This window comes from Papaver somniferum, chromosome 2, assembly GCF_003573695.1.
Source record: "Papaver somniferum cultivar HN1 chromosome 2, ASM357369v1, whole genome shotgun sequence".
NCBI classification, from domain to species: Eukaryota; Viridiplantae; Streptophyta; class Magnoliopsida; order Ranunculales; family Papaveraceae; genus Papaver; species Papaver somniferum.
In genome coordinates, this window is record NC_039359.1 from 74474637 (window position 1) to 74546725 (window position 72089).

The window sequence follows — 72089 nt, forward strand, 5'->3', positions numbered from 1 at the left end:
TTCGCTCCTTTCGCTTTGCTTTTGCTCCAAATCTTTAAGTATTCACCAAAAGCTTCGGCAAATTTTTCTTTCGCTTCAAATTCCAAAATCTGTAAGGAAAAGACAAAAACCCAGAAACGTAAATAAGAACAAATAAAATAAAAATGAAAAACAAATAAAAACCTAAAAAAAAATCTAAAAACTCTAGCCTAAAGACAAGTCCGCGTCGGCGGCGCCAAAAATTGATGTGATTTTCAATTGAGTTGTAGTAAAAAGGTCGTTGAGACTTGTGAAAGCAAAGATTTTAGATTTAGTGAAATTTAAAAACAAACAAAACTTAATTCAATATTATTAGGAATAACCAAGACATTGATTCCACTATCACACATGAATAAATTATGGCAAATAATCCAAAACTCTAATTATCTTTTAAGTCCCTTATTTCTTAATTCACAATTAATCAAACATATTCTCAAATATTAATTGTATTCCCCAAGCATAGACTATCAATTGATTAAACAAACTATAATCTATCAAATTGAATCACAAGTAATTAAGAAAACTATGTAAACATTTAAAAACTCTGCAAGAGCAGTGATTGAGTGAATTATAATTGAAAATTAGAGAAAATAAAATAGTTATCCATTATTCATGCGTGAATAGCTTCCTCATTGCCTTGGTTATGGGAGAATTAGCTCATCACCATGTTGGAAACACACTCAAAATTCATTTTTATTGATCAAAGGGTGTTTACAAAGATGAAATGGAGAAAAACTATTAAAAACCGGGTTTGCAACAGTTATAAGTGTTACAAACTGAAAAGAACGATAGAACAGTACTATCACTGATTCTCGACCCTCGCCTGTGTGTCGTTTCCACTGTTGAAAAACGATTGTCTTGGATGGTCTGTTCTTCGCGTTCTTCAGATGAGCAGCAGCAGAAAAATATTTCTGGAACTTGATTTTCTCGACTCTGTGATGCTCTATAATCTCCCCAAACTCTCCGTCGCCCCTCTCTGTGATACCAGAAGCCTATATATAAAAAATATGACCGAGAATACATACTCATAACTCCAAATAATTCCGGTAGTAAAGGAAAATTATTCTCGAGAATAATTTCCTTTTTTTCTTCTCTGCGTGCGATAACTTTTGCTGACTCTCCTTATTTACCTTCTGCGTGCTCCAATTTAGAGTTAAACTTCCTAAAACATGAGCAGTACACGTCCCAAACTTGCTGTAACTCATATAGAACTCGTGTCCTCTGTTTTCTTCAATCCAACGATGCAGTCCAACTTAGTCGAAACAATACACCATACCACCCCTGTTAAATCGTAACAGGATGATTACAACTCACTAGGGTGATTAAGTCTCGCCAAAACTCCCGGAAATTCTTCACTGAAACTCTCGGAAAAACATGAAGCTCTGTTTTCTTTACCACGAATTATCTAGCCAATTTTAGCTAACTCCAAAGCCCATACCATCCCTGTCTATCTGAACTGAGCCCATCCAACAAACATCAGCCATTGAATCTCATGAAATCACGTCCAAAAGGTTAATCCTGCTTCTGCCAGTTGCATGCAATGCTTTCTCGCCAAAACTGATTTTTTGAAATGAAGAAGAAGGTGCCCCTTGACCAAATCCGTGGGTGCCAAATAACCAGTGGGGTGTATACAGTGGAGAAGGTGCCCCTTATCCAAAACTGGGGTCCATTTAGCAATTGCCCTCCGAGGGTCCAAATAGCACTTTTTGAGCAACTTTTTCCACACTAGTGTATTTCTCCAAAAACACCTACACAAACATAAAAACACCATAATAAGTACAAAATCAAGCACTAGCAATAGAGACACTGAGGACAATTCAGACACAAAAATGTGTCTATCACTAATCTACCTGTGCTTAATCAGTGTTAGTGTTCATTAGTTAGTTAGTTAATTTTGGTTACAGTTAGTGTTAGAAAAAATCTGAGTTTTTTAGTTTTAGAAAAGAATCAGAGAGTGTGTTAGAGAAGAAGAAGAAGTTTGGAAATACTAGGTTTTACCTAAAATCAATAATAAACATGGATGGACATGAAGAAGAAGGTGATAAACATCATGAAGAACATACTGTTGAACATTCAATAACGTTTAAAGATGACAATTTGAGATATATTTTGGATGATTCAAATTTTTGTGGAGAAGAAACCCTAGACGACGATTTCATGGAAGAAAATGAAGAATCACACCGAATCGAAGTTAATAACGGATCATAAACACGTGTGTTGTGTTTAAAAAACTCAATAACCCACTTTGTATGCGTTCTTGTTGGATCGTTAACCAAAATCTTTTATTTTTGCATGCATTCAATGCCATGAACTACCCAGAATCAGTTGATAATGGAGTACCATATCTACCAATTATAAACTCCCGTCTCAAAATATAAATACAATCGGTAGTCTCGTAAATATATGGTTGATATTCATCAGGAGTTTGGATACTCTATGGATCTTAGTATCCATTGTTCGTTATGATTGACTCGTGTATGGAGCCGAGGCACTGCAGTGATGTTTGCAAGTGCCTGAACATGCAAGGTTACTGAAGTAAGAAGGCGTTAGCATATCTCTGTTTTCATTTACTATTTGAAGTTTAAGTTGGGTGAAGCTGATCTTGTGGTCTTAGAAGATATCGTACTAAGTCCTGGTGTATTTGTTGCTTGTTTGTTTACTTTTAGTAAGGCAGTGTGTTGTCCTATGCATGGTTTAGACGGGAATGAGTTCCTAAGTCCCTTATGTAAGGTTAATATAATGAATGAAGGTGGTGTTTAAGCAAAAACTTTGTCTCTTTTTTACTTAATGTAAATCTAGTTCATGGGGGAAGAACTACAAGTATATTAAGACAAAGTATATAATTAGAGACGTAGAAAGTGAAAACAAAGCAAGAAAATTTGGTGTCATAGTCGAGTTTACGGTCGAGAGTTATGTAGAAGTGCGACGGCATAAGTCCATCAAGTAAACATAAGTTAAGATTAACTCATGGCTTGGAAGAACAAGTTGTTTTTCCTATACATTAAAGCGTATCAATTTGAAAGAACAAGTGAAGCCTATTGGTTTCAAAGGCACGTGAAGAGGATACCTTATACAAAGTGACATTGGGATGTCAATCCTAAGTCATGGATAAAGTCATGTATTCCAGTCGCATTTGCATAAGAGAGTTACAAATTTATTGAAGAATACTTAGTCTACAGTAAGGTCTGTTGAGTTGCAAGATTGCAACATGTCGGAGTTGGAGGCAGTCAACTAGGTTAAGCATATCAACGGTGATGTGTTAGTCATTTGGTGTTTACACTTAGGCACGAAATGACTGAGAAAAGATTCATGTGCTGATTGATAGGTGCAATATTTGCACTAGTTAGGTACTCAAATGCTTTGCTTTCTTGATAGTTTTTGTATCATTATGCTTTGATTTTGTTTGTTTTGAGTTTCTTAGGTGATTCAGGCTATCTTGACCGAAAAGAAGTGGAACTAGCTCAAATCTGAGATTTCTTCGCATCACCTTGAAGAAAACGAAAACACGAAGGCAATGGCGAAAGAATGAGGTCATTCCGGCCTCTATGAAGAAGTTAGAAGCAGTTGAAGCAAGTCAAAGTTGCGAGAGGTGTAAAAGAGCACATATTACTATTGGAACCCCATTGTATGTTAAGGGGCTGAAAAACTTCAAATGAAGACTGAACTGTCAGTCTTGGGAGACTGGCATGCGGAATTGCTCAGGACCACCATTATCTTCTTTTCTTCCGCCAATACTGAGACTGGAGTTTTGGTTGTTGTCGTTGGCGAGTTTGATGGTTGCTCGGAATGAGCTTGACTGGCATGTTGTTGTGGTGGAACTCGAGATGATAATATCAGTGGTGCTGTTCGAGCAAAACAGGGACTTGTGGATCAAGTTTGGACGGAAGTTGAAGAGTCCCATTGACTGATGGTTGCTGTTAACGGATTTGGTTGCATGAAGTGCTGGTGATGAGTTCGAAACAGAAGTGATAGAAGGTGGTGATGCTTAAGCTTGCAACGAATAATGTAGTTGCTAGTCATTGCAGTTGAGATCGAGAAAGCAAAGTAAGATACTGCAGGCTGTTATGATCGGCAATGGAGAAGAGAATGGTGGCGAAGGTTGACTGAGCTGTGCTCGGAGATGATCAGTACAAAGATGAAGATCGAAGATGAATTATGTTGATGATTTCAGCAACGAAGATGGGTTAGCTAAATTTTGAATATGATTGCAGTGAAAACGGTAATGATGGTAGTTTGATCGGTGGCAGTGGTGATGGAGCTGAGTTTAGTTAAAACTGAGTTGCAGTTGAATCTGTGGTGGTTGATTGTGGCTGTAGGTGAACAAGCTGATGTAGCAGTGAGAGTTACGAAGAGTAAAGAAACTCAGGGAAAGTTACGTACGGGTTTTACTACCGTATCTAATTACAGGGAGGCTTACGGTGGTGTTCTTCCCATCGTAGGTAATCACAGGTGACCATACGTTTTGGTTATTCAACCGTATGTAAACTTAGTTGAAAAGGAAGTTTTTGCCCGTGAAGTTAAGTTGAAAGGTATAATGTCAGTTCTCGTAGACTGACAGGCCATTTACAGGCTAACGGTGTTTTGGGCTGGACTTATGCATGGCCCATTGGAATGATACGAGTATTGGAGGAGGAGACAAGGGCGTGAGTTTCATATAGTCTACAGACAGGCGAGTTTGAGAGGGATATCTTTTATCATACTTTGGAGAAGAAGGAGAGAGGGCTTGGAACGACGACTGCTATCACGATTCCTAGGGTTTGGTTATTTGATTTCTTCTTAATATTTTTACATGGGTTTTAAGAAATCCATGAGTAACTAAACGCCTCTTATTGGTTAAAGATGTAGTCGGATATCATGAACATGCTAGGAAATTGATATATTGGTTTTGTTATCTCAATCAAATCATTATTGTCTTGTTCTACCATTTATTATTGTATATGATTGCATGATTGTTTGTTGAGGAGTGCTACTAAATGATCTTGAATGCATTTCTATTGCTAGACTAGGGTTTTGAGATACGTAATAGTTGATAAACCTTGTCATAAGTAGCATATTGTGATTACCAATTGTATTCAAAACCTTTGTGTGATTGCAAGTAGAAGCTTGACCTATGTTAAATAGTTTACTTATAGTATTTCTATTGCATGGATTAGTCTAATTCATAGAACTTAAAGCTCTTGGAGGATTAAATATAATAGCACGTTGCATTAGGTTGTTCGATGAGAAGTATTCACATATTCATCGTTATGGTATGTGATGATATAAGGAATTTACCGGAGTATGCTCTCGATGGGGTACTTTAGGACTCTTGATAATGAATGATTGAGTGACAACACTAGTTATTAGTCGAAGTGCATGTATTATGATTGATGATGAACCCTTAACCAATATTCCCAACTTATTGATTATCTTTATTCATTCTTTGCTATTATTATTAGTTTAATTATTTTAGACTCAAATCAAAAACCCCCCCAGGTTACTTAAGTTTTCAAATACGAATAACAATCCATATCTCCCTGTGGAACGAATATGTTCTTATAACTATACTATTATTTATAATTGTGAAGTGAAAGAACTTAAATTATTTTTGCGTCGGCTGACAACCAACCACTGATGCAAGGGCATATCAACAGATTTGGAATATCTTTAATTTGGGTATTAAGGTATGAATGAGGTGGAATTGAAGCATAGTCGACGGTACGATAGTAAAGATGGAATTCATAGGCTTAACGGCAAGGCACGTAAAATAAGTGATGGCATAAGGTACTAGGCAGAAATTTCTGGCAAAGATAAAGGCCAAACAAATTTGCTAATTTCTGATAATGGCTCAGATGCGTACAAATCCAAGGTGGTTAAGAATACCCTGAACTGGTGTTGCATTCGATGAGGACGTTCAATGGACTGGGTGGGAAAGGTCTATGACCGGCCTAGTCAGTGAAGCGCAATAATGGCGTATTAGTGAAGTCAGTGACCTGGAAATGAAGCGACAATATCCGACTATGTAACACAATGAGGGTTGAGACACGAAAAGCTACTTGACATGTGCATTATTATGCGATAGTGTTGCATATCCTTTACTCAGATTTAATCCAACTCAAGGAAGGAATTAGGGATGCAATGCAACTCATGAAATGACTTAGACATTAGATCAATGATTGTCCAAGGCTTGGAAAATGCATATGCAATAGTGGCGTTTCCAAATGCAACATTGTTGTCTATTACTCGGCAAAAAGAATGCAAGTGATGCACTTAAAGTATGAAGCTGAGCCAAACAGCAGATCAAGGCATGATTGGCATGCCTTTAGTAAGATGTTGGTATCAATATGGGTTAGCCAGGATGATTATAGCGCTAAGATAACTGTACATTGGCTCAAGCCAACACGAGTGTAATGCTATGATAGCTGTATGTTGGCTATGCAAAAAACATGTACAGTACTATGTTGGCGGGATGTTGGCTCAGGCGGTTAGTTACAAGTTGGATATGCATCACACGCATGCCAGAGCAAGGAGTTGATTTGAGGCGGTTATAAAATGGTTTTATAACCGAGTTTGGCATTCAGGATAAGTGCAACATTAATCTGCAAGACAACACAAAAGCTAGAAGTTACAAAAGCATTGTTGCGGTTAGGATAACTTCATACGGACATATGACCGTTAATAGGCTGTGCAATTCAGTTGCACGCGGATTTGCTTTGTTCTTGGCATTATAAATAGGATAGAGAACTTGCAAGTGCAACTCTTCAAGTTTAGAGGCACCGTGTTGCAGTAGAGAGTGTGTTTTAAGCTTAGTTAGAGAATAAGCTTGTAAGTCCATTGGTTGGCAAGGTTTTTATAATCTTATCCTAATCTAATTAAAAGGAATTTGTTGGCTTAATAATTGTCTATGTGTTCTATTGATTCGTAAGTACTCCCCAATTTATGTGAGGCACAATTGTGGCAACATCTCCTGTTTGTAGTATGAGCTACATTTGAAGGTAAAGAGAAAATCTAAGTAAGTTTTTTGTTGCGCAACTCATTGGAGTCTTGTTGTTTGCATATCTAGGTGAAAACTTATAGGATGAAGTACTAGTGGGTGATTAGATATCACTGAACCACTATGCTTCCGGGTCACAGTTGATTAGAAAAATCGCAAGGTGCGTTTGCGAGTGCAGTGACGGAACTAGGATTTGAAATTGGTGGTGGTGAGGGGCTGGGAGGTTTGAAAAAAAAATATGTGCATGCAGTGTAAACAAACACCTCGCTTTTAAATTTTGAACAATGGACTCTTGTATCCAACTAATCTGGGAAACAACTTACAAAATCACTTTTTGGGGGATCCCTTGTAAAGTGAGCTAAAAAAACAACTTGCAAACGAATTATAACTAATAGCTACAACAAGATGCATAATATTTCAGTGAAAGATAAAGAGAGAGTGATCACAAGATGATCTAAAAAATCCGTACTTTAAAAGTGTGCCACAAATTCTCTCAAACCAGGCCCTTGGTACCTATTTGAGACCATATAAACTTTTTTTGAGTTCGCATACATAGTCAGGATGCTGAGGATCTTCAAAACCTTTTTAGCTGTACCATGTAGACATCCTCATCCAAGAAGCCATGTAGAAAGGCATTACTCACATCAAGTTTCCTAATAGACCACTTTCTAGATAAAGCAATTGTCAACACCACTCTTCCAGTTGTAGCTTTAACCACATGACTAGAAGTCTCTGAAAAATCTATCCCATCCAGCTGATTATATGATCAGATGATAGAAGAATGATGATGATAGGACTTTTAAGAAATCATAGAATTGATTGTAGAAGTTTTGTGAAATTATAGAACTACTGTCGCAACGGAATTGTTTTAAGATTAAGGATCAAAAGATGACAGAATCAAGATCTTCTTTAAAAGACTGATCCATGAAAGATTTCTAATGAAAAAATATAATTTTTATTAAACTTTTGATAAAAGGTTTATTATAGCTGTGTGTTGCTTATAAAGTAGGCAGAAAAGTTACAGACATAACAAAATTTTGACAAAAGAGAGTACTGATCCCGTACAACACAAAACAGACTAGTTGAGTAATACTATATTACATACGGGTACAAATATCACACACACTCACATCCTGACACATACCAAGCAAAATAATTCTCAAGCAAATAGTCAAGACTAACATCATATCATTTATTTACTAAGATAATGATAATTACTAGAGGCGGAGCTACTGCCAGGATTCTCCTGGCTGAAGCCACCCCTAAAAGTACCAAAACTCTTTTTTTTTTTAGTATAAGGACAACTCTTATGGTATGGAGCTAAAAACATCTATAAGTCGAAGAGTATCCATATATATATGGATCCTCAGTATTTAGTGGAGACAAAACCGACTGCGTTAAACGAAAATAATAAGTTAGTCTATCCGACACTTTTAGTCCGGATTCAAAAAGAAAAGAAAAACTCATACGGCTGAATTTTAGTTTTGTGACGGTTAATAACGTTACAAATGGCACAAAACCGTTCCCGTGATTAAAAACACACATATATGTTGCTATTTACATCAAGCCGGGTGAGAAAAATGAAATTTGTTGCATCAGGTCATTAAGTGACCGGATGAGAAAAAAAAAATATTAAAAAAAAAACGTTGTGAATGTCCGGATGTTGTATCCAGTCAATAAATGACCGGATGGACCTTCTACAACAACCCTCTCAAATCAATGGAGTTTCGAACGGGCTTGATGGTTTTGTGGACTCATGAAAATACTATATTTACATTTTTTGGTCCATATCGAGTGGATTATCCAAGACTTATGGATGGTTTTACTTCCCATAGAAATTGCCCTAATCTTTGGGAAAATAAAACTTGGCCCATGAAAAATAGGCTTAAGCCAGGTGTAGATTAATTTTCCAAGCCCAATTAAATATGACAAGCCCGGGGTACTTCAGAATTCCAGTTCCGCCACGAATAATTACCATGCAAAACTACATAATCGTGAAGATTCCCGAATTGTTATTACCCCAATTTTACTATTTCAACGGAAGAAACGAATATTTCATCATCATGGTATAAAAATTGAATGTATTAGAAAAACAAAAAACAAAAAAAACAAAAACAAAAAAAATGATTCCGAATGGAAAATTCCCATGAATTATCTGGCCTAGTTAGATAATTACACAGTCATATGAAACATCAAAGATTAAACGCGTAGCATTCAATTTTTTTTTTTTTTTTGATTAATAAAAGATTTGACGTACATGAATTTTGAACTCAGGTCACTGATATCATCACCCAGTGACTTTACCACTGTACTACAATGACAAATACAACATTCAAATTTTGAATTGTACTAACCCTAGCTAGTGATAGTAACATCAAAACTAAATTAAGGAAAACCCAAGGCTCTTTTCGTGAGAAAATAAGCAAGTGAGCTCGAACTTATGGAAGCAAACAAATAAGAAAATTTCTTCTTTTACGCATATACACTGAGGTTCAACCATATTTTTTCTTTTTTGATCAGAATTCAACCATATTCTTATCCTGGCGTAGCATTAGGTTTACCTGGGGTTTAACTTGTTTGGGCTAAGATTTACTACCTAAGTAAAAATATTTTTTCGGTTCCGCCCCACTACCATAGTGCTTGGCCTTACCAAACCTCTCCAGATATAAAAAGCTAAACAAAAATTCTTAGATTTTTGCGTACTGAGAAGACCTGGAGAGATCGAGAAGGAGAAGAGAACCCTAAGAGTGATTTGGATCAAAACCCTCCGTCGTCATCAAATCATGGTAAGTGATAATAATTCTTTCAGTTCTTATATCATGATGATGAAATATTCGTTTCTTCCGTTGAAATAATGAAATTATGGGTAATAATTTGCTCGTTAATTCCAGAATCCGTTGGAAAATAATAAATTTCCTTGGTTTTGTTGTTGTTAAAGTTGCGCCCCTTCACTCCGGGTGTCAATCCACTAGATCAAAGGTTTGACCACCTATTTAATAAAAAGGATCTACCAAAGGTGAAACCAGAGGATTGTATCGAGTATGCAGCTAAAGAGGGCGCTCCTCCTAAGAAGTATGTCTGGGTCGATGACATCCTTGTGCCAGAAGTATTTCGCGATGTGTATCGTCGGACAAAGTGCACTAAGGGCCCTATATATCTTCACACAATCAACTCGTTTCCCAGAAGAATTGGAGAATGATCCTGATGCATTGTTCAAGTTTAAGGTACGCACCCTTGCAAGTATTCTATGGGCCGTTTATACTACTCAGTATCCAACATTCAGTGCTCCTATGATCGAGAGCCGTTTACAGCGCTTGGAAGAGGTCATTGCGGATGGGGAGGCCATCCAATGCAATCCGCAACTAATGAGTGATCTAGGCTATCTATACGATCGTGTTATGCATCATTACCGTTTAATACCGGTGTTGGGAATGAATCAGCCGGCAGAGGAAGGAGCATAGAGAGCATGAGAAGCCGCCTACCGACTCATCCGACTATTAATTGGCATCAAACAACTGGAGACCATCCACTGGCAGCTCAAACCCGTGGTTTAACTTGAGACCATCCAATCCATGATTTAACTTGTGTAGGCAGCTCAATTTTTCAATGGAAGAGCATTTCTTATCAATTTTTTCTTTGGCTAATGTCATAAAATGGCCTCACAGCTCTAACTGAATGTCTTCAGGACATTACCAGTCCATTATATGAATTTACTAGCAGTTATGTATGTTTTTACTGACTTCCTCCACAGAAGTTGCATTACCAGTTATGGCAACTGGTAATGCAAAATACTGAATTTTTACCAGTTAGCATAACATGTCTAGTTAGCATCTCAATTACAATTTTTCGCACGTATGAATAATTCTGATAGATGCTCTTAGCATTCCGATTTAGCACAAGGCAACAAATTGGAACGAACCGAGCAACCAAAGAAACATCATCCGGAAAAAGAAGAACAACTCTAGTTCATTCAAACGATACTGAATTAGGGTGTGTTGATGCGAATTTTACTGACTGCAGTTTTGAAACTTTGCAATTTGCATAGCTCTACAGTTATAATATGATAGCTAAATTCATAGTGGCATAAAAATGAGTAAGCAGGCCCTGAAACAAAACTTCATAGTGGCATAACGTGAAAGCTAAGAACATGTCCGATGGATTATTGCTGACATGAAAACAAGAAATAAAAGGTAATAACAGTCCCACACCGCTTGCACAGGGGTAAAGATTTAGAAAACAGTCCTATAAGAGAAGCGTGAAATGCAACTGGAAATCATACTTACCTGGAAGGGTGCTCGCCTAAGATCTCCCCATTGAGGGAGAGTCTACGTCATAATTTGTTCCTGAGGGGGAACGCGGACCAGCTGTTTACAGAAAACAAATTGTGTAAGCTCGTGAATGAACAAAAATGAAGTCTGGTTAAATTGGCTAGAAAGGACTCGATGATTTCTGATGCTTAAATGCTCTTGTAGAATACTTCTAGCTCTATCACATTATTGTAGTTTCCACTTAGATTGTGGGAAAATTTAATTGTGGTGATGGGCCAATTCTATGAACTTGTAGAAATTATTAAGTTTAACCTCATTTCAGTTTGGTATTGAGTCTAGTATGTCACCCCTTAACTAAGTGTACTTGGGGCAGCTATCAGACCAAACATCTTGCGATATAAAAAAAAAAACAAACCGGTTCATATGCCGTTTCTTTCTGTTTCTTAAAGATAAAAGAAATAAAACTCAAAACATGTAAGATTACCAGTGAAAACAACATTTACATGTAAGTGTGTTTGTAAGACATGGTTTTCCATAATCTCAGACCCTCGTTTTGTTAACTTACATCTTAATTATACACTCAAATTCAACAACAGCTCTAGGTTCATCCTTAGTGGTTTTGACAGTAACTTTCAGAAAAATGTAGTGTATTAACAAAACATTCATTATTCTCTACAACGAAATTTTATGGTGAAGCTCTAGTATAGGAGTATCCCCACTCTGCAAAGTTAGTTGGTATCTTGGGTTCTTTCAATGATTTAGTCTGCTTACAATATTATCATCCTCAGTATAAGGACTACTTTAGTCTTCGGAATCCAGCCTCTAAAGAGTAATATTATTTTTGTTATGATCACAAGAATGACGATTACAAGTTAGTTTCTGCCTCGAATACTCCTACTCCTACTCCTAGTTTTTCGGTGTATGTTTACACGGTAAGATCGAACTCATGGAAAGCCCTTCAATCTAAACCTTTTGATAATTCTACTGGGGCGCTTGTTAACGGAGCTCTTCATTGGAAACCCTGTCAGTTATGTCTTTTAATATAAGTGATGAGAGCTTCAAAGAAATACAACTACCAGGAGAAATAATGGAGATGCGCTATTGTCAGCGTATAGGTTTGAAAGTGTTGGAAGGGTGCCTTTGTCTAGTTCTTGCCGACGTCTAATGAAGCATGGGCCATTATCCAGAGCAAGGCTTGTACCAAGCTCTTTTTCTTGCAGCTGAGTGTTTACAAACTAGCAATGTCAAGTAAAGCTACAAGGAATTTTAGCTGAGTGTTTACAAACTAGGTTTGACGAAAATGGAAAAAGAAAAAGAAAAGAGAAACAAAAGTAAAGGAGTTTTTGATTCTAAGGCTATCTTACTTCTTACAACAACTCATGTAGGCGACAACAGTCGAAATCCAACCATAGAAAAAGACAACGACCAAGTTAAAGACCCAATTCTACGGAGCTAGCAGCAACTACAAGAGGAGCGCCATCAACTTCTTTTTCTTTGCTGGCGTTATCTTCCCTCTGCCTAGATCTTAATCTATTGCCCAAAAGATTTTTGCCTGTTCCTTTTCAGTCTTAGAAACACCCATACTATTATAATCATTTACAATGATGTGCTTGTAAGCTTCAGGCTTGTCTTTTAAAGCACCAAAAACTTAGCATTAAACTGCACAAGCTTGTCGCTGAGAAATTTCATTTAGTACGTGTTTTTGTCTTCTCCCTACTTTTGACAGCAAAGGCCTCTTCAGTCAGTGTCTGTTTCATATTCGGATTCACCACTGCAATCTTCCTCTTCAGAATCAAGATCATCAGAATTGTCCTCCGCCTCTAAATTCCATCCACTTCAATATGTCTGCCTTCCTTTTCACCTTGAATATTGCAGTTGACTTGAGCATCACCTAAATTTTCCATATCTACGTCTGCTGGCAGCTCTTCCATATCATTTTTATTGTTATCCCAATCTTCATCTTTTTCAGTTAACCTTCTGAATCCCATCTAATCCTACCAGCCACCATGAAATGATCTCTCCCTCCCTCCATTCACCAAGGCAAGACTGGCAGCATCTCGGGTTGGCACATCATTTTCCTTAGTTCCCCCTCCCTTTTGGTCAACCAGAAAAATAATTTTATTTGAAGAATGTTTAGAGGAGGATCTTTGTTATGGAAGCTTAAGAATCTAGTCCTACACAAGAAAGAAGAAAAACCAAGTCTTCCAGATGAGTTAAACCTTGAAATCTTTAAAAGATTACTGGTGAAATCAACATTTACATGCAAGTGTGTTTGTAAGACATGGTTTTCCACAATTTTTGACCCTCATTTTGTGAACCTACATCTTAATCATACACTAAAAATCAGCAAGGTTTATTCTTAGCGGTTATGACAGGATGATTCAGGAATCTCAAATTTATACCATAACTAGGCATTCGTTATTCTCTACCAGTATAGAATTTTGTGATAAAGCTGTTGTAATGGAGCATCACCCCTTTGAATCCGCGAAGTTAGTTGGTATTTGGGGTTCTTGCAATGGTTTGGTCTGCTTAGTGCATCATAACGATGTTACAGAATTCGTTAGTCTCTGGAATCCAGCCACTAAAGAGTATAAAAGGATACCTGATTCACCCTACTTAACAGTCAGCCGGCCAGGATATTTCTGTTACGATGGCGATTACAAGTTAGTTTATGCTGTAACCCATCTGGATAGTTTTTCCGTGTATGTCTACAATTTAAGATGGAATTTATGGAGAACCCATCAGACTAAACCTTATTCTTTTGAGAATTTAGATGGGGTGCTTGTTAATGGTGCTCTTCATTGGATAGCTCGAACCGCCCGAGTAATTGTTTCTTTTGATATTAGAGACGAGAGCTTCGATGAAATACCACTGTCAGGAGAAATATTGCCGGACCTGAAATGGTCTTCACAGAACGGCGAGTATCGAATATCCAGTGAAGGGACTGATTTAGTTTTTTACTGTCCCAAGAATTCAAGTACTAGAAGAATAAAGCTAGGTAGTTTAGTGATCAGAGGTGTAAATAATTACGTCGAGAGCCTAGTTTCACTCGACACCGGTACTTATGTGGGGAAAAAGGAAGTGATTCTAGGAACACGGAAAAGATGCATATGGAGAAAATAGGAGTGTACGATTTTTCATTCTTGTGGTCCTTTGGAAACATTATGATTTCATTCGAGTGTGAGATTCTTCTATCATACTTCGTTAAGTTCTCATGGGTATAAATATTGTTTCATAGTTCTTGTGATTGTCAAAGCTTTCGTAGTCTCTATTGTATTTTTCTAATTCTTTGGAGCCGTCAGATCGATTACATGATGCCGTATGTTGAATAAGTTATGAGTTACGTAAATGTTTGTTTCTTGTCCCGCTTTCTGCAATGATGAGTAGAGAGTGTGTTAGTTGTGGATTACCCTGCAACAATTTGTCGCCAGGGAACTGACTGCCTGGCACTTCAATTGACTAGTGTGCGGATTTCAGGCAAGTAGAGGCACCCAGCAGGCAGCTGCTAACTGATCTAGATAATCTTCCATTTACTAGCATTTTCCTCTGTTCAAATTCAGTCTAATTCAAACAACACAGTAACCTCATCTCCTGCGTTGGAAACAAAATACTTCTTGTTGTCGAACAAACCCATACATCCCGTTCTAAAAACCATTTCTAGAAAAACAACCAGACATGTCGCCGTTGCTTTCTTAGTCTTTCCTTCTAAAAGTTTCCAATTGTCAGTGTACCTGCTCGATTCATTTGGATAAAATTTAAAAAAACATTCATCAGTCACATGCCCTATACAAGGCCGAAAGACATGGTAAGTTCGTAAACACTCAGCTGCAAGATAATTGGTACAAGCCTTGCTCTGGATAATGGACTTTCAGTTAGTGGTCAGCCAATGCAGAGATATCCGCACTGTCTAGCTTCCAGAAAAAAAATATCTTTATCCCAATGTGATTCACATGCGAAAAAAATAGAGTATCAGCACCTTTTTTTGGTGACGGTATCAGCTAATTGTTTCCCCTCTCTTTTCCATCAGCCGAAGTCTGATATGGCCTCCAGGAGCTGATGGAAGTCCTTGTTTTGCAGTTTCTTCTGAAGTACTTGGGGCAGCCATCGGATACAATTCCGGATATAAAACCTCTTCCGATATAAAAGAAGGAAAAAACCGGTAAGGCGTTTCTTTCTTTTTCGTACTGAGAAAATCTGGAGAGGTAGAGAAGAGGAACAGAAGTGGAGAACCCTAAGAGTGATTTGGATCAAAACCCTTCGCCATCATCTAATCATGTTGCCCCCCTTCACTAATCCACTAGACATAGGGTTTGACCACCTATTTAAAAACAATCCACCACCTAGGGTTAAACCAGAGGATCGTATTAGCTAAAGAGGGATCTCCTCCTAAGAAGTATGTCTGGGTCAATGACATCCTTGTACCGGAAGTCTTTCTCGATGTCTACCGCCGGACACTGCGCACAAAGGGCCCTATCTTCACACCATCGACTCGATTCCCAGAAGAATTGAAGAATGATCCCGATGCATTGTTCAAGTTTAAGGTACGCACCCTCGGCAATATTCTATGTGCCGTTTAATATGAGCAGCCTGCCGACTCATCCTACCTACTAATTGGCATGTAATAGCGTTATGCCCAGGATTGGATTAGCATCATATGTCAGTTGTTGTTTCTTGATTATTACTCGTTATTGTTATGCTGCGGTCGCACAGTTGCTTAGTATGTATTGGATCTCTATCTAGGACTGTATCTTGTTGCTTTTTCTTATCAAGGCCTCGTTATTGTTATGCTACCTTGTTGTTGTTGTGGTTCCAAGCGGTATAGGGCCGTGCTCATTTTCTTTGTTGCAGCAAGATGCCTTCATCATAGAAGCCTTGTCTAGGCATCTCTGTTGTCTGAAGGATGACAACAGTTCGACTCTGTGTAGTTACACATTATTTTTCTTTTATATTTACAGCATGTTTGGTTCAAGGGATTGGATTCTTAGAAATCCGATTCCGGGGGAAGGTGACCAATTCTTTGAACCAAACAATCCAAATCAACTCCATGTAATTGAGAATTTTGATTCCTAGGAATCCAATTCCCTCCTAGATTTTCATTGCATTGGTCTAGTACAACATGTTTGGTTCTAAGAATCCAATTCCGGGGGAACGTAACCAATTCCTTGAACCAAACAACCCAAATCAACTCTAGTAATTGAGAATTTTGATTCCTAAGAATCCAATTCCCTCCAAAATAATAGATTTTCATTGCATTGGTCTAGTAGTGCAATGGAATTGGATTCCAGGATAAAAACAAAAGTAATTGGATTACCTCAACCAAACGATAATTTTTTGGATTTCAATTCAATTCCCGAATTAGATTACCCCCATAAATGGATTTCAAGGAATCTAATTCCTCCAATCAAACGAGCTTAAATCTTTTTCAAGACTGACAGTGGTAGTTTTACACAACCTATCAGTTTTACTGTGCTTTACTTTTTCATATTCTTTCGGTCTCTCAACAAATCCATCTGCCCACTATTCCCCAAACCCAGAGCTAATTCCATGATTTTTGATGCTCTAATTGTATTCTGAGAACCAAGTGAAAATTTATAATAGAACTGAAGATGGTTTTTGATGATTCAACCCCCCTATGGAGAAATCTCAAATTCTTTCCCTTAAATTTGCATGATTTATAAGGGGATACCAGTTCTACTAAGTGCTGATATCGTTTCATATAGGACAAAAAGATCCCACCGATCCTGACCGTTGGATCGATGAAATAGTATCAGCACTTAGTAGAATTGGTATTCCCTTCATAAATCGTGTAAATTTGAAACCTCCCACTCCCTAGTAAAAATGGAAGTAAAGGACCAATACTCCAAACTGGTTTAGAATCCATCTGATTTCTAAGAATTTCAAAACCCAAAAACGTAATCTCTCAACAGAATTACACTTCCTATTTTTTTTTTTAAAAAAAAAACAGAATTACACAGTATTTCCATCTGATTTCAATCACAAAGAAATCTGATTCTGGAAATTTTTTTAGCAAATTGGAATTCTTTCCATCCTTGCATAGATCCAAACATTTTCAGCACCTGGACAATAAGATAATGCACAAGCCAAGCTAGTTTGTGCAATGATGCACTACACAAAACATTTCCTTGCCCAATTTTGATCTCAACTAGTCCGGCTTCTTAGGGTTCAGGTGGAGGCAATTTCTGAACAATAATGGTAAGAACAGCAGATGAATTGATAGCTGCAAAGCATGCAAAGCATGCCACTGATGCTACCTTGAAGCATGTGAATACCATAGTAAGGAAGAATCAAGATACACTTCTATGTATTCTCAACGATATAAGTACCACAGTCACTGTACATACCTTGATAACCAGAACCCTTAGAAAAGAACCTTGAACACGCCAACCTCTGCGTATACCCCTTTGCACCCATAAACAACGCAAGCAAAGACCAGGAACAAGAAAATTACCAAGCAAACATAACAGAGATAGACAAAAGAGGGTGAAAGCATAACTATAAACTAGAGACTCGATAATTAAAGAACAAACGGACAATTCAGTACGCAAAAGGACAGATACCCATGCGAAAATGATTAAAAGGAGAACTAGAAATAATTTAATTATGAAACAACAACCAAGCCTTTAGCCCCAAACAAGGTGGGTTGGGGAAGGCTAGAAACGCAACCCATGTCGAAGTTACCAAAGCAGAAAAATTGAGGTTCTACCTAGACTTGAACTCCAAATCCAGAAAAATTTAGGTTCTACCTAGACTTGAACTAGATTCAGGTTACTCGATTCAGAGTCCAATATGCTGACCACTAGACAAATATATTAACTTGTGAATCTAAATAAATGAACTGAACCCAAACCCCAGGAAAAGACAGTAACAGGACAAACCAAAAGACAGATAATTACAAGTGAAAGTAATCAAGAACCTCAATTTAACATTTAAGACATAACAGATAGAGATGATTGTAAAATACTGAAGGAGGTTGAACTAATAAGATGACCAGGGTTGCGATACTTTCTAGTTGATTACCATCATTTAATAAGTTTATTCTCGTAATGATTGACTGTACTTTCCTATTACAGATTGGTTATGGCCACTGCAAAGTACAAACAAGATGTTTTCCTAGCAGTGCTGCATATCATAGAAGAGACTGCGACCTAAACAACCCCTTTGGGAGTGTGCGTTCCTGACCAGCAAATGACATGGGTCGTGGTTGGCAACTTGCAATCTTATTTTTAGTAAAACCACCAAAAACAAAGATACTTGTAACAATTTCAACATATGACAGGAAACAAGGACAGGAACGAGAAAAGCTTCTCACACCACTTATCTCAACAAGGATGCTGTGGAGTTTGTTTCCACTCGTCAGATATGGGATAACAATTGCAGTCATCCTGATAGACACTAATCATAAATAAACAACCTAAAAGTCCACACAACTATTACATGATGACAGGCATTGATAGCTCTTATTGATGATCTAAGCAAAGTTGTACAACTGTGTAACCTGTCTATCTATTCTGTAATTAGACAGGTGTTGCCATTTTTATAGCATATCCAGTCGATAAGAACAACACAGCTTCTTTCATTGTTTGGTCTGTGGGGTCTACTCAGTTAAAGACTCAAATATAACCTAATCTCTATGCGAATCCGAATCCAAATTACACTACAAATGGTGAGCGAACATGAATCAGAAACAATTTTCATAATATATCGCTCAAATTCGTTAAGATATGTACTGAATTATGGCCCTTCTGTATTCACTAGAGGACATGCATCCAGAGAGAGTGATATGTTTTTGTCGATATGGTGGAGAGATATTACATCCAGATTCAATATATGCTAATTTCCACATTTTACAAACACAAAACACATCAACAAAGTAAGATACTCAAAAGTATAAACTAACAAGGCAAAAATGCTAACCTCAGCAAGACCTTTAAGACCAAATACTGAAAGAGAAACTAGTAGTCTATTCAAATAACAGAGCTTCAGTAGCTCTGAGTTCAGCAACTAATCGTGAAGCATAAACAACTTCCCCTCTATATTTTACATTTCTGTATTACCTGCAACAACAACCAAACAGAATGCGGATATAGGGTTATCATGGAATGTGCTTCACAACCAAATCAATCCCCAACCATAACATCAGGGTTGTAGTTCTATGAAACATTCTGTGACAGAAGTCTGAGTAAACGTCGACCAAATCTCCTTGTGTAACAATAATGAAGAAAGAAAAAAAAGGTAAGAATTTGGAATTAAAAAGATTCCTCTATCATCCGGCAGCTCATAATATCAAAAGCCAGGTGTATAGTTCAAACCTAAGGCAATTCTGTTAAACTTCCTAAAGATCGTTTACTTCTCAGTTTATTTTATCTTTAATAAGAAATTTTTGATCAATATGGCATGAGCACAAGCATGGACAGATCATTGTTCAATTGTAAACATGACTTCTGATATTTTTAGATAGATTCCTCAAGATAACATATGATCCTATAAATCTATTCAAAAAACAATGACAGAAAAGTTAACTGAATTTTGTTATATAGAAAGATGCAGAACACCATTTTTACTCTTAATACATGGCATACATCAAAAAAGTTCTAAGAAAGGAATAATAGATCATGTGAAATGCAACATAGTAACTCTTTACCTCACTTACACAAAAAAAAGGACTAATAACATAATCCTGCTTCTCCGTACAGGCCTCTTCTTCATGTTTCAATCATTCCTCTATTGCCCCTTGGCTCCACATAAGTACCAGAGTTTACAGAAACTAAGCTTTCAAAATAAATCTCTTGTGACACCAAAATCATTGAACTATGAATATTTGCTTTTCTAGCTGTTCCATTCTTTGGGTCATAAAAAACTAGATCACTAGGAATCTTAAATAGAATCTCGCCATTCCTGAACCAAACCAACATTAGATAATAGTCATTCATAACTCTTTCGTTGGTAATAACATGACATATATTCCAAGATTCTCGAACACCATAGTCCTGCATCCTCCATATTTCAAAACGAATGTCATCAACATTAACAATGACACAAAGGCGTCCTTCCAACACCCCAACGCTTATAAACTCAGTATTTTTATCACTGGGTTGTTTTGGCAGTTGCATATCTTCAAATCTCTCTTCACTAATATTTAAAGAAACTACAACCAAAGAATTGTCTTGTGCTTGGCTATGTCCTAACCAGTGAAGAGCTCCATTAACAAGCGCCCCGGATCGACAACAAATGGGAAAAGTATAAGGGACGGATCCAATGCTTTTCCATGAATTCGAACCCATAGTATAAACATCTACTGAAGACATTCCATGACTTGGATCGGTCCTGTCGACTTGAAAATCCTCCCTATACTGTAAAAGTTTAACTACTTTGTAATCGTCAATCTTACTATCATAACCAAAACCACAAATTGCAACCTCTTTACTATCTGAAGAATCATTTGGTGATACAGGTAATTCCTTGTACTCTTGTGTTGTTGGGTTCCAAAGAAAAATAACATCCCTAATACAACCTTCAAAAGATAATTCAAAAGATATACAGCAAACCAAACCATCACAAGTACCGATTGGTTTCCAAAACCCCATTGGGTAATCCATTTCAACAGCATCGTCTACAAACTCATTCATGGAAGATGATAACGAATCATAATTTGCAGAGTATATAACAGCAGATTTGGGAACCAGCTTATGATATTTAAGCATGATTTTAGGGTTGTTTATCTGGATAGTAATGTTAAGGCGCCTTTTAACAAAATCGATGCTAGAAATTAGGGCTAACCAAGATTTGCATACACACTTACAGACAAATGTTGTTTGCACTGGTACCCTTAATAGGATTTCCAAGTAGATTTCTTCCGGAATGCTTGACATTGTTATTAATACTCTCCGATTTCTTCTTGAAAAGCGCGTTTACTCGAGTCTTCTATGGTAAATTGGCAAACACCAAGAAGCTTAAGAGTTAAGCGTGGGTTGAATTAGTGATACAATTTCTGATCAGAATCATCATATTATTCTCACCCATTTTCTCTTTTTCTGGTTCGAACTTTTTATTTTATTTGATATGTAGATGGAGGCAGAGTGGGGAAGAGAGTAGGATATTTCATTTTGCTGTTAGCCCTGATTTTTCCGGATTGAAGTTTTACTTTTACTCAATAGCCACAGTTATAGTTTACATTTTTACTGAGACGAATAACACTAACCTCACTACGTACCTTTTTTGGAAACCGATTTAACGGTTGAAATTAAAAGTTGGTAACCAGTGAGAATTGGTATTCTGAATCAAGGTTTGAAAAACGGGTCACGGTTCAGGTCACGACAAGGTTTGAAAAACGGGTCACGGTTCAAGTCACGGATACTAGGCGTGACCGTTATAATGAGTTTTCACAGGTGTGAACACGTTTTGGGCAAAAAAACGCGTTATATAGGAAAAAAAACGTGTTTTTTGGACGTTTTTTGAAAATAACGGGCGTTGTAACGGTTAGATAGAAAATAAAAAAAAATTATGATCTGAAATTCCTATGTAACGGTTATAACGTACGTGAAAACGTTTTAACGGCTCTAGAAAACGTTGTTACTAGGTATTTTTATTTTTTAATACTCCCTACATCCCTAAATAGATGACCTATTAATTTTTAAATGTTATCCAACTAATAGATGACCTATATCATTAAGAAATTCTAATACTACCATTTTATTTGATTATTGTTAGTATAAGAAATGTGTATAATTCGATAGTCATGTTTATATTCTTTACATAGGTGTTTTAGAATGCTTTTCACTCTACAATTTATGAAAGTTTGATAAAATTCGTGTCGGTAAATTATAGCCACTAAAATTTCGTCCGCAATAATTAGCTAGGTGACTAGGTCTACTTGTCCCTTTATTAGAGTGGAGAATTTCCATCAAATGAATTAGCTAGGTGACTAGGTCCCTCTACTTGTCTACTTGTCCCTTTTTTGTTTCATTTTAAGTTTTCACAAAGAAGTGAAGAACTAAACTTTAGTTCTTCACTGAAGTAGAACTAAACTTTAGTTACTAAAGCATAGAAAGTTGGTTAATGAATTGAAGATTCAAGTTGGTCCCTCATGGTTGGGGGAGACAACCAATAATATGTCACGTACTCAGTCACTTTTTTCTTTCATTTCCCTTCTTTTAGAAAACAAAATTATGATCACACTATTTTTTTCCCTTCTCTTCTTTATCTTCACCCTTTAAAAACACAAGAAGACATATTGTTGTAGTACACAAATTTGTTATAACTCTGCTTCTTCCGCAGAGCAATTCTTCCTGCTTATGTGTTTTCAAGTTTCCAAGTTTCAACTTCCAACTACCAGTTTAAGAGGTGATTTTAATATATTATTAAAATAAGTATTTACCACTAAATTTATTTTTTGTTTCTATGTAGTTTATTTACAGCAAATTTGATTTTTTTATTCATCATGCCGGATGATGATGCGGACATCGAATGTTATCTTTGAACTATAAATTTTAACTATACAGGTACTCTCTTATATCAACATTTAAGTTAGTAGTTGCCTTTTTTATTTTTTTGGGGTATTTTCATCATTTTCTTCATGTTGTACATATATATGTTGTAATTTAGGATGTTGCCATAACTTTATAATAGAGTTTCAAGGAAATAACAAAAGCTGAAATCAAGATTAGAGAAAGAAAAAATCAAGACACAATTAAATCTAGCCAATAAAATCTATGCAAAAAAGAAGAAAATTAAATTGATATTCAACTTTGATTTATATTTTTTTATTTTTGGTTTAATATTTGCGTCCTCCTTAATTATATACAAAAAAAGAAGAAGAAAGGAAAGTCTTTTTTTTATTACACCTATAACATTATATAAGTTTTATATTTTTGATCATCCAACTGTGAATCACATAAATCAATAATGAAGTTTAATTAATTAAGTCCAACCATTGGCAAGTATAAAGAACATGATTAATGAAGCAAAAATATGCATGAGCTTTAAGTTAATGCTTTAACTTTCATAATGATGAAATTAATTAACTAGCATGATGAAATAATTATCATGGTGTTAGTGTTGATGCTAGTTAAATATAACTTCATACATGCATGTTAAAAGTTGTGAAATCCAATTAGACGGATTTTAATTTCAATGTTAGTTAAAAAATATTAAACAGTAACTAATATAGGTAAATTTGGTTAAATTTTATTTACTTTATATGAGTGTAACCATTTTAAGGAAGTCTGCTCAATAACTAATTTGTACTCAAAAGAGTCAAAAGTTAAAAGAATAATAATAAAAAAAATTGTCTTCATGATTAAAAGATCTAGCTAGTCTATGTTCCTTTATGCATGCAACCAAATTTCTTATTGTTTCAAGAATATATTAATTTCCTAGCTACAAAATAGACATCTTTAACCCAGCAAATTAATAGTTTAATGAATTGTCTTCATGCTCAATAAGTAATTCGTATTCATCCTCAAAAGGGGTCAAAAGTTAAAAGTATAAAAAGAAAAAGAAAAAGCTGACTGTCTTCATGATCAAAAGGTCTGGCTAGCCTATGTTCCTACACATAGGCAACCAAATTTCCTATTGTCTTAAGAATATAATGATTACCTAGCTGCAAAATAGACATCTACAATTTTCTATTTGTGGACAAAATAAAATATAGGCCAAGAATAGTACTTGCGAAATTTAATATATGTCACTGATTTCCAAGTAACATTTTCTCGTTACAGATACGATGGAAGGATCGACATCCACGCAAACTGCCAAACGAGATGTTTTTCATGTATATTGCACTGTAATGCCTGATGGTAAAAAATTGAAGTGTAATTTTTGTGAAAAGGAAATATCCTCTGGTATTTCACGCATAAAATTGCATTTAGCACAACAAAGAGGTACAGTTGCCCCGTGCATGCATGTGCCGCCTGAAGTGGAAAATCTTGCTAAGGTTGCACTGGAAGAAAAGAGAAAAACAAAAAGGCAAAGAAGAGCAGAATCTGATAACGAAGATTCAGAACAAGTGTATCATAATGAGCCATGGAAACCTGTGTGTGGTATAGATGAAGAAGAACCAGATTTTCATGCAGAAGAAGAACAAGCACCAGTCACACAAAAGAAAAAGACTGGGTTCTTAAAAAACCTTTTTGGACGAAAAAATAAGAATATTCATGCCGGAGAGGGTACATCGCACGGTCCTCGGGCCTCTGTAGAAATACCTAGGTCTACTATGCGTCCATCACAACCACCTAGGATGTCTGTGGATATGGGAGGACAATATAACCCTTCTAGGGATTCTCAACCTTCGATGGCAAAATTTGGCAAAAGCAAAACATGTCGGGAAAAAGTCGATTCTTCTGTTGGACGTTTTTTTTTATGCCAATGATATTCCCTTCAATGTGGCTAACTCATCTCAGTACCACGAGGCATTCAGTGCAGTTTCAAATTTCGGCCAATCGTATAGAGTTCCATCAGCTTATAAGTTTTCGAATCCCATATTAATTTCAGAAAAACAAAGGATTCAAAAAGATGTGGTGTCTGTCCAACGACATTACTGGAGAGAATACGGTTGTACACTCATGTCTGATGGCTGGAAAAGAAAAAACAACCGTACGATTGTAAACTTTCTAGTTTACAGTGGTAGTGGAATTACGTTTTTGAAAAGTGTCGATATAGAACATAATCGGTTGACAACAGAGTATTTAATTACTTTGTTCAAGCCTGTTATAGATGATGTCGGTTCGAGAAATATTGTTCAATTAGTAACAGATCAAGGATCTCAATTCAAAGCGGCGGGTAACTAAAAATAACTTCATTTTATTTTATACATATATATATTGGGAATATATTAATCATTAACTTCTTTCTATTTTTGTTTGAATAGGTAAGAGATTGGCATCAAAATATGACACATTTTTCTGGGTTCTTTGTGTTGCTCACGTATTGGACTTGATGTTGGAAGACATGGAAAAATTCCCCTTTATTAAAGATGTGATCGGAGAAGCAAGACAAATTAGCAAATTTATTTACAATCATGGTTGGGTTCTTGCTAGATTTCGACAACATTCAGCAGGACGCAATTTATTGCGCCTGGCTTAACAAGGTTTTCAACGAATTTTATTGCAATCAAAAGCATCATTGATCAATTTAATACTATCGAGATCCTATTTCTGGACAAGGAATTTCTGAAATCGAATGAGGGAAAAACTAAACAAGCTAGACAAGTGAATAATATTATTTCAAATGAGATGTTCTGGACGACGTGTCAAAATGCATGCATAATGGTTGGTCCTTTGTTGAAAATGATTCGTTTCTTGGACTCAGACAAACCCACCATGGGCTATTTGTTCCATGCACTTGTTACATGTGTGGAAACTATATAAATGGGTTTGGGATCAAATCGAAATGCTTCTATCGTGGGTGTAATAAAGAAACGATGGAAAAGTCAGTTGAGTTCTCCTATTCATGCTGCATCGTATTTTCTCAATCCTTATTACATCTTTAACCCAGCAACTAATCTCATCAATAATGAAATTTCTGAGCTGCAAATTTGTCTTACTAGAGTTATATCAAAAATGGTTAGTGGCCCGCAAGAACAAGAACAATGCATGCTAGAGGTACAAAATTGCTAATACTATCTCCAAATATGTATACTTAAGTAATTTGAATTTCTAGTAACAATTGTACTTTTCTTTGTAGGCAGGAAGAATGCGAATGATGCAAGGTCAATTTGCATCACCATCAGCACGTATTGCAGCTCAACATGGTGATCATGTAAGTTGGTGGTTTTCTTATGGTGCTGAGTATCCATCCCTCCAAAAGATTGCAGTAAAGATATTAAGTCAAACAAATACATCGTCTGGATCAGAGAGGAATTGGAGTGTGTTTGAAAGAATCCACACCAAACTACGCAATTGTTTACTTTCATCGAGATTAAATGATCTGGTGTATGTCCAGTACAATTTGAAGTTGGAGCAACAAAGAATTAAAGGTAAAGCAAGGAGACATAACATTGATGTTCACGACGTTCATAGTCTACTGAGGGATGACAATATGCTTGACTGGATAGCGGGGGAAGATGAAACACCGGTTTTACCTCAAGAAGAACAGTGGTTAAATATGCTGAAGAGGAGGACGTTAATAATCCAGAGCATGTCCCTCTACCATACAACTGGCATGATCCTGAAGTTCAAATCCCATACGAAAGGTTACCGGTGAGTGACTTTGTTTATGACTTTGGTAATCTTTCATTTGGAGACAATGCACAATGTTATGAGAATGTGAATCCAACATATGATTCTCGTTACATTTCCGATCGCTCTGACCATGGTGTTCAACATATGAACGAAGGATATAATTCTAATATTGATAATAATAATGAAGTAGGTAACAATAATGATGATAATGAAGGAGGTTATGATAACGATAATGATGGTTATTATGATGATGATACTTATGCAAACGAAGATAGAAAGTACCCCGACAACGATGACTATGATGTGGAAATGAACCGTCGAGAAAATAAAGAATACTTGAAAAAAGGTGATGCTCGTAGTTGGTTCGCGTAGCTGTTTAAATGATGAATACTAGTTTAACAATCCTATGTTTTTTAAATTTGAAGTTTTTAATCCTGTAATTAGTTTCCTTGTATCATTTAAAAAAATTTAATTCGAAATTTTCAGCTTTCAATCCAGAGAAAGAAAAAAATCAAAAGAAATGGTAAGAAAGTTGTTTACACGGTTATAACGTGCGTGATAATGGAAAAACAGTTCTAAAAAACGCACGTTAAAATGTTATTTAGAAGAAATAAACATTCAAACTAATTTTAGAAAAACGGTTATAACGTGTATGAAAACAGAAAAACGGTACTATAAAACTGCGTTTTTTCCTATTTATCAGCCTAATAAAGGCACGGGGTCGAGGACCCTCACGGCCACGGTATATGGGTGTGACCGTTTTAACGGACATTTTTAAAACCTTGTTCTGAATGGCCAATTTTTTTTTTTTTTGTAAAAATGTAAAGCTTTATAAGTAGATTCGGAAGGTTTTCTAATATATATTTTTTTATTTGTCCCTACAAATAAAAAATATGGCCCCTATTTCTAGTCATCTTCTTTTCAGCTAAGCTTTCAATTATGTTCAATATTAAGACTAGGTGATATTTGTTTTGGCTAATGTACTTGGTGGGTACCGGGTACACCGCCTAATATTGTTTTTAACCTAATATAGGTACCTAAAAATAGGTGTACAGAGAAGTGACATTTAAAATGAGATTTCAAATGACTTTCAGAGAGTTCTCAAATCCGTTGTTAGTGCATTGAGATGTTTAGTGAGTATCTTAATGTCTCTTGTTATTGGTTAGAGACTTTTTCTAAGTCATTGTTTGTACCGTGTATAAAATACACGGGAGGCCCGCAAATTAATACAAGAGGGCAGTTTCATGGGGTTTTATGCAGAATTAATGAAATACAGATTATGGCCAAGAGGCATGCAAGGTATGGACAGGAGGCATGCATGCAGTATTAATTCCAGGAGGTTTCATGTGAAATTAATTCCAAGAGGTTTCATGCAAAATTAATTCCAGGAGGCATGCAAGGGAAGTAAATACCATTTATGTTTACCTCACAATGAGGGTAAGACCCTGGTTCGCAATTATATAAATAGAGGGAAATGTAATTCTGATGGGGAAAGGAAAGAGAGCTAATAGAGAAAAAATCCCATGTAATTCTGATATCAATAAAAATTTCACTCCCCAAGGGGATTCACCCATGGATGTAGGCAAACCATGCCGAACCACGTAAAACCTGTGTCTCTTTTCTTTATGATTATTTCATGTTTTTAACCCTGTTTTCCTCATCATCACCAAAATCATTGTGTTTAGTGCCTGGAAATATTTCTGGGTACAAACATTGGCGCCGAGTAAGGGGATTCGTGTAAAACAATCGTGTTTTATCATTGAGATAGGTGCGTCAAAAGCTCAAAAATCATGCCATGAATTTCCATGCAAAAATAAGCACCGCTCGGGTGACATATCAGCCATGCCATCCCAGTCAGCAGTGACACGTCAGCGTTTCTGCACTGTTATCACGCCACGCCAGCAAACGCACCCGCTTCATCCAAATCTTGTTTCGTCAATAACTTCTTCGATTGAAGTCCGAATTGAGTGATTTTTTGCTCGTTACAACCGTTTTTCAATTCCTTACAGCATGGAAGCAAAAATTTATGTATTCGAGAAACTTTTATACGCTCTTGGGGCAGCAACATGATCGAGTTCGAGGTTCATGGACAACGACATGATCGAGTTCGTGGACAGCGACATGATCGAGTTCAAGATGAGGATTGCATAGACCCTTCAATATTTATCCTTGCATAACTTCACAAGCACCTAAAGCCCCACCTTTCACGTGATCCCATAAGTCTTGCTTTTATCGCAAGCATAAAATCTCTTCTTGCACGCGAGTATGAAAGACTTGCATCTTGGCAAGCATAAAGTCTCGTCTGAACCACGAGCCCAATGCCCGATATTGGTCCAAAGACTCGTACTCAACACAGGCAACAACCATCCTGCCCGAGCAGCAAGCGCTAGCCTTGTTACGTTGCGAGCAAAAAGCCTTGCCCCAACCGCAAGCACACACTACATTCTACTCAAGACTCTACTAGCTATAGAGCATCACAAGTCCACCACGTGGCAAAAAGTCTCGCCTAGCACGTGAGCAAATTTTATTGCAGGTTATCACAATTGGGAGCGTCTTTGTAATGTCTCTACTCATGCTTGGGGGCGACTGGCGAGCACGTCATCGACGATTGACGCGAAGGAAAAACAAAATTCTTAACCCCCAACAAGTTGGAGGTTAAGAGGGGGCGATGTTTGTACCGTGTATAAAATACACGGGAGGCCCGCAAATTAATACAAGAGGGCAGTTTCATGGGGTTTTATGTAGAATTAATGCAATGCAGATTATGGCCAGGAGGCATGCAAGGCATGGACAGGAGGCATGCATGCAATATTAATTCCATGAGGTTTCATGCGAAATTAATTTCAAGAGGTTTCATGCAAAATTAATTCCAGGAGACATGCAAGGGAGTAAATACCATTTATGTTTACCTCAAAATGAGGGTAAGACCCTGATTCGCAATTATATAAATAGAGGGAAATATAATTCTGATGGGGAAAGTAGAGAGATAATGAAGAAAAAATCTCATGTAATTCTGATATCAATAAAAATTTCATTTCCCAAGGGGATTCACCCATGCCGAACCACGTAAAACCTGTGTCTCTTTTCTTTATGCTTATTTCATGTTTTTAACCTTGTTTTCCTCATCATCACCAAAATCATCGTGTTTAGTGTCTGGAAATATTTCTGGGTACAAACAGTCATTTAAATTATTTGAAACTCCATGTTATTGGATTAGGATTTCATAAGAGTCACTCCAACATCCCCGTTATTCGAATGAGAATTGAAAGTCATTGATTTATTGTTTTTTGAGATTTGAAGAGACTTTTTTAGGAAAATAGGCATAGTAGAAATCTCTCCTCAAGAGGTGATATTTCCGGAGACTTGGACACTTGGGGAATATTTGTTTTTGAGAGTAGGACCATTTTTTTGTTTTTGTTTGTTTGAGCTGATGACCAAGTAACGGGCCATTGGCGGATTAAACCAGTGGCGAGATTGCACAGAAAATAAAATGATTGTGGAGAAAAAATGAAAACATAGACATATGGAAACAGTGAGATTTATTTTGACAATGAATACATATTTTACCATATATTCATGGTATTTTTATTTAAATTATAACGTGCATAATAAAAGTAACCGCTAGATGTTTTGAATTTTTGATTAGATATTGTATATTTTTTTGTCTCTACAAATCGCAGAGACTCTTTAAGAGTATCAATTTTTTGTCTCTACAAGTTACAAATGTATTCCCAAAGAATCACTATAAATCTCTATATTTTTAGAGAATCTCCGAGAGTCACTCAAATAAGAATTCTATGAAAGTCTATATAAATCTCAATTGACTACCTCCCTGCTAGGGTCTTCCATGAGTCGCAGAAGGTTGAGCATGAAAAATATGTTGGGAATTGCACCACAACTGTTTCAATCGTTTAGGTAAACGAAGAATAATCAATACACCAAGAAAGACCATAAACACTTAATTAATCACACAAGTCATGGATTTACGTGAAAAGCCCAAAATTGGGTAAAAGCCACGGACAATAACACAATTTATTCAATTAACCGCAAGGATGATTACAAAGAAGACTCTCATCTTTTTTCATAGCTCTCACCTTTTGCCTAGACAATAAACTCATAAAGAAACCGAAAACCTAGCTTTAGTTTTCCCACTCTTAAGAAGAACTCTTTTCTGCTGTACCATTAACTCTCTTAAGGTCCCATATTTATAATCACATCTTGTTCTCCAAGTACCTCGTTCCCTAATCTAATTTGGGAACCATCCTCAACTAGGAATGTCTAACCAAATTAGGAAAAACATCCTCAATTAAGAATCCATAATAAAACAGGAAACCACCATAAATAAAACTTCTACATGTGCTAAATTTAGACAACCTCTAACAATTCTCCACATTGACTAGATTTGCAACGTTCGCAGAAGTATACTTGCTTCTCTAACCAACTGATTCCTATCGTGTTCTTGTCAACCTGGCCTTGCGGGGCACCGATCATCAATGATGATGACCAACACTCTCCAAGTTATATCCTTGAACTTTCCAATATTTGTAACCCACTTCTTGATCATTCGAGCCTTTGGAACTCCACCAAACGACAAATTTCCATGGGACTTTACATTCCCAAAATTTGACTTGAATCCATCGTAGCTCCACCAAACCCTGAATGACTCAATGTGTACAAGCCGCTGCTATGACTTCCTTTCATGATCATAGTGGGAATTTAACCACAACTCTTTCAATCGTTTAGGTAAACGAAGAATAATCAATACACCAAGAAAGACCATAAACACTTAATCAATCACACAAGACACAGATTTACGTGAAAACCCCCGAATCGGGTAAAATCCACGGAAAATAACACAATTTATTCAATTAAACGCAAGGATGATTACAAAGAAGACTCTAACCTTTTCTCATAGCTCTCACCTTTTTCCTAGACAATAAACTTATAAAGAGACTGAGAATCTAGCTTTAGTTTCCCACTCTTAAGAAGAACTCTTTTCTGTTGTACCACTAACTCTCTTAAGGTCCCATATTTATAATAGACACATCTTGTTCTCCAAGTACCTCGTTCCCTAATCTGATTTGGGAACCATCCTCAACTAGGAATGTCTAACCAAATTAGGAAAAACATCCTCAATTAAGAATCCATACTAAAACAGGAAACCACCATAAATAAAACTTCAACATGTGCTAAATTTAGACAACTTCTAACAATTATCCACATTGACTAGATTTGTAACGTTCACAGAATTCTACTTGCTTCTCTAACCAACTGATTCCCATCGTTTTCTTGTCAACCTGGCCTTGTGGGGCAACGATCATCAATAATGATGACCAACACTCTCCAAATTATATCCTTGAACTTTCCAATCTTTGTAACTCACTTCTTGACCATACGAGCCTTTGGAACTCCACCCAACGACAAATTTCATGGCACTTTATATTCCGAAAATTTGACTTGAATCCATCGTAGCCCCACCAAACCCTGACTGACTCAATATATACAAGCCGCTGCTACGACTTCCTTTCATGATCATAGTGGACCATTGATAAACCTTCATTACTCCACTATAACAGGAATATTTACAACCCGCAGAATATAATTGGGAAAGACTTATTAGATTCCACTTTAACTCCGGCACGTGTTTTACTCCTTGGATTGTTCGAAGTTTACCATCAAACATCCTCATGTGAATATCAATGACTCCCTTAACCGATAGTTTCCATCCACCCGCCATTAAGAACATTTCCACTAACTTCTGCTTGCATTAGAATGATCAAGCAATTGTACACTTGAACGATAAGATGATAAAAAATTCAAACAAACTTTCTTAAGTAATAAAGCATCACACTAACATTTTGATTTCATCATCAATCAATAACAAATTAGCTACACATGGGTTTACTAAAGCCTAGTTTGGTATTGTTGTGATTCTGTTGTGCTGTGCTGTGCGTTGTTGTGTTGTGCTTCAAAATAAAGTAGTTAGACGTTTGGTAAATTACAATATGTAAAGTGATGTGGAACCAACAAACTGTAAATTTTTTTGTCAAATTATCATGTTGAAGTGCTTATGATGTGGCTAATGACGAAAATAGACTTCTTTTAAAATTAAGCTATTAATAATAAAATATTTTTTATTTTGAATATTATTTAAATAAAGATAAAAAATAATAATAATTCATATTCATATTTTAATTTTTATCTCTATTTTAAACGTTTAATATTTTAATTTTTAATTTTTATCTTTAAATACTATTATTATTATCTCTGCCACCTTATTTTATAACAAAAATTAATAAAATTTGATTTGTGAAATATTGTACATAAATAAATATATAAAGGTACATTTTGTCTTTTTAATGTAATAAAAAGATTAAAATAGAGAATCAATTAATTAAAATTGAGTGGGTCCACAGTTTCTGCTTTTACTACTTTTAAAAGCTACTCCTGGGTAGCTTTTAAAAGTTGGCCCAAAGCAGAAGTGCTTTTGGAGAAAAGCGCTTTGAAAAAAGTTTACCAAACGTTATTTTCCTAAAAAGTTTGTTACAAGTTGGTTACAAAGTGCTTTTGCAGGAAAAAAAAGAAATCCCAAACGGGGCTTTAAACCCATGGAAAATATATACAAAATACATGAATTCATCCTCTAAATGTTTTCTATTACTTCTTCCCAATTTGGAACGAATTTCCGTGAGATTAAGCCAATTGTATAAGGAACCCCTTTGGTAGTAGGCCTCTGGTTTTGTTTTCATATCTCACAAGTACGCTGGTGTCTTGATACGGATTGTGGGGTGAAACAAATGTAGTTTTGTGAGTTAGACTCTAAGCAAACTTTTATCCTTTTTTTTTGTTTGTTGCTATTCTGATTGTCAAAAGCATGGCCCATGTTTCTGCACTAAAACCATGGTTATTCATAGAGGTTCTGCCATTGTTATGATGTGTTAACTGAGAATTTTCACAGAAAAACCCATTATAAGTTTGATGTTATAATTAATGAAAAAACTAACGCAAATCATCAAAATGGAAAAGACCAAAATATCAAGTATCAAAACTCTTTGAAAGTAAGATCCATTTTAGAGAACTCAAAAGTACTATTATGTCAAGCTTGTTGTCAATGTTAGATGATCAAAACTATATCTTGATTTTTATAGTTACTGAAGTCAGTATCAGACTAGGATTACAACATGGTAGTTGAGTATCAATGAATACCCTCGAAGATTGAAACTGAAGAACAAAGAAGACATGTGCGATATATTCATCAACAAAGGTATGTGAAGATTGACTATCTTATTTACTCATTACTTATACCATTTTATCTTATAAGACAATGTCGCATGGCTTTAGTATATGATGAGTCACAAATGAGAAGTTTCAAGTTCAAGTTTATACTTGAAAAATCCTGAAACATCAAGTTAAGCATTGGACGTTCATAGGTCTTATCACTTTTGAGGTTGAGAATAATTTTTATTGTCCAAAAAACTATGTACGTGAAATATAAGCCTAAAAATGTCAACTTGTACTTTTATTCACTAATTGATTTTTTGATGTTACCAAACTCCAAGGTCTTGAACTTGGATACTTGGAGTACTTCACTTCTTAGTAGGTTTTCAGGAATTTTCACTCTTCTTGATGATACCTAATATGAAACTTAGGATAGAAAACTACGTAACAACAACTAATATGCATGAATTATAGCAAATATTAGTTTGACCCTAAGAATATGTAAATTATGCACTTACCATTTCATGGTTCACGAACAATACTTGGTTATTTGTGAGATAACTTTTATGCACGGTTCTTTACTCGACAAATATGCGGGTGTACATTCTTCTTTGTATTACAAGGAAAATTTCTCACATGCTTACATGGTTTTTATTTTTTTGAACTAGTCCATGTTGAGAAATTTAGTTTGCTTGTGATCAGTATAATTCTTAAATATTAAAACTAGCTCACGATCTTGCTTTTGATCACAAGAAATAGTTGATTGAACCTTAATAAATTGAACATATTTCATCATTATATATAGAGCAATCTCTTTAAAGTAGAATCTCAGTCTGTACATGATGTGTAATGCCCCTATATTCGGCAGTGGCTGTCCGAATGAAATATAATTAATGGTTTGTCCCTTCCTAACACCGAGGCTTTTTCAGCACAATTGGCTCCAGAGTTGGCAGAAAACTCTGCAGTTAAGCGTGCTCGGGCGGGAGCAATCCAGGGATAGGTGACCTCCCGGGAAGTTGTTGCTGGATAACCGCAGTGATGCCCGTTAAAAACCCACACTCCCGGATAACCGCAGTGGCTAAGTGGGGACAATATCAATGGAGGGATAAGTCATTGCAAATGGTATCAAAGCTTACGATGGAGGGACAAGTCATTGCAAATGGTATCAAAGCCGACGACAGGTCACCTGCCAAGGGTGGGAAGGTACGCTGGATGAGGGAGAAAAAAGTAGATGGACACTTCCCTGGGGGAAGAAGGAGACAAAGAAACAAACCTCACAAAAAGATTTTGGACATTGATGTGTGTGTTCCTCGAATAAATATTTTATTATTATAACAAGTTAAGATACTATGAATGCGCTCTTTTAATTTTTGATAACCAAAATTTAACAATTCATATGGATTTATATGTTCACTGCTCAAGGGATCATCCCATGTATTTGTAGTGCAAACATTCATCTATAACAACTAACTAAGTGTGTAAAGTTATCTAATTCTCATTTATGCTTGTTGCCGAATTCTGAGTACCATGAAAAACCTCCAAGTTTGGATAATTTCTCCCCTTACGTCGATATTATGCATGATAACCCTGGTATACACTGTCCAAATACTCCAAATGATAAAAGTATAAGAAAATTTAAAGTCAAACAACTACATAACATCATCAAAGTAATCTAAAAACGTTCATAAATAAATGCGATGTATCCTTGGATTCATTCTAACTGCTAATCTTGTTTCAATGTTTACATTAATTGCTAGCGTGACACATTCAAAAGAGGGAGGTACCAATTACACCATCAACTATTTAATCAGGATTAAAGCAAACAAGAAATATTCTTGGGTAATCTCAATAAAAGATTCTTTAATCACAAGGATTGATTATAGTACAAGTGTTGTACTATTAATTATAAAGATAAAACCAATATAATACGAAAATTAAAAGTAAAGCAAAGCGCACAACATAAATTTTGTTAACGGAGATAATTGCAAAGCAGCAAAACCCTAAATCTCTTCCAGTTTGAACACACACTATATTAAGCCGCTACAAACCCTAACATACTATAAAACTTTGGCTTGGAATGTAGTTGAGAAAGAACAAACCGTTCAAGATAATATGTTATAACTGTTCTCCTACGTCGCTTGATTCTCGCAAGAGCCTACACACTTGATTCCTTTATCTGATGTCCTTTAAGAATTTCTCCACACTTCGTCATGAAGTGGTATGATGAGTCCTAAAAAGTGCATATTTCAATATATTTTTCTTGGCATTTAACTCATCTTTTGTGCATTAATTCTACATTTTATCCCATATTCTGTATTTTCTTTGTTTTCAAGAATAAATATTTTTATTAACTAATTTTGCATTTTTAGGTAATAAATAAAGTTTGGATGAATAGCGGAGAAAAAAGAGTAGAAAAGTGGTGGAAGCCAAGAGGAATCACACAAGGAAGCCGCGAAGAATGTTGTGCGCAAGACCAAAAGGCTAGAACTGGGCTTGAAGAGGAAGAATTGTTCTTAAAGAAGATATGGGCTTGGCATACCCAAGGCCCAAAACTCTCACCCAAACCCATTTCCAATATCCATACCCGCCTTCATATTCAGCCGTCAGATTGGATCATCTCAGCATCGTACGGTCGCTTCATCATAGTGCATCAAAATCTGAAGATCCTGAAAAACACTATAGCACCTAACTCCATCTTGAGCCGTCAGTTTCATTGTACTTCCGCATCCAACGGTCGCTCCTCGCTTCCTTCCATCTCGTCGTTAGATCGATCCATCATCTCCACATCCCACGGCTCATCCTCGCTGTTCATCCAATTTTCTATCCTCGCCACACACCCAAGCACCTAATACCTATACCCATCAACCAAACACTCCCCTCCTTCTCCTCCATCGACTTCACCTCCCTCACCCCCGTCTGCAGAACCACTCCCCATCGCCTGCACCACCATCATCACCTCCACCACCTTTCTCAACCACTCCACAACCAAACCAACTACAAACCATCTCCTTTCCCATCATTTCCCTACCTCTCTACCCATCTATTTCATCAATATCTCTTCTTTTCTTTCTCTGAAATCCTAGGAGAGAAATTGATGAATTAGGTCGAGTTAGAAAAGCAATTGGAAGGCATGGAGAGGAGCAGGAGAGTCAGAAGAAGAATGGGTCGAAGACATGAGTAGTTATCATTTCATCAAGTTAGGTATTTTTGAAACCCTAATTTCTCTGATTTGGGGAAAAATTATTGTAACCCTAATTTTGTGCTTGTAACTATAAATAGATGTTGTGGGTATGTGTTAGAGTGATGCCTGGATTAGCCATAGCACCCTTTGGAGGCCTGGATTAGCCAGTGCTCTCCACTGTTAGGTTTTGTAATCTTCTGTTTTAATTCCAAGTTTCAATTTCAATTACTCTTTTTGTTTATCATGTTTACAATTACTGTCAATATGTTCTAATTACTCTTGCTAGGGCTTAGATGAAGCCTGAAGACCTTGTTGGGTAGCAAAATCTTAGTGAACACTCTTGTAGGTTTAACTGAATTAGGATGTTAGTGTTCTTGGTGATTGAAGTCACCTGTGATTGAGTGTGTTGTAAGAAGACACTCAATGCTAGGGGTGAACTAGAGAATTTAGGGACTTAACCATCCACATTTAACTAAAGTAGGGAAGTTATGAAGCTTAGGGATCAAACATCACCTGTGATTGAGTGTGCTGTAAGAAGACACTCAATGCTAGGGGTGATGATAGTGAGCTTAGTTAATTAACTCTCTATCTATGTATGCCCTGGATTATAGGAAGGCATGAGCCTCCACCTTTGTCCATTAGGGACAAGATCATAAACTAGATTGATGCTGCCTAGCTAGGCCATAAGGTGAATTCAAATCCCCTAGTGCATTTACTGCTTAGCTTCTCTGCCTTAGGCTCACTACCTTTGTTTCACTGCCACTGTTACCTTTGCTTCATTGTCTTTATTTTACTTCACTGCCTTGCCTTTGGCTACTGCCTTTGTTCTCTGTTAAGCTTAGAAAACAGTTTAGGAAACTTCAACTTACACACCCTAGTCTCTGTGGATTCGACCCGTATTTGCATTGTTCTACACCTCGACACCGTGCACTTGCGGTATTAGTTTGTGACTCTTTTAGAGAGCCACCATGTTTTTGGCGCCGCTGTCGGGGACTTGGTGTTGTTGTGTTGAAGTTGTTCTTTGCTGTTCTTTGGCTGTTATAAATTAGTGTAACTTATTATAATCTTCTGTAGCTTAGCTGTAATTTAGTGTAGTTTAGTATACCTATTTGTAGCTTAGTGTAATTGTTTTAACTGTAACTTAGTCTATCATTGTAAGCATCTGCATCTTAGTGTATTAGTGTAATCATCTGCATCTTAGTGTAAGCATTGCATCCATACTGCATCTGCATCTTGCATCTATAACTTTTCTTCTTTGCATTCTTGCATGCCTTGTAACATACCTGCAACTTTGCAAAGTGTCTGGGGCTTTGTTCATTGCCTGTAGCTTTGCCCTTCCCTGTAAGCATGATGATAATGCATCTACAGCTGCAAACTGCACTGCTTTATGCAGTTTTCCATTTTTTCCTGCCTTCTCTGTGTACTGATCACACACAATGAGTGTCAGGTGTTGCTACAGCCAGCCTCTGGTGCTGCTGCTGTTTGTCTTCTGCTTCTGAGCTGAGCTGCTGTGGCTACTGTTGCCATTTGCTGCTGACCCTTGATGTTGTTGCCTGGTGCTACTCTCTTGTTGCTGCTATGCTGCTGCTGCTTCTTCTCCCTGCTACTGCTGCTGACAACTTCGGCTACTTGCTGCTGCTGCTGCCTGCTAAGCTGAGCCTCTGGTGCTCTTGCTGCTGGTGCTTGAGCCATTGCTACAGCCAGCCTCTGGTGCTGTCGTTGTTTTCCTTCTGCTGTTGTTGAGTTGCTGGTCTGATCTTGTTGCTGAGAACCAAGCCCAACTGGGCTGTGCAACTAAGGAGCCCAACTGGGATCCCCTCTTCAGAGTGTAAGCCTAAACTCAAAGTAGAAATCGGAAATTTCTGAAAGTGTAATTGTGTTTATTTTGTGGGCTTGTAATAATTTTCTGTTTCTGAATTATGAGCTGTACCCAAACTAAAGTTTTCAAAACAGTTTCAAAGCCCAAGTGGGCCTAATCCTTTGGCTATTCTGTTAGCCCTAAACCCAACTCAAACTGAATCTGGGCTTGTTACTGAACTGTGGGCTTGAACCCAACCCAAAATTTTGAAAATAAATTTCAAGCCCAAGTGGGCCTCGTACTTTGAATTTCTGAGAGTCCAACAGTTAAATACCCAACTGGGCTCCTGAACCCTGTTTGTGGGCTTATTTGAACTTTCTGTGAGCTTGTTTAAAATGTATGTGGGCTTGTAATTGTAACTTTGAAAACCAAAATCCGGGCCTAGTATTTAACTGAACTCTGGGCCTCAACAAACTGAAAACCCAACTAGGCCTAGTTCACTGAATTGTGGGCTTCGTACTTTGGGCTCTTTTTCATTCAAAAACAACCATTTGCCTCACCCATTTAAACCAAATCCTGGGCTTTGTCTTCAAAGTTTAAAAACCAAATTAAGTGGGCTTCACCACTTAACCCATTTAAAAACCAAACTTTTCTTTCTCTTTTTCCCAATTAAAACCAAAAGTTTTTCAAACCCCTACAAACCAAATATTTCCCGTAAAACCAAATGTTTTCCACAAAACCAAATGTACGGTAGAATTTTCTTGTATATAATCCAGTAGATAATTTCTTAGTGAAATCTTTTGTTTCTTTTGTATATATTGTGCTAATCCAATGTGACTCTTAGTCGAAATATGTTGGATTTTTGCCGTGAATAATGGAGTTCTAATATTGCTTTCGCCGAAATCGGGTATTCTCTTTCCTTTTTCTCTACTCAACATGATCCTCTTTATATGTTGTATTATAAATTTGTTCATATTTTGAAACATTGAGGACAATGTTTAGTTTAGGTTTGGGGGTATAGAGTAGATACCACGATAACATGTTATAATTGAAAACAGAACTCCCTCTTTTTGAAAAAATTTATAAATTCCAAAAAAATTAAAAAAATGAAAAATCATAAAAAATCGAGCTCATTTACCTTGAAATGTTGATTCCTGTGCATATATGTAATTTTTAGGATTCTTAGTCTAGATATTTAGGCACCCCTGATTCTAGCACAATTCACATAGTGATAAGAAACTTGCACGCACACGATCTACCAATACATGTATAGCCTCGATCTTCAAGGTGTTTGATAGGAAGTTAGATTGCCAATCACTTTACAATACTGAATGAGACTTGACTAGCTTGTTCTTTGGTTGGCTGGGATAGAAGTTGGAGGATACGTTAAGAAAAGCAACCATAGAATTTGACCGGATGCATTCGATAAGGGCCACCTCATGCTAAGAGTCATGTAATTATGTTTTTCTTTTTGTTCATGTATCAAAAGTGTCACTATGTTGTAAAGATCAAAGTTATTTCTTCAAAAAAAAAAAATCAGAAAAATTCAGAAAAATCAAAAAAATATCAGAAAAAAAAAATAAAAAAAAAATCAAGTATTTATTTATTCCATGTTTTGTCATGTTAAAGACAATAGTTCTCTCTTATTCCAAAAATAAAAGAGAGTAATCAATGTAAATAAGAGTCATGTAAAGAGTCATCTTTTTGTTGTAAATAGTCTTGTAATAAGCAAGGAGGGTACAACCATCGATGTATAACGCGGGTAAACTGAAATATCACCAACTCATTGGGTGAACATTCACAATTCTCGTAAAGCCGGACAGCTAGCTTGGTTTAGAATTCGGTTCTTAGCCTAAAAACTATCTCTTGGTGATTAGTAGTCATAACTTCAGGTCATTCTAGAAACATGTGTAGATACACTTTACACTCTTATCATGTGTCTTTAGTTGTTATCAGTGCTAGGATTGTGCCTTTGATAGCTAGATTGACATCTCCATTTTGCTGTGAGCTTCTACTGTCTTGCACATGTCACATTTCATGGAATCTGAGCTTATATTTTGGCCTAGAACTTTGTAGGTACGTTCTAAGCAAACCTTCACGAGACTTCACTCGTCCACTAGGGACACTTAGTGGTTTAAAAGGCTTATTGCATTCGCTAAATGCAATCGAGAGACCAGCGACAGTGGTATAGGTAGGATTTCCTTAGTTTTGTTTTACTTGAGGACAAGTAAAATTCAGGTTTGGGGGTATTTGATGAGTCCTAAAAAGTGCATATTTCAATATATTTTTCTTGGCATTTAACTCATCTTTTGTGCATTAATTCTACATTTTATCCCATATTCTGTATTTTCTTTGTTTTCAAGAATAAATATTTTTATTAACTAATTTTGCATTTTTAGGTAATAAATAAAGTTTGGATGAATAGCGGAGCAAAAAGAGCAGAAAAGTGGTGGAAGCCAAGAGGAATCACACAAGGAAGCCGCGAAGAATGTTGTGCACAAGACCAAAAGGCTAGAACTGGGCTTGAAGAGGAAGAATTGTTCTTAAAGAAGATATGGGCTTGGCATACCCAAGGCCCAAAACCCTCACCCAAACCCATTTCCAATATCCATACCCGCCTTCATATTCAGCCGTCAGATTGGATCATCTCAGCATCGTACGATCGCTTCATCATAGTGCATCAAAATCTGAAGATCCTGAAAAACACTATAGCACCTAACTCCATCTTGAGCCGTCAGTTTCGTTGTACTTCCGCATCCAACGGTCGCTCCTCGCTTCCTTCCATCTCGTCGTTAGATCGATCCATCATCTCCACATCCCACGGCTCATCCTCGCTGTTCATCCAATTTGCTATCCTCGCCACACACCCAAGCACCTAATACCTATACCCATCAACCAAACACTCCCCTCCTTCTCCTCCATCGACTTCACCTCCCTCACCCCCGTTTGCAGAACCACTCCCCATCGCCTGCACCACCATCATCACCTCCACCACCTTTCTCAACCACTCCACAACCAAACCAACTATAACCCATCTCCTTTCCCATCATTTCCCTACCTCTCTACCTATCTATTTCATCAATCTCTCTTCTTTTCTTTCTCTGAAACCCTAGGAGAGAAATCGATGAATTAGGTCGAGTTAGAAAAGCATTTGGAAGGCATGGAGAGGAGCAGAAGAGTCAGAAGAAGAATGGGTCGAAGACAGGAGTAGTTATCATTTCATCAAGTTAGGTATTTTTGAAACCCTAATTTCTCTGATTTGGGGAAAAATCATTGTAACCCTAATTTTGTGCTTGTAACTATAAATAGATGTTGTGGGTATGTGTTAGAGTGATGCCTGGATTAGCCAGAGCACCCTTTGGAGGCCTGGATTAGCCAGTGCTCTCCACTGTTAGGTTTTGTAATCTTCTGTTTTAATTCCAAGTTTCAATTTCAATTACTCTTTATGTTTATCATGTTTACAATTACTGTCAATATGTTCTAATTACTCTTGCTAGGGCTTAGATGAAGCCTGAAGACCTTGTTGGGTAGCAAAATCTTAGTGAACACTCTTGTAGGTTTAACTGAATTAGGATGTTAGTGTTCTTGGTGATTGAAGTCACCTGTGATTGAGTGTGCTGTAAGAAGACACTCAATGCTAGGGGTGAACTAGAGAATTTAGGGACTTAACCATCCACATTTAACTAAAGTAGGGAAGTTATGAATCTTAGGGATCAAACATCACCTGTGATTGAGTGTGCTGTAAGAAGACACTCAATGCTAGGGGTGATGCTAGTGAGCTTAGTTAATTAACTCTCTATCTATGTATGCCCTGGATTATAGGAAGGCATGAGCCTCCACCTTTGTCCATTAGGGACAAGAGCATAAACTAGATTGATGCTGCCTAGCTAGGCCATAAGGTGAATTCAAATCCCCTAGTGCATTTACTGCTTAGCTTCTCTGCCTTAGGCTCACTGCCTTTGTTTCACTGCCACTGTTACCTTTGCTTCATTGTCTTTATTTTACTTCACTGCCTTGCCTTTGGCTACTGCCTTTGTTCTCTGTTAAGCTTAGAAAACAGTTTAGGAAACTTCAACTTACACACCCTAGTCTCTGTGGATTCGACCCGTATTTGCATTATTCTACACCTCGACACCGTGCACTTGCGATATTAGTTTGTGACTCTTTTAGAGAGCCACCATGGTACATACCCTATATACACAAGAGTACCAATTAAATTAAAGTCCAGGATGAATTCTTGTGGAATACTTACAAACATGATTTCAATATATAAGAGTTACACTCGAACGTTTTTAAGTTTCTATCAAATTTAGATTTGATCACTAATTCTTGAATGGACTTATATCATAAGAAAATCACATGAGAATATTATACAAGAAGTACAAACAAAACACGTACAATTACATCTTACCAAACTACCTATCTACTGAAGATAATTTGTTCACCTCCCTCCGAATTCTTTGTGAAGTCTTTGAAATTCGAACCTTAGATCACGACGATACTAGGTGCTTGGAGTATAAATTATGGAACAATATACACGGAGTATAGGGATAGTAATCAATCAAGATTAGGTTTCTTAAGGCGTAAACAATGAATTTATTTTAACCGAAGTTAATTTTTGATTGCTAAATCTATGTCGTTTCCATGGATACAAAAATTGTTTAGTTGGTAAGAGTTATAAGGTTCTTTCCATAGTTTGAAGTTGCAAATAATTTTTAGCTCAAGTATATTATATGAAAATAACTATTACAAGAGATAACTTCAAATTACTAAGAATATATAATGTGTACAAAGAGGCAATTGTCTAGAAATAGATCTAACAAATTGAATCTCAAGCTATATAATTTCTTAGAAAGGACTTAAAACTTTCCATACAAAGGAATTAGTTAGAAAAAAACAACTCTTAAATGTATGAAAAGTTTTCTTTGAAAATTTAAGAAGAATAAATGAGTCCAAAGACAATAGTGTAGTAGGTTGATCCTTAATCTTTGAAGTCCGTGAACTCAGGTGATGATTTTGTAAACTCATCTTTCTTTATAATAAGAGACCCCCAAAATGACACATGGCGTCACCATAATTAATGTGGTTTGTGGTGAAGCCACGTCATTCTTTCCTTACATGTCATCATTGCCAACTCATTCCGAAATATATACGTCATAATTTCGAATTTGCAAAGGATACGTTCTCAAGGAAATCCTAACAAGCACTAATAGTTTGTACCTCCGAAGCCAAACGAAGCAATCCCTATTGGTTACCTTTTGAATGCTAATCAAACGACTCAACCCCTATTTGTGGTGATATCACTATTCTCCATGTCATTGTATTGCCATTATGTCTCATGGTTATCTGTAGTATACTCTTTAGACACGTCTCTTTACATGGATATTCCATAGTTGCTATTGGAAAAGACACTATAACCGATAGCTATTGGAAAAGACACCTTACTACCCAAGCAGACACTTTTCGCAAAATACACCTTACTGTCCAAGCGCCTATCCAACAAGATATATAGTTTGCTAAAGTTCGTTGAATAATTTATAGATACGAAAAAAAAATCATGAAGTACGAAGAAAAGAGTTAGAGATCTTAATTGTTTGCTGATAAGGTAAAGAGTGGAGGGTAAAGCTTAATGCTTATATGTATGGTGAAGAATACATATACATATAAATATTTTCCTATGATACAATCCCCAAATAATCGTGGAAGTTCATTCCCTCGCAGCATTTAGAAATTGAAGCTTCCGTTTATGCAACACTATAAGATAACAAATCGCGCATATACATGAACGATGGTACAGTATAATTAAGTCTGTAAGTATGACAATTTTATAGGTATTTGTTAGAATGCCAAAGGCAGAGTGATGACAAGTTGGGAGTGGTTTCAGTGTCCAGAGCATAAAATTTTGAAGGCAGAGGTGGACCGTGGAAACAACACTGAGGAAGTTTAAATTGGAAATTGCAATCGTCATCATGACTAGCAAAAAGTAAAAGATATGTTGATTTACAAGGAGAACATAAAAATATGTTTAGCAGTATGTCGTTGTTGTCCATGTGGGATTATTACTGTATTAGCAATATCTAGCAGGATTATCTTGAAAAGCGTCGAGGCATAAAAGTATAAAAAGATTTTAAAAAACGGTATCTTCGGCAACAACAGAAAAAAAAAAAGACATCATTAATTAGTGTTAACGCGTGATACTGATACTCAAACTCATCCATGAAGTGTTGTTCATAATGGGAATAGTAATTATCAATGGGGAAATAAGGACAATAATTTAACAAGTGATTTGTTTGGTAATAAATTTGGTACTGTTATATTATTGTTGGTAAAGAATTCATATTTGAAGGTTCAAATATGGAGTAGGTTTTATGGTATTGAGTTTTGAAGATTGAGAAGTATTTGTCAAACATATGGTGTTGATGGCATTAACGAAGTCGGAGGTTCACGACTCTGAAAATATCAGTATTGATGGAGGATAAAAAATCAAGGGATGGGGTTGGTTATGGAAATTCCAAAGGTTGCATTCCTTAACCATCATGAAAATCTGTTTGGAAACTATATATAGTACACAAAGTTGATCTCAATCATGTTCTGTGAATATCAAATATGTCTCAAGTTCAAGTGGACTTACGGTGGTCTATCTTTGGCAAGTTTGAAAATGATAATGTTTAGCAACTTCCAAAAAAATAAAATGCACCAACTTTGGATCTTACGCTGAAACCTGCCTTCTTACAAGAATGAAGAATTGGTATAAAATTTTAAGAATCAGACGGGATGTTTATTTATTATATCAGAATCAAGATATAACGGAGTTGCAAAAAGTTTCTTGCTGATATAGATATACTATGTAGAAGCAGAAAGAGGTCAAGAAACACAAATGATGAGCCACATTATTTTATTTTCGTCACTATATGTTTTCGGTGCATATGTACCGGGTTAGAAGCTTGTAAGATATAAAATAGAAATTAAAAGCTTTGTAGGCTCGAGAACTCAAATATAAATGAAATTATATGACATATTCAAACCTTAAGATTCTCGAACTCAAAAGGTGAGGTTCGCGAATTCAAATTTTCAAAAAGTTATGCTTTAGGTTTACAAACTCAAATCGCGTTAATTTTCAGGAGAAGCTTTCTTCACTAAGTTCCTGAACTGACCTTTTTAGGTTCGTACAATGTCAAAAGCGTCTCAGAAGAAATTATCTACAATAGGTTCATAAACTTACCTATTTAGGTTTGCGAATACAATTGATCACTTATTGACTTTAGTTTTTGAGTTCCACAAGCAATAGATTTACAAACTTTTGAGTCCATGAATTCAAATGAGTAAAAATCATTAATAGTAAACTACCAAAAACAAAACTTTACAAACTCAAGAATCAATTTTCAAATCTTGAGATTTACATTAAAACACTTGTTCTTTCTCTCAAGCTTAATTAATTTCGAGTTCTCAATAAGAAAGAACTTGGGAAGTTGAAAAATCACTAGACTAGGGAAAGCTTATCTGTGATATTATCTTATTTGAATGTGATCATTTACTAAAGTCCTCAACTTTTTCTAGGATAAATATTTAGATAGATAGCATGGAAAAGAGTCTAGAAAAAAAGACCAGTCCTTGGACGAGATTGCAAATATATGTTAACATTTACGTATGAGTCAAGGAATTTGAATATTGTTCTAATGCCTATTTTCAGTCATGTTTTTTTCTTATTCATATACAAAGATAAAAATCGAGGTAATATTTGGTTACTCATATTGCAAATTGTAATTTTTTTTTTTTTACATATTAAAATTCTTTTAATTAAAATTTACTAACATTCTCATAAACCCAAAGAGGCTTTTAATTTAGGATTTGTAAGACCCCAAATTTATTTATATATACACGGATTGCGCCATTTTTAAATTGTCGAAGAAATGTTATGTTCTTAAAAAAGTTAGTTTATGCGTGTGAAATTTATAACATGATATATTCTCTTGCATTTGAATATTTGTGTATGAACAGTTTATTTGCATATAAATATTTGTTAAAGCATATGAATACATTTAGTATTAGTGTTACTAATAATTTAATTGTCAAAAGGTGTGTTATGTTTGCAAAAACATGTGTTATGATATGAACTTTCGTTTTTTGTTGATGAATATCTTTTTACAACATGATTTTTTTTTTTGCATATAATATCAATATGAATTTGGACATTTTATAATATTTTACGGAAATGAATTCCTTAATTTCAAAAAAAATTCTATAAAAGACAAATATCGGGCATATCAGGGTTTCTTGATCGTTGTCTATATGGGTGCGTAGTTATAGTGGTAGGGCTCTGTGCATAACTGATAACAGAAAAACAAAGATTAGTTTTATTAATAAGATGTATTTAAAGTGCCAAATTTTCACAATGTAACATCAAAATTGTAGACACTCTTCTCAACTCAAATTTTTTGAATTTCACTGGGAAAGTCTCCATCAATAAAAGAGCAACGGAAGTCACACACAAAAGTAATCATTAACTTCCTCATTATTGGGCTTGTTAGATACAAAACGTTGATGAGAAAAAGTAAATATCCAACTATTTTAGCATAAGACCTAGTCAATATTGTCAAACAACTTAATAATGTTGCAATAATAATAATGCAGACTCAAGGTCAATTTTGTTCAATGTTATCAAACAACTTAATCATGTTGCAATAATGCAGACGCAACTTGATTTGGTTATGTTCAGATATGTTAGAAAATTTCTTGGTTAAACCCATTAAGCGTTGGTATGTCAAGTTTGGTTGTCATATTTTAGCTCAAAAATCCTTAGATTGGTTCTAGTAGGGATCCTTAGATCAAGATGTCGACATAATATTTGAACATGCACTAAACTCTTAGGGTTTGTATAGATACCAAAATATATTTGGTTAATATGGAAAGTTCAAGATGCCGACATAATGTTTGAACATGTACTAAACTCTTATTACTTAATGTTCAAAGTACTTTCCTTGGTACTCAAGGTATGATCCTGAACTGAAATATTCTAAAATATATTTTTTGATATTCAGAATTTATATCCTTTTAAATTCCCAGTGATTAAAACATATTTTTTTGTAACTAAATTTGTTAAGTATATGTTTATGTTGGATAATATTTAGTTTTCATCTAAGAGAGATTTCGGTATAACAGCTGCACTACAGTTGGAATATTAAAAAACTGAAAATAGGCATCTATTACACATAGTTAGTATTTTTGAATTTGAAGATTCCTTGTTGTCCAAACTACCTTGGTCATTATTAATAGTGAAGTTTGTCATTATTACAAACTTATCCCTTAGACATACAGATCTAACCGATTGTATGTGAAGCCCACTGGAGTATTCTTGTAATGCTCATTCAAGAGGAGTGTATTCTAATTAGGTGAAATCTCTTATGTGCCCTTCGTATAAAGACTTATGTGGGGATCAAAGAATCACTAGAAAGTATCGCTGGTGGGAAACTATATTCGTAACGTTCATTTAGTTTTCGATTATTGACTTGATTGACTAACGGTAGAGCTGAACCTTGATATATCTAGTTTGTTTATTATGTGATCCTTCTCTTCTGATATAATATCACTCGAATTAGTTCAAGGATTAGGGATTTCATATTAATTATTTTGATTCAAGATCTGAAGAGATGACTTGTAATCATCCATCTTTAATAGACTTTGTTCTGTGCCTGATCGACCACTAGTGGAATCAAGTTGTTTGTGTAGGTACTTTGAAGACTGAATATTTGAAGACTTGAATATTCCTTTTTGGTATTCTAATCTTTATGATAACTTTGTGCACACTTGATTGACTGGGATCCGACAATTTGTTCATTTCTTAGACTTTTTATAACTTTTCGTATAAATCGGCGATATATATATATAAGTATTTCTCTTTGAGATCTACTCTGATAAGTTAGGGAACTAAGGTTGATTATTTCAATAATCTTGATCTTAGTTTATCTTAAAGATGCAAAGGAGTTTATATTGGTTAAAAGCAAGAGCCTTTGAACTCAACTATATCTCTGGTTAACTTGTTGATCTGTGATATTGATAGAGCAGTTACCAAAAATAGATTAGTCCTTTATAGTTTCGGAATACGAACCAAAGGAGTTGAGTACTAGAAATCTTCATAGCAGGTGAAACGACTTGAAATAGTGGACTCTATTTTAGGATTCACGTGCGTAACCAAATTGGTAGTAGGTGAAGGGATACTAAATGAATTGGTAACTTGGAGTTAGTTTATTCGGTCTCAACTATACGAAGTTGGTTGTAGTATTTGTATAACATCTTAATTATGAGAGCATTCAGAAGTAAACTGGGTCCCAGGGTTTTTCCGTATTGGCGATTTCCTCGTTAACAAAATATTGTTGTGTATTTTTACTTTATTTTTCGCATTATAATTATTGTTTTAGTTATAAGTAAAGTAATATCATTGTATGTTAATCAAACACTTGGTTTGATCCCATAATTTGGTTCGCTTGCGAGCTTACGCTATACCAAGTGTATATCTTGTTGTTGTAATCTCCTTGAAAATTCTTGTCTGAATTAAACTATACAAGGTGTATTTTTCATAGGTTAATATCGAAAAAATTGTGGTGCTTGGTACCCTCATATTTTCAAGATACATCAGATTATCGCTATGTTTTATAGAAAGAAAAAGGCAAACTATAAAAATGAATTCAAATCCAAATTCTTTTTAGGCATTTTCTCAAACACATTCAAAGCATGAAATACAATATACAATTGCATGAAGATAAAACAACTTGTACTACATTTCATGATGAAACTATTGACCATTGTATGATTTAGGATTCTTATCCAAGTTAGCAATGACATCGAACAAAAAAAAAACCTGGATGTTACAATTTAAGCTATCCTTATACAATAACTAAAATTTCAGAAAAGAAGAATAAAATAACCTTAAACATCTAAGTTTTGTTTCAGAGTTTCAAGGTTAAGTTTCATGCTTAAAAAACACTAATAAGTATCTTCAAAGATAATCATCCCGAATATTTTCACTGGGAATAAAGACAAAATGAGAGATATTTAAATTCGAAAAATTTAATTAGTAGGTAAAGTTTTTGAATTGGAACCCTAAAACCACCGTCTACAACCCTAAAACTCGCCGAGAAACCACCTCACTCCATATTCCCATCACCACCACCATCATCTCGATGGGTTAGGGTGGTGCTGGGGGTTTTCTTTGTTTTGATGTTTAAGTTTTCTTCGGCTTTCCACGTTTCCATCTTGTAAACCTGTTTTTCCCTTTCTTTTATTTTGCCTTTCGTTGTTAGGTTTTCTTTTGTATATAGTCTTTTTCTTTTTCTTTTTCCTCTTGCTTTGTGTGCAATACTGGTCACTCCACTAGAAATTGCTGACGTCTGTGCTGCAAGTGTTTGTTTCCTCGCCTGAACGATGTCCACAGACAGAGGTGTAATCATTTGTCCTTTCAAGGATTTTCATGGTTGTCCAGATAGGGGAGTGGGGAGCAAGGGTTTTGTATGTTTAATCCCTCACCTGAAGATATTACATCTCTGCAACATGGAGAGAAAGAATGCTCTTCAACAGTCCATCAGAAACGACCTTGATGTGTATGTTGGTTTGGAGGAGACCTTGAGGCGTTTGAAACAATGGATGTGTTTCGACTGCATGAGTATTTAGGCCTGGAGTAGGGCGTTTAAGCACGGATAAAATGATATTAGGACTGCGACAGCTGATGGTGATGTAGTTGAAACTATTTCAGGGGTACCTCGGCCTGATTCAATTCTAGTTCAGCTGGACAGTGACGTGGAGGTTAATGTTGTGACTGTTGACGCAGTTTTTCGAGCTCCAATTCGCACTGTGAAGAGCATACCAAGAGGGTGTAGGCTGGCATTTTCTCATGCCCTGAAGGAAGCACTTTTGAAAGTTGTTGCAGAACCTAATTTGGCTAGAAATTGGGTTCGGCTGTTGTTGCTGCCTCGCTGTACGCTGCAAGTCTTCAATCCTAAAGGGAGGGAAGAACGCAAGTCTGGGAATCATAAGGCGTTGCAATAGAAACAAATTCTTCGCGCTCTAGAAATCTGGAGTGAAACCGGAGGATTACAACAGCTTGTCAGGGAGGTTTTGCAGGCAAAGCGAATTATGGGGTTTAAGGGTGGTGACGACAAGGAGGAAGACAACAGGCTAAGCTCCAATGTTTCTACCTGTTTGCACAAAGTTGCGGATGGGCATTTCACATCTGCGCTCAAAGCCATCAGCTCTTCGAGGGTAGCGCCATATAACGAAGAGACAAGGAAGGCGCTTGAAGATAAACACCCGCTCATGCCTCCTCCATGGAAACCAACTTGCCCGCTATGTGAGACACCATTACTAGCTAAAGGAGGGACAATTCTAAGCTGTATTAAGTCGTTCCCTAAGGGGACTTCATGCGGAAAGGATGGTCTTCGGGCACAACATTTATTGGATGATTTTTGTGGAGATGGTTCTACGGTTGCTGCTGATTTGGTTACGACGATAACAAGGGTAGTCAATTTGTGGTTAAGAGGAAGATGCCCACTTAACCTTGCGGAGTTCATTACTTCATCGCCCTTAACACCTCTCCTTAAACCTGAAAATAACATTCGTCCTACTGCTGTTGGTACAATTTGGCGTCGTCTGGTGTCCAAAGTATCCATGAAGGGGGTCGGTCAGGACATGGCATCTTACTTACAAGATTTTCAGTTTGGGGTGGGTGTCTCCGCAGGTGCTGAGGCAATCCTACACGCTGTGAACAGGTATGTTAGTAAAAATCATGCAGATGCTAGCCTGACTATGTTGATGGTTGACTTCACCAATGCATTTAATCTAGTTTACTAAACAACCATGCTTTTTGAGGTGCGTAATTTATGTCCATCTATATGGCCATGGGTCGAATACTTGTATGCCCAACCTACAAGACTGTATGTGGGGGATGATTATATTTATTCGTCTACAGGAGTGCAACAGGGTGACCCTCTAGGTCCTTTATTATTTTCTTTGATGCTTCTTCGGCTTATAACAAAGAATGAACAATGTACGTTATCCTTACATGCTTGGTATCTTGATGATGGCACTATTATTAGTGACACTGCAGAAGTGGCTAAGGCACTTGCAGTTGTTCAGACAGATGGGTCTGAGATGAGACTTATTTTGAATATTCGGAAAACCGAATTTTTTTGGCCCTCTTGTGGTGACCGTAGAGATAGGTTGTTTCCTACTGGAATTTCAAGGCCGGATAAGGGGATCAAGTTATTGGGTGGTGCGGTCATCCTCGATATTGGGTTTGTGCAAGAACTTGCTATTCGAAGAGCAGAAAAGGAAGTGGGTTTAATATAGGTTTTATCCAAGCTCCATGATCCTCATAGTGAATTGCTACTATTACGTGCTTGTATGGGCATCTCCAAGCTGCTCTTTGGGATTCGTATTTGCTACCCGGAATATACTACAGCTGCGGTAGATATCTTTGATAGAGGCTTGAGAGAGGTGGTGGAGGGTATTGTGGTGTGTGGAGGTCCTTTTTTTTGGGAGCTCCAATGGAGGTTATCTACCCTGCCTATTAGATATGGAGGCCCTGGATTATACACTGCTAAGGAGGCATCACAATATGCTTTTCTAGCATCGCGTGTGCAATCCTGGGGCCTACAAGATCATGTTTTAAGGGACAGTGGGGTAGAAGGCATGTATGACAATTTTTATAAGGCTTTGCAGATACTACAAGTAACTCTTCCTAACTATGACTTTAGCAACTTCACCAGTAAGGACGCCGCCGCCCCCTAAAGCACAAAGTAACCTGGAGAGTGCTCTTTTTGGTAAAGTAGTTAAAGACATTTATAGAGTTTACGAGCTCTCGGATAGACAGAAAGCGGTCTTTGGTTGCCTACAAGCAGCGGATGCCCAGGATTTCTTCTTGCTATACCAATTGAGGGCCTTGGGCAGAAGATGTCACCCGTGGAGTACCGGTCCATCCTTAAATACAGGTTAATGATTCCTCTATACCCCTTTGATACACACTGTCCTGCTTGCATTACAGGATTTCTGGACACGTTTGGGGAACATACAGTCCATTGCAAGGTAGATCCTGGTTTTAAATATAGACATGATCATGTGAGGGATACGTTGTATGATGTATTGTGGAGAGCTGGCATTTCAGCAAAGAAATAAGCGTCTGTCAATTTCTTGACTAACCCGCAAGGGAGATCTACACTTAGGCCAGCTGACGTTCTTATTTTTGGATGGGCTAATGGCAAACATGCATGTGTTGACCTTACGAGTATTTCTCCATTAGTGGGCATTGGGCATGGCTCCTTTACAGTTGGCCAGGCAGCGCTGAGAGTTGCCTCAGGTAAGATAGTAAATCATGAGAAAGCGTGTATTGATAATGGACATGCTTATATCACCTTTGCTTTTGACACTTTCGGTTTTTTGGCTCCAGATGCGGTTGGACTTCTCAAGAGAGTTCACAAAGTCATGCACAATAATGTCATGACTCCCAGTTCGACGGAGTTTGTTTTTAAAAGGATAGGTTTTGCAATCCAAAAATGGCTTGCGGCGCAGCTTGTTGCTCGCTTTCCTTCTATGTAAAAGACACTACCCATTTATTTTTTTCATAAGTAGGTAAATAAATGTCAATTGTAACACAAATTGCGGTAGCATGTATTGGTGAAAGCAAGTATATTTGTCTGACCTACTGCAGCGACCACCTAACGTAAGTGATAATGAATACACATATATAAAGAGAAAACTTTTCATGAATCTTCATCCAAAGAAAAATTATCGAGGATGGCCACACCTTCCCGAATGATAAAGACATAAGAAACTCAAAATCCAAAAAATTACATAATGTCATCAAAGTAATCAACCAATATTCATAATTGAATGCGGTATATCCTTGTCTTCATTCTAACTACGAAGTTTTTTTATTCTTTACATTAATTGCTTGTATTACACGTCGAAAAGGAGAGAAATTAAGTACCCATCAACTTTTCGTTACTGAACCTATATAAAAAACCTCGCTTGAACTTTAATCAGGATTAAATCAAACAAGAAATATTCTTGGATAATCTCAATAAAAGATTCTTGAATAAGAATGATTGATTAATGCACAACTTGCTTGTACTTTAATTTTAAGTATAGAGATAAAATCAATATAATACGCAAATTTAAAAGTAAAGCAAAGCACACAACATGAATTTTATTAACGAAGAAAATTGCAAAGCAGCAAAACCCCGGGACCTTGTCCAGTTTGAACACACAATATATTAAACCGCGACAAACACTACCATACCATAAGACTTCGGTCTAGAATGTAGTTGAGAAAGAATATACCGTCCAAGCTACTATGATGTATTTTTTCCCCTACAACTCTTGATTCTCCCAAGAACTATGCACTTGATTCCTTTATCTGGTGTCCTTTAAAACCTTAACTAGAAGTTCCTCTACCGTTTGTCATGAAGACTATCGCTACATTACCTCCAACAAGACGCCAATTGATTTCATTTCTGATGCTAGATCAGGAGATATAAATTTATTCCTTTATTTAGACGAATTCAAATCCCCAAGACTATGGTTTATTCTAGCTCTTTAAAAGTTAGAGAGATATCTATCAACTACCTATACAAAAATATCAATTTAAATCAAAGTCCAAGATGAATTCTTATGGAAAACTTAAAAACATGATTTCAATATATAAGAGTTATATTCAATCGCTTTTTAAGTTTCCTATCAAATCTGGGTTTGATCAGTAACTCTTGAATAGCCTTATATCATACAAAAATGACCTTACAATAAGTAAGAATTATAAACAGCAAATACGGATACATATTATGAAACTACCTATCTTTTGAAGAAAGGTTGTTCTCGTGCTTCATAGATCCCTTGTGAAGTCTTTCAAAGACGAACCTTAGATCGACAAGATATTAGGTGTTCGGGGGATAACATTTGCAACAAGATACACAAGCAAGTAGGTATTGAGTTTTCAGTGGATGATGTCTCCAATGTATAGTAATCAATCAAGGTTGGATTGCTTAAGACATAAACAATGAATTTCTTGTAACCAAACTTATTTTTCGATTGTTAAATCTAAGTCGTTTCCTTAGATACAAAAATTTGTTTCCTTTGTAAGAGTTATAAGGTTCTTTTCATAGTTTAAAGTTGTGCATGCATAATTGTCATCTCAATCAAATTCTTTGAAAATAATTACTACCTAAGGTAACTTCAAACTACTAAGAACAGATAATGTGTACAAAGAAGCAATTTTCTAGAAGAAGATCTAAAAACTTGAATCTAAAGCTATATATATATATAAATTCTTATAAAGAACTTAAAACTTTCCATACAAATGAATTAGCGTGTAAAAAGTTTGACTTGAAAATTAAGGAAGAATAAATGAGTCCAACAACAATAGTGTATTAGGTGGGGTTAGAATTTGATGTTACATGAGACACTTTGATGGGCTTGAAATCTTGTGTGGCCACTTTATTTACTGCTATTGTGTAGCTTTTTTTTCCCCTATAGCAAGAACTTCGATGTGCGGCTTGAAATCTTGTGTATATAAACTATATATCATGCCTGCTTCTTCTTTTGCTGCAATTGTTTAATCCTGAATGGGGTTTTGCTCTATTGTTTAAAGAGAGGCATCTTATCAACCATTAAGAAAGGCATCTTTTATTCCGGCCGGAATCTGGAGGAAAATTCACTGTCATCTTTTGTTCTGGTCGGAATCTGGCGGAATATCGACTGCCCACTGATATTTTACAGCAACCCTGTTAGTAACCGTCAAAAGGGTTTTTGCTCAACTTCAACACCAGAAGAAACCCCATCCCCATCATTTGGAAATTCAGTCAATCATTTACTACTTGCTATGCTTTTTACTTGTCCTTTCAGCTCTAGCCAATTCCATACAAACACCCATTTGCTCGAACTTTCTAACACTGAATTCCATCCCCAATGACTAAGAAATGCACCTGTTGACTTGTGTGGCGTAATATCTCTAATGGGTACTGCCAATTTTTACAATAACAACCTCTTTTGAGATTCTTTCATTCTCTCAACAAATTCATCTGGTAAACATTTCGCGCCATTCTCCAAACCCCAAGCTAATTCCGTCATTTTTGATGCTCTAATTGTGTTTTGAAAACCAAATGAAATGTATAAAGCTGAAGATGCTTTTTGACGATTCAACCCCTCTATGGAGAAACATCAACTGGTGAAATGGATGACTAGTCCAACCTACTACTCCTGCCCCACTGTCGTATCTTTATCTTTGAAGAGCTCTATTAGTAGGTAAGAGTACAGATGAAAGCTCTGAAGACAGAAACTGATCACAAAATTTAGGTAGTAGGTAAACAGTGTGCTGAAAATGTTAGAAAAATATACAGATATCAAATGCAATAGTGGCAGTAACAGACTGGAAGTTTCTTAAAAAAATGTCGGAGAGTTATTTTCTAAACACACCAAATTAAGAACATTAAGCCGAGAAAAAAAACAAACAGAAACCATCTTGATATCCTTGGAATCGAATGGAAATCTAACGCATCCATGCCATAGAGTTTGTCATTAAGTTCTTGAATATGCAAATAGGAAGATCTAAAAATAGCTAAAAAGAGACAAATGAGTTCCCCAGTTTGAAATGCAAAAACCACTTTTAAGTGTCCATCCATGAGGGCTGTGGTAGTACTGTTGGCATTGGCAGAAACAACATACCTGTGGCATAATATACATGTCTGTTACCCAAGCAGAGGCCTTCAAAGCTTCTTGTTTGGATATTAAATCCCTGAACCCAGTGCTTCCAACCGAACAAAACAGCATTACATCCAACCGGACTGAAACCAAAAACTTGGATTGGTGCTGGTTTCCAGTTCTGCTCTCCTACTAAAATATCCTTGTGCATAGTTTCCAGTTGGCCTGATTGAGCACCCAAACACTCGTAGTCATTCCCATTGTTGTAATTCTAGTTTTAGCGTAACAGGCCATGCCTTCTGACTCCCCAATTCAACTATCAAAACATACCAAACTCATCATCATCACACTCCATGCCTGGAAAATTAATCAAATTAGAATCGATGCCCATCACTTTTATTTTTCTGAACTAACTGAAAAACAAAGTACCAAACCATTACTAGAACCTAACAGATACACACTAGAACCTTCAAATGGTTTCTCATTTGCAAGAAACTTAAAAGAGAACAAAATGATGATTTCTAGACATAAACTGTGAATGTAAATCAGGATACGCCATCTTTAATCTCACAGGGTTTTTTCATCAGTACCAAAATCATTTATTGAATAATAGTGCATCAGTGGGAGAGACTTGTTATTGATTTTATACCATTTGGAAAAGAACTTAGGGTTTGACAGGTTAGATAACCATACCTTTGAGACTGACATAATGTTTAAGGTTTACTCATATGTAGGTACCTCCTCAGTTGTGCCTAAGAAGCTGCACTCCCTGACAATACGATCAGAGAATTGTGCTTCTGTACTCCTCCTTTGCTCAGAGATTCCTATTGACGGTTCCACTAATATGCTTTCACTTTTAGTAATGCTCAAACTTTTGAAGACTATGAGTTCACTTTTAGTGATTCAGTTATCATCCGCTTCATCTTGGTTGTTTCCATGGTTGATCTTTTGAGCACGATACATATCAGCGACCTGACCAGACGTTGTGGCTTCCTCCGGCTTCTTGTCTTCTCTTACACGAATCAGACGTGGAAATCAGAGTGAAATGCCCTTGACTGCGCCATGGCACCAGCTGCAGCAAGATAAACAGGACTAATACTCAAATCTGCAGCTTTAACCTCCCACACCTCAGTTGGTTCAAACCATACATCTGGGTTACTTGCATCTGTAAAGCGGTAGTATGATTTCGGGTGAGGAATTACTTGACTTTGGAGACTGGAAGAAAGCTCCTTGAGCATTTTTTCAGAAAATCCGGTGCCTATCTTGCATGTGCAATGGAATTCCTCTTTCTCGTCATCGTAACAAGCAAGAAGAAAGCCTCCATAACCAGCAGTGCGTTTTCTTCTGCCATGGTATGCTCCTATAGGAACTAAATCTAGGGAGTCTCCAATATTGTCCATATAATCCTTCTTCAGTTTCAACCAGTTGTTGGACCTCTTCGCAGGCTCATAAGTAGCTTCTGTACTTAATGTCTTGACTATCAAACCTTCACAACCGTCAACAATTGCAGTATCAAGAAAAGTCTGCATTGCTTTGAGATCGTTTGACGTTACTGCGGTCGCGAACTTAAACTCTCCTGGTACTTCCACAAATGAGTCGTAAAGATGCTTTCTACGAACATCTAATTGCGCTTGGAGAAGTTGTTCACCATTGAGATACAATATATCAAAAGCAAAGATGCTGTTATATCATCTACGGGAACATTTTTACATGCCCGATTGCTCAGTTTCTGGAATGACAAAATTTTACTATTTTTGCGGTCAAATGCCACAACTTCACAATCCAGAACAAATGAACTTACTGATGGCTTCTTGAACCTTTGCACTGATTGAATAACATCAGGAAACTTTCCAGCATTTCTTTCAGCATTTCGACTATATATCTCAACTGAACCATCTTCCAGGTAATGTATCTGAGCACGTTCGCCGTCATACTTGTCAAAAATCTCAGACACTCCCTTTGTGGGTTTCGCTAACATAGGACTAATCGGAACACCTGGTACGAAACCACATTTATCCGGGAGCTTCAGCACACCATCACTGAGAAGAGCACTGACAATGGTATCATATTTAGGGTGCACCGAATAGACTTGCTTTATAACCTTCGCAGCTTCATCAATAGGGGGATCTGAAGGTGTTTCAGAATATGCAGCAGCTTGAGCCAAAACTACCAAGACAGTCTGCTCTGCCAACCCAATCCTCAACTTTGACTCCAGAAGACGAATTATATATAGAGGTTCACAATCACTAGCTGCAACAAGAAGTGCTTTGATCCTTTTTGTCTTCTGAGTCTGACTATCATTCCCTGAAATCTTTGCAGTGACACGAAATGCATCTAAAACCTCGGCAACAGTTAATGGAACAGGCTTAAAGCCAAACAGGGTAGATGGAGATGAGCGGCTTACTTTTGCTACCAAACCCAAGTCTCCAAGATTCTTGAGTTCTTTTCTAATTTGAGCTTCACTCTTTCCATAAGCTTCACTAAGTAACTTAATAATAGCAGCTTCTCCGATTCCAAGCTCAATTCCATCGTGTGCAGGATAAATCTCAGACGCTGAAAGATAAACGAAAGAAATCAAATCTCCTGGTGTAGTTGCAATTACAGTTCTAAAAACATTACAAAGAATATCTGTGATCACAATTCTTGATGATTTCTTTAGATATCAAATCAAGTGCTCTAGCGAGAAACACAAACGGAATTGATTCTCCGTCTTTCCAAAACGCAGCCGATTTGGGCTTGAATTCGTATCCTTTGTTTTTCAACAGAGCAATCTTTGCATCCATGTTAGCTGATTTATCTTCTTCCTTCTTGACCTCTTCTTTTACCATTTTAGGTTTCTTAGCTAGAGGACCATCTTCAAGGGTGTCTTCTGTTAGGGTTTTAGGAGAAGGAGATTGGGGTTGTTTTTTCTTTGCATTTGATCGATTACCCATGAGAAGAGCGAAGGCATTTTTGGAATGTGGTGGATCAGACATTTTGAGTTTCAGTAACGATTAGGTTTTGAAGAGAAAGTGGAGACTGCGATCAATGAGGGGTTTTGGAGAATAGGAATCCGGGCAGTAATGGTGTAGATATTAGGGATTTTCTAACGGAATAAGAACATGAGCGCAGTGACAGCTTCAAGCTAAGCTAATAAAGAAGTGTGCAGCGTAAGGTTTTGAGACTTTTGACCGGTTGTGTTGGAGTCTTTGGACTTTGGTGTAAAAGAGGTGTAACTTTAAGTGTTAGCATGGCCATAGGCCCATAGGCTATATTCTTAAGTTCATTTCTTCAAAAAGTGGCTCTCTTCTCTATCCAGGAAGACAATATTAAAATATTAGCTGCATTTTTTTTTTCCGCTTAAATCTGTTTTTAGTAGCGGATCTGAGCAGATAATCATCTCTAAAGTCTTATATCTCTCTATCTGTTTCTTATTTTTCAAACTTAGATCTCGGTTTAAGTTTTCCTGTAATAGTTATATCTTATTAGCTCGGCAAAAGTTATTTGCCTTGATTCTCCTGCAACTTCTGGTTTGTTCATCATTTTTATCTATGTCTTTTGATCTAATCAAAGTAGAAGTAGCATTCTTAACAATAACAACGACATTTTCAACAACATCAGTATCATCAGGTACGTCAACAGCAACAACAGTCAGTTACAGACCCAAGGCTCCGAAGCATATTCCAACCGACTCAGACTGATTTCACACGATTCTGATCATTTTTGATACAATAGTTTACCAAGTTATATTGTTATTAAAAAAACGAAAAATGGTTGGATCATTTGACGGTGCTAACGTCTCTGTAATTTGTAATTTTGTTCATAGTTTTAGTCTTGTTTCAAACAAATCAAACATGTCCGTTTGGCTACCTTGAATGGTTGCAATGATTGTAAAGGTTGAATCCTTGATTATATCTCACAAGAAATTATGTAACTTTGTTGATCTCTTTTATCGTAATATCCTGGTAAAACATTAAACAGTTTCGATCACATTCGACATTATTAATATAATTGGGATTTTCAGGGAAAAAAAATGAACTATATTCTTTCTTGTTCTTAAGCAAGTTGAGACTTTTATTTTTCCAGAGAAACGGTTAAAATACTTTATTGAATTCTCTTTTATAAATATCTCTGGATCTAAGAACACATGCACAAATTTGAACAACCCCAACTAAATGTTGTCTAGTACTTCTTCCAAATTTGTAACCAATTTCTGTTAAGAGTTTAATCCAATATAAGGAACCCTTTGGTACGTAGTAGGCTTCTGGTTTCGTTGATCACATCTCGCAAGTACGATGATTTCTCGTTCCGGATCGTGGGGTGAAATGAATGTGGTTTTATGAGTTGGACTCTAAGCAAACTTTTGTCCATTGTTTGTTTGTTGTTGTTCTGACTGCCATAGCTATTTTCCGATGTTCTTGCACTAAAACCGTGGTTATTCCTAGAGGTTGTGCCATTTCTACGATTGTTGTAGCTGGGGAATTTTTAAAGAAAATACTACTATAAGTTTGATGTCATAATTAATGGAAAAATTATATTAAAATGAAAATCATCAAACTGGAAAAGACCAAAATAGTAAATACCAACTGTTTGAGATCAAGATCCTTGTTAGAGCATCACTCGGTTGAAACTACAAGTACTTGTATGTCAAGCTTGTTGTAAATGATAGATGATCAAAACTATATCTTGATTCTTATAATGTGCTACAGTCAGTATTAGACTAGGACTAGAGCATGGTAGTTGTGTATCACCAAATACCCTCGAAGATTGAAAACTGAAGAACAACGAAGACATGTGCGAGAAATTCATCAACAAAGGTATGTGAAGACTGATTATCCTATTTACTCATTATTTATACCATCTTATCTTACGAGACAATGCCATATGGATTTAGTACATGATGAATGACAAATAAGAAGGATCAAGTTCAAGCTTGTACTTGAAAAATCTCGAAAGATCAACTTAAGCACTGGATGTTCATAGGTCTTATCACTTTTGAGGTTGAGAATAATTTTTGTTGTTCAAAAAACTGTGTACAATATAAGCCTAAAACTGTCAAATTATACTTTTATTCACTAACTGATTTTTTGATGTTACCGAACTCCAAGGTCTAGACACTTGGAGTACTTCACTTCTTAGTAGTTTTGTAGACATTTCCACTCTTCTTGGGATGATTCATCTTATATGAAATATAAGATAGAAAACAAACATAATAATAAGTACTATGCATGAATTACAACAAGTATATATTATTATGGATTGACCCTAATAATATGTAAATTATGCCTTACCACTTGACGGTTCACGAACCATATTTGCTTAATCGTGAGCTAAATTTTATGCATAATTGTTTAATCGACAAATATGTGGGTTCACATTCTTCTTTGTATTACAGTGAAAAAGTCTTATAAGAAGTTTTCTTTACTAGGTTCGCGAACTCACCTTTTTAAGTTCACAAATTCAATGTCAAAAAGGTATCAGAAGAAATCTTATACAATAGGTTCATAAGCTTACCTATTTAGGTTTACAACACAATTAACTTATTGACTTTAGTGTTTGAGTTCTACAAGCAATAGATTCACAAACTCAAACTTTTGAGTCCGTGAACTCAAATGAGTAAAAATTATTAATAGCAAACTACCAAAAATAAAATTTTACAAAATCAAGAATCAATTGGAAAGTCTTGAGATTTACATTAAAACACTTGTGCTTTCTCTCGAGCTTAATTAGTTTAGCTTTGGACCTTGAGTCCGCTTTCTCATATATGAAACTAGCCCGGATCTCGATTCGAATTCTCGATAAGAATGGGCTTGGGAAGTTGAAACATTACTAGACTTAGCAAAATCTAATCCGTGATATTATCTTATTTGAATATGATCATTTATTAAAGTCCTCAACTTTTTCTATGATAAATGTATAAATAGATAGAACGAAAAAGAGTCTGAAAGGAAATACCAGACTTCGTTGTTCACATCTACTTTTCAAAATATTATTTGTTTATTTTTGGTATAATTATAGTCACCACTAAATATGAGGGTACAAATGTTTTTTCGGCCAAACATCGTTTCACTTTTGCACTCCTACGGATATTTATCCATATTCAATATAGAAAAATTCTTCAATTCTTCAATTGATCATTTATATGATGTTCCACACATGAGAATATACGTTGTGATAATGAAGTTAATTGGAATTCATACACAAGGTAAAAGATATTATGAATGCAACATTAAATTTTACCATACTTTTTAAAATATTCTTTGTAATACTGATATAATAACACATATGATTCTACCAAATATTCATAAGAAGAAGAAAAAACGACTTCATGTCATAACAGAAAACTAATAATCAAATGACAATATATAGTTGTAGATAAGTATACTTTTAAAAATGAAAATTATTACCAAAATGTTCATGTAAACAAACCAACATGTAGTGTAGCATTTTTCTTCAGAAATTTGAAAGTGACAAATTCGTAATAATAGTTTAGGTTTAGGTTTAGGTTTTTGAAAACGTGGGTAAATGTTAGTTAATAGTAGTTTAATGTTCAAATAGAATTTTAAATTTTTTAATATGGGCAAACAACTATTTCCTTCTATTTTGAAAAAAAAAATGATTTTGTAATTGATAATCAGGGTTTTTTTGTCAAAGAGTTATTGAATTCTTCCTAAGGTCTGAATTACATGAATCTTTAGGTTTGATAGTTATATAATTCGTGTAAACAAACTAATATGCATGTATAGTTTTTGGGTAAAGAGTTATTGAGTTCCTAAGATTTTTGTTACCGATTCATATACAACTTATGAGAAAAAAAGAGAAAAGGATTCAAAGAATTTTACTAGAAGAAAAATAATACTTCCTTCGTTTCGAGAAAAGAGATAGTATTATTTTTTTCAATTTTGCTTATTTTTAGGTTAAAATTAAAAAATGATAGTATCTCTTTTCTAGAAACGAAGATGATAAAAAAAACAATAATAGAAAAAGAAAAAAAAGAGAGAAAATTATTACTTCTACTTCTCACCTTATTTCCTATGATTAGTATCTCGATAGTCGGCGGATAAAGATAATAAAACCTCATCGTCATTCATTTGTGATCATAACTCTTTACTAGACAAATGGGATGGCTTTATATTACAAAGATTTTCTTAATCGGATGTGTAGGTATTAGTTCTCTAGGTTTTCAGCATGTGGCTATGGGTTTCTGTTACGTTGATTGATGATGTCGCTTTGCAAGTGTTCGGTGGTGTTTCAATCCCTCTTGAAACTGTTCGGTTATATGCATGTCAATCCATCAGTGACTTTGGCCTTCACTGCCTATAAGTTGGTTGTCTAACTATATGCATATCTATGTTTCTCACTTGTTAATAGGGTGTTTGGCAACCAGAAGTAGAAGTACTTCTGCTTCTAGACTTCTCGGAAGTACTTCTGAGAAGTAAAAAAAAAAATAAGTTAGTTTGGCAATCACTTAATTATATAAGTCGATAAATCAGTAAGACAGTACAGTAGTAACAGTTTGGAGATTTCAATCCTATGCGAACAAAAATGAAAACCATATGATAATACAACGACTTACAACCCAATCTGTTATATGATCAATGATTTATAAATGTGGGATGAAAATACAACGAATTATAACCCAATCTCAAATTATAACGACGATTGATGTGTTTTCAAAATAAAATTGACGATGAAAACCCGAAATTGGTTCGTTAAAATTACAAGATCATCTTCCTCATCCAAATCCAAGATCCCTTATGCTAATCAACTTAATTTTATACATGAAACTTACTCACCCAAACCAAGTACTGTATACGATTTAATAACATAACACAAGCATAATCAACATTCGAGGAAAATCAAGCAGCGAAAAATCTTTAAACTTCAATCGTTCTTATCCATAGTAAAGTGCAACTTGAATATTAACCTTTGATATTTGTAGATAAATTTCAAGTAACTGAAATAAATCATAGAAAATTATAAATTTTTGATTTTTGATGTCTCGGATTCCTTCGTGAAATTGATCGGATAATTATTATTTTTGGTTTTATCCCGTTTTATCTCCGTTCTTCTCTAGTTATGTTGTCTCCTTAACCAATTTTGTATACACACATATGCATACACTTGGTTCCCGGTTTATGGATTTATACACTAATGTGCGAACACATTACATATGCTTATATACAAGGATGGTTATATCATCAACTCTTAATTTCAATCATTGAAACTTTCTTAGAGGACGTTATATTGTTGTTTTTCACAAACCATTTTTCTTCAAAGCAATTTTCAAGTTATTGAAATTATCATAATGAAACATTCCAAGGCAACACCAAATGATTGTATCACACAAACCATGTTAGATGTAACTCGGCAATTTTCATATGATCTTATTCGGATTTTCGTCACGAATGTAAGATGAACATGGCTAAAGCGAAAGCTTTCCAACACATATTTCGAGAAATATATAAGCGAGATAAACTCAGCTCGAAATCTCAAATGTGCATAATAGAAAACTATATCGTAACACGACTTATGTCTCCATATAGGAGATAGAGTAGAAATAGACTTTCCAAGTGATAGATGAGTTTAAGCCTCCACATACCTTTTGTTGATGAAGTTCCACAGGCTCCCCTTAGTATTTGTTCCTCTTCAAATGATGAACGCCGAGAGATCTAAGATCAACTACACTATCTATATCCTAGTCCGAGACATCTATAAATAAGCTAGATCAAGACTTATAATTTTGATCACTAACATTGAAAAACAAGATTGAGATAGCAACGCATGCGAGTTCGATCCAGCAATGCTCTAACAATCTCCTCCTTTGTCAACTTTAGTGACAAAACTATCAATACATATGGATTACAAAATAAACAAAAATTGAAGCTTCATCCACATGCTTGATCTCCTTGGCATCTTCAACATGACTCGAAATCTTCGTCACTTCCAAGTACTCCATGATTCCAAAGGTTGTAAGTTTAGTCTCATAGTTGTTGAGGATTCGTAGCTATAACAATGAGAAAACTAAATGCTCTCAATCATTGTTATACAATGTCATAGTATTATTACACATCATCAAAGTTCAGTTGTATCACAACTTTGACAACAATACTATGGTGATATGTATCACTCCACCTTAGTCAATACTTTACCTCAACATGAAAACCACTTCCCCTTACATAATGATCCATAAACCATCTGTATTTGTAGTATGAACTACACATTAATTCTCCCCCTTTTTGTCAATAAAATTGGCAAAGGTACGAAAATTAGCGGGATCCTAATGAAATTTCCATGGGGATACTTCATGACCAAAATAGAACAACATACCAACAAATTTAGATGCAATCATAAAGACGAAGCTAAATGCATACATCAAGGAGTTTATAAAGATACAAGATAACCCCTAAAATATTCCACAGCCGCACTCCCCACAAAGATATGGCGATTAAGCACAAGTTCAAAAGAACTCTCCCTCATAAAATGTCATTCCCGAAGTAACAACAAAGGATACCTTGCTTTTACAAGAAAAGAAGGATTTCACCACATAAACAGATACAAACAGAAATGCATCTATCTAGAAACAAAAGTAAAAAAAAAAACTGAACCACTACTCATGGAAATCCAAACTCAATTGCCCAAAAGATCTAGATTCTATCAGGGGCAAGAGTTATGAAGAACTAATGAACCAAGACAACACCAATAGACTGCCGCAAGTGTTGAAATGTGGCAGTGTCTAATGGTTTGGTGAGAATATCATCCAATTGTTGTTCAGAAGGCACAAATTCCATATTTATGATACCATTTTCATAAAGATCTCAAATAAAATGGTACCTTATGTTAATGTTCTTGGTTCTTGAATGCTCAACAGGATTCTCAGTTATGCAAATCGCACTGGAGTTATCACAAAAGACATTCATTATTCCTGAGTCAATTCTATAGTCATCAAGCATTTGTTTCATCCATATAAGCTGAGTACAACATGAACCCACAACAATATATTCTGCTTCACATGTTGAGAGAGATTGTGAATTTTGTTTCTTGCTATGCCAAGCAACAAGATTCAATCCTACATAGTAGAAACCCCCTGATGTACTTTTTCTGTCTTCCACGCATCCTGCCCAATCAACATCTAAATAGGCAGTAAGATCAGTGTTAGTATCAAAAGCGTAAGAAAGACCATACCCGACAGTGTGATTAATGTAGCGTATGATCCTCTTTGCATCTGCAAGATGAGACTCTTTCGGATTTTCCTGGAACCTAGCACAACAACCAACACTAAAGGCAATATCAGGCCTTGTGGCATTGAGATATAGAAGACTTCCAATGATAGATCGATAGAGTTTTTGATCCACATTTACACCTTTCTCATCCCGATGAAGTTTACCCGTGGTAGGCATAGGAGTCAGTTTTGGAGTTGACTTATCAAGGTCGAATCTTGAAACAAGATATTTGGCATATTTTTCGAGTAAAAACCTAAGTTCAAAACCTAAGTTCTGATTGAGAAAACCTTCGTATGGAAGATGAAGAAACGTTTGATGAGTTTAATCACAAAGTGTCTGAAATTGTTAATGCATGTTTTGCATTGGGTAAGACTATTCCTGAAAAGGACATTGTGATGAAAATTCTCAGATCGCTGCCATCTAGATACGATTCTAAGAAGCATGCCATCGTTGAAGGAAATAATATCTCAACGCTTTCCATAAATACTCTGGTTGGGAAGATAAAGAACTTTGATCATGAGCATACGTCCAAGTCTAGTAAGGATGTTGCTTTCAAAGCACTAAAGAACACTAAATTACTTGATAAAAGTAAAAGTGTTTATATCTCTGAAGATGATCTTTCCGAGGCTGATTCATCAGATGAAGATCTTGACAATTCAGTCTCATTGATCACAAGACAGTTTAGGGATCTTCTTTTGAAGAGAAGTAAACGGTTTTCCAGAGATAAATCCAAGTCATCAGATAAACCTCATAATCGTGTTCCTCCTAAAAATAGGGATATTGATGAAACTGATGACGAGGATATGTTCGGTGCTTTAAGTGTAAAGGTTTTGGTCATTTTGCAAATGAGTGTCCAAATTGAAAGAAATATATTGGGAACGAAGGTCTTGCTGCAACTCTTGATGAAATGTCTGACAGCTATGATTCTAATGAAGGCGAGAGATCAAGTGTTGCACTTCTTTGTGAAAATATTGATTTTGATAATTGTAGCAATACACACATCAATATTAATATTCTTTCAAAAGAAAACTCAACCAATCTGGAAGATAAAATTGACCCCTTCTTTGGAAATTCTGTGTATGATGTTTCAGGTTCCACTATGTGTCTAGCTGCTTGCATATCTCAGATGCCTGATTTATAGTCAAGATTGACGTGCTCATATTTTTCACTCAAGGGTCATGAATTATCAAAGTGTTACAAGTACAAATTGAGACATGTCAACAAACTTCAACGAAGAGCAAATCGATTAGCAAACAAGCTTAAACTCTCTCAGAAGACCGCTGAGGTATGTAAGATTTTATCTTCGTCTAAGAAGTTAGTTTCCAAGGAAAAAACAAGACCATTAGAGAATAAAGTATAGTCAAATATTTTTGATAGACAGAGGTCTGTGGATTCCTCTCAAGAGGAACATGGTGGACAAATTTTTGTTCACCGCAACACAACTTGATTGTGTTGATTTGAAGATCTTGTCTCATGTGCCTGATCAAAAAAGACAAGGTTATGTACCTCTCAGGCTTTAGGAAAAGTTTTTTTTGTTTTGTTTTGATGCAAAATTGGAATTTCCTGTCTATCAATAAAGGAGGTTATTCTTGACAATTCTACTCTCTCTAGAGTTCAGAATTGTGCGTGCACGAACCTATTAAAGGTTGCGTAACCCTACATTCCTTTTTCCTTATCTGAAACTTCTTTTATCTTAAGAATGCTTGTTGAGTTGAATTGTGATTTCCTCTCACAAACCCATACGCTTATGGATACTCCAAGTATTATGTCTTCCAATAGAAAAGATGTTAATATGATTTTCAAGCCATCAATCATGAAGGAAAAAGAGATATCTCCGTTGCCTCCATCTTTGAAAAGAAAAAGAAGGAATGTGAGGAAGCCAAGAGCTATTCCTTCAAATTCTCAGAAGTTTTCTGATGTTCTTGAAGTATCGAAGGAGACACGAAAGGAGATTCAACAGATAAAGGCTGTTGTAGTTAATATTCTTGAGATTCAGAAGGCCCTGGTTCGACATCAGTCAAGAAAGTTTATTGATATTAACTCCTATATTCATAAACCTTGTGTCCCAATGACTGTTGATGACAAGGATTTCGGGGACGACAAAGAATTCTTCAAAGGTCTTAATGTCTAGTAAATCTTTTTATGAGAATTTATTCTTGCTTTTGAGAAGGATTACTAGAGTTTGGAATAGCAAATTATTGTGATTACACATAGCTATTGCCAAACGATTTTCATCTTCAATATTTTTATATTTATTTATTTAAACTCTAAGCTATTTGGAAGATGATTTTTGCAATTTTAATCTTTATGATTTTATATCTTGCAAATTGTTATGGGATATGTTTTTTACGTCCGTGAACCTGTGACTGTCCCATACTTGTTTAAAAGTTATCTCTATTATGTCGGTATGAAAGTATTGATGGAAGATAGAATGAACTTTTGACATTACAAAAGTTAAAGCCTTTATGTCATTGTTTTGATGGAAGAAGGGATAAAGCTTTTGTTTACAAGGAGTAAGTCTATTGTATGCAAAATAGTAATGGAAAATAGAATGAATCCTTGTATATTCCGCAGTATTGATCTTCCCATATCCATATTTTATGTATATACTGTACGGCTCCGTAAGTTCTCTTATGTCGAGCATAACCAATTGAATTGATCACATTCTTGTGGTAATTTAGTTGTGTATTCCGATTGAATTAATCATGGGTTTTCTTGTGGTTAATTTAATTTAGTATTTTGGATTCAAATTCATATTCGTATGTGATTTATTAAGTCCAAAGAAATCCTTCTTTTTTTATGAAAGTAAGGTCGATCTTGTTGTTCTTTCGGGAATGACATTTTATGGGGGAGAATTCTTAATTGAACCTGTGCTTAATTGCAAAATCTTTGTGGGGAGTGCGGCTGTGGAATATTATAGGGATTATCTTGTATCTTTATAAACTCCTTGATGAATGCATTTAGCTTCGGCTATATGATGGCATCTAAAAAGTTGATATGTGCTTTCTTTTAGTCATCAAATGTCTCTATGGAAATTTCATTAGGATCCCATTTCCGTACCTTTGCCAATTTTATTGATAAAAAGGAAGAGAATTAATGTGTAGTTCACACTACAAATACATATGGTTTTCGGATCATTATGTAATGGGGAGTGGTTTCCACGTGAGATTGAGTATTGACTAAGGGGGAGTGGTACATATCACCATAGTATTGTTGTCGAAGTTGTGAAACAATTGAACTTTGATGTTGTATAATAATACTACGACATTGTATAACAATGATTGAGAATTCTTGTTTTCTCATTGTTATGACTACGGATTTTCAACAACGGTGATACTAAACTTACAACCTTTGGGATCATTGGAGTACTTGGAAGTGACGAAGATTTCGAGTAACGTTGAAGAACCAAGAAGATCAGACATGTGGAAGAGAAGCTACAAAAGTTTGTTTACCTATTTTTGTATTCCATATGTATTGGTAGTTTTTCCATTAAATTTGACAAAGGGGGAGATTGTTAGAGCACTGCTCGGTCGAACTCGCATGTATTGCTATCTCAAGCATGTTTGTCAATGTTAGTGATCAAAACTATAAGTCTTGATTTCTAGTCTACTATTAGCTAAGTCTCGGACTAGGATAGAAAGTGTAGTTAAGCTCAAGACTCCATGGCGATCATCATACAAAAACGAAGAACTACTCAAGGAACTAGTGGAACTTCATCGACTAAAAGGTATGTGGAGACTTGAACTTATCTATCACTCAAAAGTCTATCTACTCTATCTCCTATCTTGAGACAAAATTCGTTTTTCTATATAGACTTTGATTATACACATTTGCTATTTCGAGCCGAGTTTATGTATCTTATCTATTTCTCGAAATATGTGTTGGTAAGCTTTCGCTTTAGCCAAGTTCATCTTTACTAGTGACGAAAGTCATGATAAGTTCCAATCACTTGAAAATGGCTTTGACGAAAAATGGTTTGTGAACAACAACTATATAACGTCCTCTAAGAATGTTTCAATGATTGAAATGAGATTTTAGATTATATAACCATTGTTGGATATAAGCATTGTGTGTTAACTCATACATGTATAAGTCCTTATTCCTTGAACCAAAGTATGCATATTTTGTTGATCAGGAACACCGGAACAGAGTCCGCGAACCCAGTCCGCGTACTGTCGGAGGTTCTCTTCCAGAAAAAAATCTATTGGAGTTTGTGAACTATTTACAAACTTATTTCGGGTACTTAAGTCCGCGTACCAGTCCGCGTACTTAAGTTGGTTATTTTCTAAAAACGATTATTTGTGAACTTAAACTTATATAAACTAAGGAATGCAAGTTTGCAAACCGTTGATATAAAGTTCATGAATCGATTCGAGTGAATCAAATCGGTTTTGTTTCAATTGTGTCTATTATAAAGATCTAAGCAATTGAACAACTCTCTGACTAGTTCATTTGAGTCATTTGAACTAGTTGTGGTAAAGAAGAACATGGTTGATATGAAAGTACTCATATGGATAACCATTTGGTTAACTACTGTTGAACCAACTAAATGTACAAATTTGGGTACGGTTACACAAACCTAAAACGTGCATTTCATTTGTATGTAACAAGCGAAGTTTCGATCTAACGGTTGAAAGATATTCGCTTGAATATAATCAGGTTTTCATCTAACATCGAATATTGAATGCTTTGTTACTAAGCTAACATTGATTGCAAACCCTGATTTGAAAGACTATATAAGGGAGAACTCTACCAACTGGGAAACCTAATCCCCACACCTCCTGTGTGATACTAGTTGTATTTAGCTAGAGTCGATTCTCCTTTAACCTTAGGTTTCTACCGAGATCCTGTAGGTTAACGACTTGAAGACTTCATTGGGGTTGTGAAGCCAGACCGATACTAATTTCTCGTAGTTGTGTGATCTGATCTTGATGTTTCTATCGTACTAAGTACAATCGTCAGGATTGACTTGAGATTGATTTATTTAATAGGAAAGATACAAAAGTAGTCACAAACATCTTCGTCTCATCGTCTATGATTACATAATATCTATTTTCGCCATCATACGATTTAGATTATTATGAGGAGATTGATAATATTGAGCTGTTCTTCGGGAATATAAGTCTGGTTTATCAATTGGTTCTTGTTCACCTTGATTTATCAAAAGACGGAAAAAAAATCGTAGGTATTTCTGTGGGAGACATATTTATCTATTACAATAGACTTTTTTGTGTGATACAGATTTGTTTATTAAAGTCTTCGACTTTGGGTCGTATCAACTCTTAGTTGTGGGCGAGATCAGCTAATGAAATTAAGTGTGTAGTATTCTGCTGGGATCAGAGACGTAGGAGCGCAACTGTATCTTGGATCAGTGTGAGATTGATTGGGGTTCAACTACATTCCAGACAGAAGTTAGTTGTAGTAGGCTAGTGTCTGTAGCGGCTTAATACAGTGTGTGCTCAATCTGGACTAGGTCCCGGGGTTTTTCTGCATTTGTGGTTTCCTCGTTAACAAAACTTCTGGTGTCTGTGTTATTTCTTTTCCGCATTATATTT

The 72089-nt window shown here is 36.0% G+C and overlaps 4 protein-coding genes and 1 pseudogene across 4 annotated transcripts; 3 read left to right on the forward strand and 2 right to left on the reverse strand.

Moving 5' to 3' along the window:
• The first annotated feature begins 13719 nt into the window (after positions 1-13719).
• On the forward strand, positions 13720-14382 carry LOC113351401 (putative F-box protein At1g32420). The gene has a single exon (XM_026595390.1). The coding sequence runs from the start codon at positions 13720-13722 to the stop codon at positions 14380-14382; it is 663 nt and encodes a 220-aa protein (XP_026451175.1).
• Positions 14383-19088: 4706 nt separating this feature from the next.
• On the reverse strand, positions 19089-21343 carry LOC113348058 (F-box/kelch-repeat protein At3g06240-like). Its single transcript, XM_026591761.1, has 2 exons — positions 19922-21343; positions 19089-19334 (listed from the first exon to the last, which is right to left on the reverse strand). Exon 1 carries the CDS (start codon positions 21147-21149, stop codon positions 19983-19985), a length of 1167 nt encoding a protein of 388 aa, XP_026447546.1. The 5' UTR covers positions 21150-21343; the 3' UTR covers positions 19089-19334; positions 19922-19982.
• A 1170-nt stretch (positions 21344-22513) lies between these two features.
• On the forward strand, positions 22514-24646 carry LOC113351402. Its single transcript, XM_026595391.1, has 2 exons — positions 22514-22620; positions 23997-24646. The coding sequence occupies exons 1-2, from the start codon at positions 22572-22574 to the stop codon at positions 24644-24646; spliced, it is 699 nt and encodes a 232-aa protein (XP_026451176.1). The 5' UTR covers positions 22514-22571.
• Positions 24647-24705: 59 nt separating this feature from the next.
• On the forward strand, positions 24706-25359 carry LOC113353543. The gene is made up of 2 exons (XM_026597111.1): positions 24706-25056; positions 25145-25359. The coding sequence occupies exons 1-2, from the start codon at positions 24840-24842 to the stop codon at positions 25357-25359; spliced, it is 432 nt and encodes a 143-aa protein (XP_026452896.1). The 5' UTR covers positions 24706-24839.
• A 31798-nt stretch (positions 25360-57157) lies between these two features.
• Positions 57158-59307, reverse strand: LOC113351403 (annotated as a pseudogene).
• Positions 59308-72089: the final 12782 nt, after the last annotated feature.

Excerpts from the sequence above, each read along its gene's own strand:
- LOC113351401 (XM_026595390.1), top strand. The coding sequence starts at position 13,720 with ATGGAGCATCACCCCTTTGAATCCGCGAAGTTAGTTGGTATTTGGGGT.
- LOC113348058 (XM_026591761.1), bottom strand. The coding sequence starts at position 21,149 with ATGTCAAGCATTCCGGAAGAAATCTACTTGGAAATCCTATTAAGGGTA.
- LOC113351402 (XM_026595391.1), top strand. The coding sequence starts at position 22,572 with ATGTGTTTTCAAGTTTCCAAGTTTCAACTTCCAACTACCAGTTTAAGA. Across the intron at positions 22,621-23,996 it reads TCCAACTACCAGTTTAAGAG|ATACGATGGAAGGATCGACA; the intron begins GTGATTTTAATA and ends TTCTCGTTACAG.
- LOC113353543 (XM_026597111.1), top strand. The coding sequence starts at position 24,840 with ATGTCTGATGGCTGGAAAAGAAAAAACAACCGTACGATTGTAAACTTT. Across the intron at positions 25,057-25,144 it reads ATCTCAATTCAAAGCGGCGG|GTAAGAGATTGGCATCAAAA; the intron begins GTAACTAAAAAT and ends TTGTTTGAATAG.